At 39.7% G+C, this 72,089-nt stretch overlaps 4 protein-coding genes across 5 annotated transcripts; 1 reads left to right on the top strand and 3 right to left on the bottom strand.

Moving 5' to 3' along the window:
• Nucleotides 1–16,202: 16,202 nt before the first annotated feature.
• aldh1l1 (aldehyde dehydrogenase 1 family, member L1) lies at nucleotides 16,203–40,795 on the top strand. Of its 2 annotated transcripts, XR_009927625.1 has the most exons (23): nucleotides 16,203–16,338; nucleotides 18,832–19,066; nucleotides 19,149–19,314; nucleotides 20,528–20,629; nucleotides 21,751–21,840; nucleotides 23,486–23,623; nucleotides 35,208–35,333; nucleotides 35,432–35,523; nucleotides 36,345–36,492; nucleotides 36,600–36,719; nucleotides 36,840–36,967; nucleotides 37,130–37,280; nucleotides 37,411–37,481; nucleotides 37,580–37,685; nucleotides 37,775–37,862; nucleotides 38,342–38,435; nucleotides 38,529–38,628; nucleotides 38,724–38,822; nucleotides 39,006–39,171; nucleotides 39,271–39,376; nucleotides 39,510–39,709; nucleotides 40,369–40,496; nucleotides 40,527–40,795. XR_009927625.1 is itself a non-coding variant. In XM_062442257.1 (22 exons), the coding sequence occupies exons 1-22, from the start codon at nucleotides 16,212–16,214 to the stop codon at nucleotides 40,422–40,424; spliced, it is 2,709 nt and encodes a 902-aa protein (XP_062298241.1). In that variant the 5' UTR covers nucleotides 16,203–16,211; the 3' UTR covers nucleotides 40,425–40,795. The 2 variants fall into 2 exon arrangements, 1 of the variants encoding a protein (XP_062298241.1); XM_062442257.1 differs by having other exon boundaries at nucleotides 40,369–40,795.
• Nucleotides 29,486–33,919, bottom strand: LOC134003157 (zinc finger and BTB domain-containing protein 24-like). Its single transcript, XM_062442287.1, has 2 exons — nucleotides 33,007–33,919; nucleotides 29,486–30,775 (listed from the first exon to the last, which is right to left on the bottom strand). The coding sequence occupies exons 1-2, from the start codon at nucleotides 33,203–33,205 to the stop codon at nucleotides 30,066–30,068; spliced, it is 909 nt and encodes a 302-aa protein (XP_062298271.1). The 5' UTR covers nucleotides 33,206–33,919; the 3' UTR covers nucleotides 29,486–30,065.
• A 2,526-nt stretch (nucleotides 40,796–43,321) lies between the features above and the next one.
• On the bottom strand, nucleotides 43,322–46,655 carry LOC134003200 (zinc finger protein 3 homolog). The gene is made up of 2 exons (XM_062442330.1): nucleotides 46,218–46,655; nucleotides 43,322–44,420 (listed from the first exon to the last, which is right to left on the bottom strand). Exons 1-2 carry the CDS (start codon nucleotides 46,411–46,413, stop codon nucleotides 43,507–43,509), a joined length of 1,110 nt encoding a protein of 369 aa, XP_062298314.1. The 5' UTR covers nucleotides 46,414–46,655; the 3' UTR covers nucleotides 43,322–43,506.
• A 335-nt stretch (nucleotides 46,656–46,990) lies between these two features.
• On the bottom strand, nucleotides 46,991–50,561 carry LOC134003207 (uncharacterized). The gene is made up of 2 exons (XM_062442343.1): nucleotides 50,126–50,561; nucleotides 46,991–48,717 (listed from the first exon to the last, which is right to left on the bottom strand). The coding sequence occupies exons 1-2, from the start codon at nucleotides 50,319–50,321 to the stop codon at nucleotides 48,053–48,055; spliced, it is 861 nt and encodes a 286-aa protein (XP_062298327.1). The 5' UTR covers nucleotides 50,322–50,561; the 3' UTR covers nucleotides 46,991–48,052.
• Between the last annotated feature and the right edge of the window lie 21,528 nt (nucleotides 50,562–72,089).

The following is a 72,089-nucleotide window of genomic DNA, read 5'->3' on the forward strand; positions in this document are numbered from 1 at the left end:
TCTTCTTGTCCCATGCTGTTATGACTTATATTTATGATGGCCAAAATTACGAGGATAAAATCCAAGCGGTAATAAAATAGAATGATCCCTCAGCACTGTAGAAGTTAAAACAGATGGTTGACAGTTTTTATTCTTAGAGCTAAAATATTATGCACCTTCTCTTCATGGCGGCGTTGAGATTTTCACCTGCAAATGAGCAGCGATGACTACTTTTAGTCTTTGTTAGAACTTCAAACCTGCTGTAGCTTTATTTGCTGTCAATTTGACGAATCATGTTTGGATTGCACACAGTGGTGAACATGTGTATTTGCACTATTTGCACAATGTGGCTTAACACAGGTCACAAATAGAAACAAAAAATTTGTACAGTAAATTTAGCTCCATCAACTGACCTACAGTAGTCCTGCTCTCTGATTCTTGACATGAACCACGCTGACGGGACACAGTGACAGTTCGCTTCACAGAGAGGGTTCCATTTCAGTCGAGAAGGAGGTTTTTATTGCGACATGCACAGAGGAGAAAGGAGGGAGTGGTATTTTTATCGCTGTCCCTTAGCGGCGCAAAGGCCGAGCATTTCATCAACACTTATCATGCAAGCCAGGAATGCTTGGCTGCCGTTTCTTCAGCGGCCGTCTGGGGAGCCACGCAGCTCGATGTCCTCCTCACTGTCTCAGCAGAAAGGAGGAGAAACAGAGAGAGCGAGAGAGAGAGAGAGAGAGAGAGAGAGAGAGAGAGAGAGAGAGAGAGAGAGAGAGAGAGAGAGAGAGAGAGAGAGAGAGAGAGAGAGAAAAGAGGAAACACACGTAGAAGACACGAGTCAGACTGACAGGATTTTAGACAGAAGAGCCGATAATGTCTGCTGACTGAGGAGAGGACCCAGTGTAATCCATCCAAGGAAGTGACTCTGAGTAATCCACTGAAAACCTGATCTGATTGTAAAACACTGTTAACATGAAAGGTGGAGCTGGAATGTTTGCAGCTTGCCTTTTCTTACAAAGTTTATAATAGGTTTCAATGAAAAGACGATAATCACCTCTAAAATTCTACAGATTAGATTACACAATGTGTTATTGGTCCATGAACTACAGATACACCTATCAGCTCATCAACATCAGTGTTTCAAAAGTAAAACTGCTTTCTCATTGTACAGCACTATGGTTAATGTGAGGCTCAGGAAAACATTGTTTGCATTAGAATTGCTATTGTTAAAGTTAGGGCACTTCAAGGCTGCTTTAGTACCCTCAGGGGCCCGTTCACTGAAGCTCATGTCCCCCAAACAACTTTTATTTTATTCTGATTGGATAACGCTGCTGTCAGGTGGAAACCTTGTAAGCATATTGTGTTTTGGACATACTAGGATTTTGACAGTGATCATCATTATCAACATCCAGAGAATGGGTCAAGCCTTGTGTTGTATTTCTGCAGAGCCTGACAAAAAAAAAAAAAGAAGTGCACACTTTTTTTTCTCCCTTCATTGAGGGCCCCTTTCTGCTCAGGGGCCACTGGGCACTCGCCCAGATTGCCCATATGGGTACCCTCATCGTCATGCTTCTAATAATAAACACTCTGTTACAGTTAGGGACGACAGCGGTCATGTTTTAAAGAAAACATGATGGGATAGTTTACCTTAAGCTATAAGAGATGTGGACTCTGAACATTTTTAAATGACAGCTGAAAACATATTTAATTAATCTAGGCTTTTAGTTAGTGTCATTTTAACTTTGTTTACTTTTATTATATTATTTGTTTATTTGCTGTTGTTTAGTTGTATAGTTTTTTTCTCGGTAAAGCACTTTGAGCTGCATCCCTTGTATGAAAGGTGCTCTATAAATAAAGTTGTTTTTATTGTGGTTACTTTCATTGCATTCTGCGTTTAAACCTGCTATCACACAGCATTGACAATCCTTTGTTTGTGAATAGGTGTATCACCCAGTGAATACAACACAATGAATACAAATAAATAAATACAAAATAACTCAAATAACTAATACAGCAATTAGCCAAGCAATTAGTAACAGCATTCATAATACACACGCAGGTCATCACAACGCATTGTGTGCATTCAAATTCATAGAAAATACACACAAAAACTTCAAAATAAAATGTATTATTATTTCTCATTATAATTGTACTTTATTTAAATATGCTACTACTATGAAGTGTTGATGAAATGTTGTATGTTTTAAAATGATTCCTTATTATCATATAAGAATTAATAGTGAATACAACTTTTGGGTTGTATATATGAATGTATATATATATAAATGAGTGCTTGTATTTTTGATTAGATTGTACTGATAACACATTTGTACTTGAGTAAAATTTTGAATGCAGGACTTTTTCTATTTTATTTAAACCATTTTTTACAGTGTGGTATTGCTACTTAAACGTACCACCACCACCGTTAGTGTTATGGCCTCTCTGTGTAGCACTGCCATCCTGCTGCTTCTTGTTATCTATAGCTATTGTCATATTGTTTCATTTTATTGATTCATCTGACTTCTAAAGCCACTCATTAAATGTTGGAAGCTCCTTTCCTCAAGCTCGTTCCCAACAGACACTCAGAAGAACAGAAGAAGTGCGTGCAATGAAATCCCTGTTGCCTTAATTGACTGTAATTGAATTCATGATGTATTCATAGTTCATAAAGCTATGAAAACATATTTACATTATATGATCATTTACAACATATACATATTAACCTTGTCATAACAATAGAGTAAGAGTTTGGCTCTGAGACTGAAACTCAGCCTCCGGTTTGGATCGTTTGAACGCTGTTTTCCATTCACTGATGCGGAGCTGTTGAAAGGAGAGAGAAAAAGAATACATCTGCGGCCCAGAGGAGCAGCTTCCTGGGCTTAATTAGAGAACATAGCTTCAATAAAAAAGTACAAAATGCACAAAGAAGATGGTAAATCGGCTGTGAGCTTTATGTGTTTTAGGTAATATGTGAAATATTACAGCGGGAAATTGAAATACACTATCATTCTGTTTTCTGTCTTGCCAAAATATTATTACGACATATTTAAATATAACATTTGGACGGAGACACGCATTCCCAGTGCTGTGTGTGGTGTAACGCCTGCTGTCTCGTCCTCTCACAATATCTTAACTCTGCAACGCTCTGCATGCAGGAGACCTTCCTGCAATGCATTTTTCAACATCAGATTCAGGCACTAATGCTTTTCTTTGGCTCGGCTCTGTGGCGATAAGTGAATTGTCTCTGACGTGACGATCCTTTCTCCCCAACAGTACAGTCAAGGGAAGATGTTTCTGATTTATACCTCGCTCTAAAACACTCTGCTGCTCCAGAGACTTTGGGGTAACCTTGCTCTCTTTGATTCTCTCCCCACAGACTCTGCAAAGCTTTAGATTATGTAACTGGCTGCTTTCCATCATGTAAATGCGAAGGTAAAATTTCTGAATATAGCACTTGTTTAACCTATTTCTTTAGTCTCGAGCACCTGCGTGGTGTGATGAGGGATTTATAGTGTGGAAGAGACTAACGGGACCAAACAGCTGGAAAGGCTTTTCACAGTGACACAAACACTGGGAAGGGAAACACCTGCTCTGTAATGGAGGGGAGATTTTGGATCAGTCATGTTAAAACCAGGCTGATGTGTACAACGTGCCTGAATGTCTAGCCCTCAGTAATTGGTTTAGGCTGCCTGTGGGAAGAAAGTGTGTGAGCTGGGACTTCAGTGGTAAAGGTGCCGCGTGTAGCGTTTTCACATGAATAACTTATTATGAGGTAAACCGAGGCCTTGGTTTAACATCGTAGTGGAATGAGACTGTTTCCACAGAGAGGAGCGGAGGAGTGAATGGACAATGTTGTTTAAGAAGAAAGGGAGCGAAAGCATTGAGAGTTTTTAAGCAGATGGCGAAGTCCAGACTCTAGCAGGACAGGGTTCAAAGAGAATCTGTCTTTTATTTTGAAAATCACCAGCACTGACACTCCCTGGCTCTTCTACTGGATGTTGTACACTTAACCCTGCCTCCTCCTAATTACCTTCATCTGTAACTAACTTCTTCTGTGCATTACTGTTAACATTGATTCTGTCTTATCGCTGCTTTATCAGCCATGTGTGAAGCACTTTGAAAATATTTTTCAAATATTTTTTTGTTTTTGTTTATCATACTATCATTATTTTGTATTTATGTATGTGGATATATTTTTCTCTTATATATTATTTTTTGTTTGCACCTATATGTACACCTGAAAAGTATTAAGTGTGATAGGCAGGTCATGTGACTGTCAGGTGACCTGGACCTTTTGTGGATTTATCGATGGCGACTTTCTAGTTGATTTTTAGTCTGAAGTAGAGCATTGATCTCAAAACGTCACACTGGTGATCCTAATAAATCTACCTGCAGTGGGAGCTGCAGTGGTTTTTCCTTTTTGCTTGCATCCATTTACTCATGGCCATTTAATCAGTGCCCAGGGGCCCTTGAACAGAAAGAGGCCCTCAATGATGGGATGATGTCGGGCTCTACGGAAATACGACACAAGACTTTGCCCGTTCTCTTGATGTTGATAATTATGGTTACTGTCAGAAACCCAGAATATGACTCCTGGTGGTACTAATGCAACCTTCCATTTACTATTAGAATCCTTTCTATCTATTTATATCATCTACAAAGAATAGAATGTTAGTTGTAATGCTTTGAAGCGGCAAACAGACAGCACACTCTGAACAGACACATTTTAAACAGACACTGCACTAGTAATGTGTAAAATAGGCAGAGGGCACCTTTAAAATGCAGTTTATGAAGAGTTTTGCTGAGCAGTTTTAATCCAGAAAGTTTTGTCATCTTATCTAATTTTAGTAAAAGCTGAGTTTTCATTTCTTGCTCTTTTAAAGTCCTTGTCACCCCCTCACCCCTCCTACCCCGGCTCCTCTCTTCCTGGCTCTCTAACTGGATGGGATTACGTAACTGTTGGTTTGAACCCCTGGCAGCGGCCTGGGATTTTTTATTAACTGGCTGTATATTATTTTTATACCTCGTGGTGCTGCCAGCCCTGCCATCCCAGCGCCCCTGGTGCCAAGGTGAACATGGCCGGGCTGGATGAGGCTTTGGAGGGACTTAAGGAGCAAAGTAACATGATGCCAACGCATAAACACGTCAGACATGCACAAAGTCACAAAACGGCTCTGTCTCTCTCTTTCATGCACGCATGTAAACTCACTGTGGCATGCGCTCCCACCTATCATCATCCTCATTGCCTCGCTCCCCGGCCCGGTGCACTGACTTTCACAGTTAAGCTGTATGAGAGCCATTCACGTGCTGCAGTTAACAAGCTGGCATTGGTTTATTCACCTGCTGTGAAGAAGATGATGATGAAGAAAAGAAGTTATTTGGGAGAATTTTCTATCTTGCTCATTTTTAGTGAGACAGATAGTTGACCGGACTGAAAACTGAAAACTATCAGTGTGTTTACCTTGGTTGACTGAAGCTTTCCTTTTTAAATCTGTAGATAATTGATTTAAGTCTATGTATGTATGTGTGTGTGTGTGTGTGTGTGTGTGTGTGTGTGTGTGTGTGTGTGTGTGTGTGTGTGTGTGTGTGCGTGCACGCGTGCGTGCATGTGTGTGTGTGTGTTGGCTAGTGGGGCAGGTGTTTCAGTTTATTCCTGGAAAGCTGATGGAGGACACGGTGTGCACAATGTATATTTATAGCTAGTGAATCTCCAGCAGCATGGAGCCTGGAGTTTGGTGTGAAAATACACTCGGACGCCTGGATACACAACAGCGACCCCAGCGGAGAGCTCTCAGCCAATCAGGACGGACACGGGCACACAAGTTCTAATTATAATGTGCATGATGGATATGTGGAGTGCCTGGCCACACTGAAGAGTACAGAGCATCCTCCCCAACATGATGTATGCACAGCAAACACATTTAAATTTATATATAGCCGACTCAAAGAGATGGACACAAGAAATACTTCAGTGCCTGTGCTACTTTTAAGTTTGACATTTGTTTAAGCTGAGAAAACTTACTTTTTACTTGAAGATGTTCTGAGTATTTAGATCTGACCTCCTTTAATTGCCTATGGTTAAATATTTACCGTAGAACACATTATGACTAAATTTAGCCAGAAAGTCAGCATGGATAGGATTATTTTTAATTCATTTCTCAGAAATTTGGATTATTTTTCACCACGGTGTGTGAAGGTGCATAGCAGCCTGGCAAGTGGAAGATACCTGGTTTCCACTTAAAGGTGCCTTCCACTCATTTAGTTTTGTACTTCCGTAAAGTTGGGGGACTCATAAAACAGTATTCTGAAGAAGAAGAAAAAAAATCAAAGCAGCAATATATTAACTTTTAGTCTCTAATATGGATCAAACTCTAAAAATACTGGCTTTTAGCTTAGTTTAAAATGAACACAAAAAATGACAAAGAACAAATAATATATAGTGCAAGGAGAAGCAGAAAACTTAAATGGGATTTATTGAAAGCCTCCAACAGAAAAATGTTAAAATGTCACAATGTTGCAGAAAATATAACCACATAAAAGTGATAGCAAACCAAAAAGTTTCAATATATAACAACAATTACAAAACAAAATAATTGTTTAAAAACTCACATCCTGAGTTTTTAACACTTTTCGTGATGCCCCCAAGGATGGGGGCATCACTAAGGATTTTATCCTTAGACTTGATGAAACTCCTCCAGAGCCACAGAAGATATTATACAACAATTCCAACTAAAGGTCCACTAACTAGTTTTTGTAAAAGCCTTTTTTTTGTTTTGTTACAGCTTTCAGCTATATGTTAATGTCTTCATAAGCAGACTGAGTTTGTTTAGCTGTGATGGAAATGGATCTGTTGACAGTGTTATTAGATTGGGCAATTTTCCAGGTATTACGATTGACATTGACAGAGCACTGAGTTCATAAGGCTCAAAAGCCAACATCAAATATAATTTCACTCCATTACAACAACACTGAAACCTCTTTTCTACTCAAATGATTATCTCTGTGAGTAACAGCCTTGTGAAAGCTTACATCTGTTGGTATTGGATAAGTAATGTATCTGTAAGGAAACTGGGGACCAGAAGTCTGTATTACTCTTTATTTTCCATCTTAAACTCATATTCAGTCACAGCATTCAGTCACATAACAGAGGGGCTCTGATGGGCCATATTCCATATGTTATAAAGGTAAAATAGTTGTAGATTGTACATGTGCCATTTCTACTTGCTCCCACATTTCTTCCTCTATTCACTCAATGTGAAAGCAGAAGGTATATAAACGACATGAAACAGATGTCACCATGGATACTGACAGAAATGTTGCTCGCCCAGCTGTTGTGTTTTCTTTGCAGTGACAAACATGAGCATGTGCGAGAAAATAAATGGCATGCATATCACACTCTTGAAACGGATAGTATAATCTGACAGTGTGTTGTATACACATTTTATCTACTGTATTCTCTGGTTTATAAAGTTGAGGGAAGGTGTTTATGTGTAAGACCAGAATAATCAGGGTTGGTGTTACAGTCTTTCAGGATCCTGGGTGATATTTTACTGTGTGGAAACTCTTTCACATTGCAGATACTGTCTATGTATGCCTATGTATGGATCAACACATAAACATGGTTAAACAATCAATATGCAAAGTCGGTATAAAACAGTAGCTTGAAGCAAAGTGGCTGCTGTTTTAGTGGTGCAGTGCTGCCCCCTTGTGTATTTAAAAGGTAATAACAAAGAAATGGTAAAAATACAGTAACCTTGTCCTCCTAACCTTTTAATAGTAAGATACAGTTTGAGACCAATTCATCCAACTGACATGTTTTTTTTGTTTTTTAATTAATGTAGGCAGTGCACATAGAACAGAGACACAAGTGTTTCTGTGTCCAACCACAGTGTCTGCAGAGCTGGTCTGATGGTCACGTTACTGTGTGCGGAGTGGATCATTAACCTGAGTGATCACTGAAGACCAGAACCAACCAGTTCAGATTAAACTGAGGTATGTATACACACACACACACACACACACACACACACACACACACACACACACACACACACACACACACAAGCACTGAGGAAATACCAGTTGAATATTTCTGAAAAATGATTGAATCCTTTGATCACTTTGATTATTTTTGATAATTTTGATCACCAGCACTAACAATACACTGTAGTCTTTTACACGTAAGTCACTTTTCCCCTACCAGTTACCTAATCTGCAACTAATTTCCTCTGTGCATTAGTCTCAAATTGGTTTACAACTGACATTATTATTGATTTATCAGCCATCTGTGAAGCACTATGAAGCACCTTTTTGTACACTGACCTGTACGAAAGGTTTTATACGATCAATTTTGATTGACTGATTGATTGGTTGATTATAAAGAAAAAAGCCAAAGAATTACCTGAAGGATCAGGAATATTGATGTGCATTATCACTATCATTATCACTGATGTGCATCACCAATAATCCTCCATAAATCCACTTAGACATCAAAGAAGCCTCAGAACCTGCCTGAGAATCATCACATTTTTAGGTTTTCTTCAGTATAAAAAGTAAAACACATTAAATCCAGCCTCCCTGCCAACTGACCAGCACCAATATGCCTACAGAGCACACTGATCCACAGAGGGTACTATTGCCACTGCCCTCCACATAGCACTCACACACCTTGCCCAGAAGGGCACGTACGTGAGAATGCTTTTTATTGATTACAGCTCAGCATTCAATACCATCGTCCCCAGCAGGCTGGTTACCAAACTGCTTGGCCTGGGTCTCAATAGCACTCTGTGTATGTGGATTAAAGACTTCCCTTCCAAACGCCCACAGACAGTCAGACTTGGCACACTTCTCTCTCGCAGTCTGACCCTCCGCACTGGGGCACCACAGGGTTGTGTTCTAAGTCCCATGCTTTATTCACTGTACACATTTGACTGCTCTCCCACATACTTCACAAACACAATGATCAAGTTCGCAGACAACACAACAGTGGTGGGATTGATTTCAAACAACAATGAAACACAATATAGAGAGGAAATAGACAGGTTGACAGACTGGTGCATGGACAATAATCTCACACTGAACATTAAAAATACAAAGGAAGTCATTATTGACTTCAGGAGACAGAGACACTGTGAGGACCACACTCCCCTAACCATCAATGGAGAGGAAGTGGAGAGTGTCACCAGCTTTAAGTTTATGGGGACTTACATCAGTGAGGACCTCACATGGACAATCCTCCTCTGCCCTGATTAAAAAGGCTCAACAGTGGCTTTACTTCTTACGGACACTGAAAAATAACAACCTTTGTGAAAAGCTGCTCAGAGCCTTTTACCACTGTTCCATTGAAAGTGTTCCACTAACAGTGTGAACTGTACAGAGGCGACAGACTGGAAAAGTCTCCAGAGAGTCATAAGAACCTCAGGAAAAACCTCTGGGAGGCGCTTCAGAACACTCAAAGCTCGCACCTCCAGACTGAAGCTTTCACGGTCATCGCAGAAACAGATCGTACTTCCCGCATAATTGCATTAACAAAACTTGAACAAACGCTACGATTTGTACTCAAAGAGCCAACTCACCACGGATCGCGAACTGCAGATCAACCCGTCCGACTTGGCTGAAGATTCATGTGAAACCGGTTCTCCCCTCGTCACCCAGCAGCAGACCGTAGCCGAGCGTCCCGACGGAGCCGCTGCGCTCAGCGGTGCACATACCGGCCTCGGGAGCTCTTCAACTCACGCTCCCCTGATGTGATCTGCGGCTTCCTTTCCTCCACCAGCGAGGGCAAAAAACCAGGGAAGCCACGGGCATAGCCGCTGGAGCAGCAGCTTCAACTCTCCCCTCCTCAGCTGCTTCAACAGTCCAGCGGCAACAACAGCCACCGAGTCTCCCGCGCTTCGGGTTTTCGCCAAAGCCAATCACCGCACGGATCGGCACGCATGACGTCACAGAGCCCCGTAGCCCCAAGGCCACAGCCCCCCCTGGCGGGGGCCAAGTAGTATTGCACTACTCATTCTACTACTAGACTTCTCAGTACTTATACCAACGGCACGAGACATCAGTTCTGCATCATAAGTTATCCATCTCCACTACTTTGTAGTAAAGAATTCATAATTAATTCAAAGTCACTTCCACATTGTCTTTTTCCATTTACCAGCTGCAAGCTTCTCGTGCAGCTAGTCTAACATCACTTTGCCATTGCACACAGCTACACGCACTTGCACATTACAAACACCGGGTTGCACGTTGCTAGTACATCTAGTAAATCGTCATTTAAGCATCATCTGCCATTAAACGCATAGTGTTGCACGTTACTAACAGCTTATCACAAATACTAACCAAAATCGCTCTGTATCGTCCACGTTAAAAGCACCAGGTCGCAAGCTACTAACACAACTTATCACAAATACAACTAACCTGAAATTGCTTCTATGTCATCTGCGTCATAAGCACCCCCTGCTGTTTTCCTGCTTCAACCACAGCACTTCGCTTCGACCGGACTTCGGGCCCCAGGATGCCTGTGACCCATGCGGTTTACCACTACAACCGCAGCGTTTCGCTTGGACAGGGACATCAGACACTGTGATACCAGCAACCCATACCGTTTCCTTACTACAACCGCAGTGCTTCGCTTAGACAGGGACATCAGGCACCGGGACCCATGCGGTTTCCTTACTTTAGCCGCAGCATTTCGCTTAGTCAGGGACATCGGGCACCACAATGCTAGCAACCCCTATCGTTTCCTCACTCCAACCGCAGCGTTTCGCTTAGACAGGGACATCGGACACTGTGATACCAGCGAGCCCTGCTGTTTCCTCACTCCAACCACAGCGTTTCGCTAAGACACGGACATCGGACACTGTGATACTAGCGACCCCTGCTGTTTCCTCACTACAACCGCAGCGTTTCGCTTAGACAGGGACATCGGACACAGTGATACCAGAAACCATGACGTGTCCTCACTCCGACTGAAGTGCTTCTCCTAGACAGGGACATCAGGCACCAGGATGCCTGCAACCCCTGCCGTTTCCTCACTACAACCGCAGCGCTTCGCTTAGACAGGGACATCAGACACTGTGATACCAGCAACCCATGCCGTTTCCTCACTACAACCGCAGCGCTTCACTTAGATAGGGACATCAGGCACAGGGATGCCTGCGACCCATGCGGTTTCCTTACTCCGACTGCAGTGTTTCGCTTAGACAGGGACAGCGGGCACCACGATGCCAGCAACCCCTGCGTCTCCTCACTCGGACTGCAGCGTTTTGCTTAGTCATGGACATTGGGTCCAGGATGCCAGCGACCCATGCTGTTTCCTCACTCAGAACGCAGCATTTCGCTTAGACAGGGACATCAGGCACCGGGATGCCTGCGACCCATGCTGTTTCCTTATATTCAACAGCACTGTTCGCTTAGTCATGGACATCAGGCACCGGGATGCCTGCAACCCATGCTCCTTATCTGTCCAACCACAGCACTTCGTTCCAACGGGAACATCGGGAACCGTGAGGCCCGCAACCCCTTCTGTCTCGTCACTCCAATCATAGCACTTCGCTTAGACCAGAACATCTGCACCAGGATGCCAATGAACCCTGCCGTTTCTTCACACCATCAGCACCACTTCAATTCGGCCAGGATGTTTGATGTCAGCGACACTGTCATTTACTCAATCCAACCGTGGCTCCTCACCTAGTTCGACAGCAGGCAGCTTTTATTGGGGACATCCGGCTGTAGTTGACACAGCAGCCTGCTCTAGTCAAGGCTCCTGGCACTGAGGGCTGCCAGCACACCTAACCCTAACCCTAACCCGCTTCAGCCGGGACATCCGCCACTGGGATACCAGCGCCCCCGCTGTTTTCTCATCGAGGTAACAGGATCACCCATATTCGACTACACTGATCCCTGCAGCTAATTTCTCCCGCACAGTGACAATGGGATGTCATTGCCCCGAGCGCTACTCCCGCTACTTCAGCAGACAGAACCATGCAAGCCAATTTGGGGGGTTCCATGGTAGATGATGGTTCTCCGCCAAATGGCCAGCTGAGACCACCCCCTTTCACTCGTTTAACGTAACTTACCCCCCCCCCAGGTTTTTTGGAGCTGGATGTACAAGTAAAAGTGTGACAGCGACAGTAGGTGGAGAATGCCACTGGTTGTTCAGCACAGGCCGGATAAGATTTATATTAATTAATTGATCATCTTTTTATTCATGTAGGCAGTGCACATAGAACAGAGACACAAGTGTTTCTGTGTCCAACCACAGTGTCTGCAGAGCTGGTCTGATGGTCAGGTTACTGTGTGCTGAGTGGATCATTAACCTGAGTGATCACTGACCAGAACCAACCAGTTCAGATTAAACTGAGGTACACGCACGCACACGCACACACACAAACAAACACACACACACACACACACACACACACACACACACACACACACACACACACACACACACACACACACACACACACACACACACACACAAATGACACAAAGTAGATCTGCCAAGGAAATTAAGTGGATCACTCAGGTTGTGCATGTTTGGAGTGTTAATAATTAAATTATTTTTTTATTCATAAAGCAATCTAAATACATCACTCATTCTGTTTTATGACACAATTAAATATCAGAGGTTGTTGCTCCCGTCACTGCAGAGCAAAGTTCCTTGATGCAGGCTCGTTCCCGTGGTTTGACTCTTTGTTGTAATTAGGAACTGTATGAATATCTATGCAGGTAATCTGCATATGCATTTTAATACAGCAGCTGTGTTTTAAAGTCACTGTTCTATTTTCTCACACTGACCTGTGACCCTTCACATCACATGATGACTGTAATGTTCAAATACATTATATTTAACACTTAAATGAAATTTGGCAATGCAAGACCACTAGTTGAATGTTCATTTACTCATTCAAACATATGTGGTACAGTATTTGTACTTTACCGATACTTTACATTAACTCCACTATGTTGGACAGACCTAGACACTGGTTACTTTTCAGGTTGAACACATATATGATTAATATATAGATGCTATAGACTCAATTAATATACATTTATACATTTTATAGAAGACAGCTCTGACTGAAAGCTCTGCTGTCAATATATTTGGTTTGAATATTGTTCAAAAGACAACTGATATAGATGATAGGTTATACAATTAATAATACAGAAAAATGAAAACACTGCAGATGATTTTCAGATGATTTTCAGATGATAACGTGGTCTTTCTGTGTTACACTGCATTACTGAAAGTTGCAGTTTCATTGTTTTGTTGGCCTTTTTCCACGCACAGACTTTGACCTCACTGCCCTCTGACCTCTCAATCCTTTCTTCACAGGAGGAATAACGACATCAACCTTATCAGCTCTAAAGTCACTGACTGTATTTTTTTAAAATTATTTCTCGTTATAGTTAATATGAGCCACAGCGTGTGGATAATATTTTCCACTCTGATTACTCAGAGTGTGTTTACATGGCAGTAATGAGTGATTAGTCTCTTGCTGTGTTCTGCTCTTATTAAACACTGAACCTGATTATAGTTTATGGCTACTGATAGATCAAATGTAGACAGTGTTACACCTGATTAATTTGAATAAATTGCTTAGCTCAACAACTTGTCTATCAGTGTGCAACAGGTCAACTGAACATGTAAAAAGGTGCAACTTGTCTGCAGGCAAGCATACAATTAAACATAAATGGAATATATAGTTTTCAATAATAAGAAAAATGATGAATCATTATGTTTACCTAGCTATAATAAGTAACACATTCATGAGATATTTTCAGGAAACTTTCAAAACAGTATAAGCAGGAATTAGTATAGAACTATAACAGACCTGCAAAATATATATTCATATATGATATATCATATTGTGTGTGTGTGTGTGTGTGTGTGTGTGTGTGTGTGTGTGTGTGTGTGTGTGTGTGTGTGTGTGTGTGTGTGTGTGTGTGTGTGTGTGTGTTGCGTGTTGCATGTTTTGCACAACTGTTGGTTTCTTGCCTGAACTTTTGTAGTTGCGTAACCACTGCAGGTGCTGTGTAGTATTGTGTACTTTATTACTGTGTAGTTTTTTCTCTGCCTGTGTGGTATGACACAATATATACTGTATTTTTGTATGTATGTGTAATTTTGTACACACAATGCAAACAGTTTTTTGCTGATAGATAACCAATAAATCACAGGTTTTCTGTAACTCACATGTTCAAGTCTTTTCTCCACTTATTGACACATCATAACTTAATTTGTCTTTTTGGAAAGTTGGAAGTGTTTTAAGCAGCATTTATACTTTAAGATGCTTTTTAATTGATTGACTACTTGTTTAGTTTATTAGTTCAAACCTCTGTGTGAACATAGGAAATGTATGTGTGAATATAGGAAACAAAAAGGATAATTGTGAATTTTGTTTTGGTTGTTATCAACACGTGTATCGAAAAACTGAAATATCTCCATAATATCCCTTTACTGTTTGAGTATGGAAGTTCATTCTTGACAGTGAATATTAATATTATTTGCACCAAAGTATTAGGATCCATAATAATAAGCAACAGACTCTTGAGCACAGATTATTTTGTTGCACAAGTCATTTTCAAAGGTTATTTCTGAACAAAAATGTGGACACAACAGTCAAATAAACACATAGGCTGTTCTCTGCTAACTAAATGAAGCAGAACTAAGTAGGCATTATTTTTGCAGTGAAAACACGTAATCGGTCTGTCTGCATGTAGTGATTTATCAAAGTTGACATTTCTCAGTTTCCACGTGACTGGGTTCATTCACAGACACCGGCAGCCTTCTCCCCCTCCTTCCAGCCCTCACGGTCCGTTCTGACCAATCACTCTGCTTTATTTGTGTGTCATGTAATTGGGCGGCCTGTATGTGTGACCGAGGGGGAGGAAATTAAAGGCAACGGTCTCCGTCCGATCGTTCTTTTTCAGGGAAGTAAAGGAGTGTCGGATCTGCAGGAGAAGGTAAGAACTCATGTTTCATGTTTTTTTCCCTGCTGATTCAGTCTCATGCGAAGGATGCATCATGTTTAATAGTGTGAGTGCAGTCTGGAAGTTGCACTCAAACAAATTCATGCCTGTTATGTGTTTGCAGCCGAAAATATGTATTACAATTCCACATTATGTCTGCATAAGTACATAAAACGTGGTGGAATAATATGCGCATAATATCTTATTAATATTATTAGTATTATTATAGAAGTTAATTTGTGGTCAAACTTTTTTATCCTGAACTTTATGTAAGTGTTGTCCTCACAGTGTGCTGTCAAACGCCATTTACCTCTCTCTGCATTTGATTGGTCAACATCGTAGGCAGGAGCAGAGCTGGACGATGTCATTGGTTAGAGCAAGTTGGCAAGAGATCAGACCCCGCCCCCCCCCCCCTCCAGCAGGGTCAACAACCTGTCAGAAATAAGAGTCATGATTACTGAGCATCTTTACACTGTGTTTCATCTATAATATGCGCTATAAAGGCTGTGAAGTGATTGCATCAGAGGTTTTTCATACATAATATATCTATAAGAAGTTATACCAACATTAAAGAAAACAAGATAATGCTGCAGGCAGTTTATACTCCCTCTTAAAATAATGGACACATAAATGCACTCTTGTGTGTGCTTTTCAGAGAGCGTTCACTTCACACCATTTTCAGAAGATAAATGAGGAATTCTTATCAGCTACAAGCACAGATATGATCTGCCTGCCTAACATGTGCACACACCTCTCATGTTAGAGATACATACATGACGAAAACAGCATACAACTGGTTAGTTTGCTCTTTGAACCCAGTTACACAACTTAAACCGTGATATGTTTGTATAAAGAATAAGAGTGTCTTGTTACCGCCTCTAAAATAAACTTGAATACCAAAGAGGTTTATCATGAAATGCCTGCACAGTGCACACACACACGGACAAAAGCACAAGTGTGTGACCCAAGTACAGCAGAGGCACAGTCGTGTTTTGACTTGTCTGAACTTTACAGAGCATATTCTGGTACCTCTCAGAACTTTATGTAAATTTTACTCAAAGAAGGCTGGAGCATGTGGATATTTTTCAGTTGTTGTACGGTTGCAAAGTTTAAAAAAAAATGATACACAAGAATCAAACTAAGGCAAAGTAATCCGTCATTCTCTAATTAAAATGTATTGCCTCCCTCATATGTACATAATCTCTAAACAGTTGATCCCTTCACTGATTATTCTCTTCAGAACACAGTGAGGTGTGAGGATGAAGATTGCAGTGATTGGTCAGAGTCTGTTCGGCCAGGAGGTCTACAAGGAGCTGAGGAAGGATGGCCACACCATCGTTGGAGTCTTCACCATCCCTGACAAGGATGGCAAAGCTGACCCACTGGGTGAGAGCATCATTCGAACTTCACAGTGTGTTATCATCAGCTTTTGGCACAGGTGTACAGCTGCTGGATCAGTTAGAGTTAAATATTAATGACTATACTGCAACTAAAGTCATAATGAGCGGTAGGTGCAAACAAAACAAGCTCATAATGGTGCCAACTGAAATTTGGACTCTTAATACCCCCACTTTAATCACTTTGCTACTCTAAAGTCAGTAAATCGATATATTTTATAAGTCTTATCTGGGTTCCATTGTCAGGAGTATTTGTGTCAAAGACCAGTAATAAAATGTCTTTATATGGATTTATGGCACATTAGAAGGTTAAGCAGGAACTACAGATTCATTTGTGTTACTGTAACTGTAAAGAGATACAAACTCAAACTTTTTTCTTTACTATAGAAAATTTGCTGTTGCTCCCCCTTAACTAGGTGGAGGCAACAGTAAAGCCTGTCTGTAAAGCTTCTGCAGTATTTGGAGATCAGAGGCAGATCAGAGGTGGAAAATTCAACTTTTGCTGGAATCCTCTTGAAATGTTCAGAACAATTGTGCAAAGCAGTATGTGGTTAGGTAAAGTCAGAAGTGCAAGAGAATGTAAACATTAACCCATGAAAGGTCAGTGCAGACACACATGAATGAAGTAGTCTCAACATACATCATATAACAAATATTATTTAAAAAAAAGAATATATTTACAATAGAAGAATGTAAAAATGTGCATGTAATGTAAATGTGCAAAATGTGTTGTTGTGACGTTGATGTAACGTGTAATATCTCTAAGGAAGGAGGATAGAGTCTGTATCAGTGGGGTCCAAGGCCTTCTTGATGAGGCCAGCTGCACCTGGGAAGAAACTGTTTTTGTGATGTGAGGTTCTGGTCTTGTCAGATCTCAGCCTCTTGCTGGAGGGGAGCGTTTCAAAGAGTTTTTGTCCAGGGTGGGAGGGATCAGCCATGATGTTTCCTCTTCACCTCTGAATCTTGAGGGTGTGTAGGCCCTGCAGGGATGGGGCTATGCTGCTTCTAAAATCCACAACTATCTCCCCTGTCTTTAGAGCTTTGAGCTCCAAGTTGTTTTGATCACACCAAGTGATGAGATGGTCAATCTACCACATGTAGGTGGTCTTATCCCCACCAGAGGTGAACCCAATGAGGGTGATGTCATCCACCAGCTTCAGGGGCTTAACAGACTGATGACTGGAGGTGCAGCTGTTTGTGTACAGGTTGGTCCAGGAGTCAGAGATGTGTTTTCCCTGCTTCACATGCTGCTTCCTATCAGACAGGAAGTTGGTGATCTACTTGCAGGTGGAGTCAGCTTGTCCTGCAGCTGAGCCAGGATGATGGTGTTGAAGGCAGAGCTAAAATCCACAAACAAGATCTTGGCATAGCTTACTGCAGAGTCCAGGTCAAGTTAAGTTAAAACGCATCGTCCACAGATCTGTTGGAAACTGCAGGGGGTCCAGGGTTGGGTCTGTGATGGGTTTAAGGTGGGAGTGTTCAACGCGCTCGAAAGACTTCATGACCACAGAAGTCAAGGCGACAAGTCTGTAAGTTCTATGGACCAGACATTGTCTGGTTCAGCTGCTTTACAGCCTTTAAACAGGCTGTTGACATCACTCTCCCATGTAGACAGGTTCTTTATTGTGGAAGATTGGAGGAGCTCAGAGGAGGTCAGCTGTGGAGAGGCTTGGGCCTCTGCTGAGGTGTGTGTGTTGGGGGGCTGCTGAATGGGGCCATGGAGGATGATGTCAGAACTGTCCCATTATCCTTCAGCTTTCAACAGTTGTATTAGTTTTAACTGCTGGCAAGGCTTGAGTCTTTGGTGGAATGAGGGGCAGCTGGTTTAGAGTTGGCTAACTGTCTGAGGCTCCTCTAAGCAGAGTCCAAGTATTTTTCTGAGACCTGCTGTTGAAGGTTCTCCGAATTCAGACGTTACAGTAAGTAGCCTATCTCTCACGGTCTTGCTAAACCTGTATGTTCACTATTTAAACCGGTCCTTGCCTCATTCAGACTGTTGTTAGCAGTCCTTAAACATGTCAGTGAAGCACGCTTGAAGATCCTCCATAGCTTCACTGGTCCACATCTTAGATATCCTCGCAACAGGTTTAGAGTTTTAACTTCTGCCCACCATGGTCCACCTGATCATGAATCATCTGGTGTGGTCAGAGTGACTCAGTGGAGCGTGGACAGCATGATATGCACTGCTTATTGTAGCGTGACAGTGGTCTAAGTGATGTCTCCTTTGGTCAGGCAATCAGCTGATGGGGAGTTAGGGAGTTCATTGGCTTTGTTAAAATTGCCATTGACAATAACAAAGGAGTCTGGTAGGGATGTGGGGACTGATACTACAGGGTCAATATTTTTGTACTCTCAAGGAAGTTTCAGTTGTTCCTCAGCAGTAGCTAGAGTTCAAAAAGTGTTTCTGTATTATTGTGACTAAACTCCTTTTTTGTATGAAACAGTTTAAGAGTTGCATCATTCTTTTTTTTTTATCCCTCAGCCGCTGAGGCAGAGAAGGATGGCGTGGCCGTTTTCAAGTTCCCCCGCTGGCGTGTGAAGGGCCAGGCCATTGCAGAGGTGGTGGCCCAGTACAAAGCCACTGGTGCTGAGCTCAACGTCCTGCCCTTCTGCTCCCAGTTCATCCCCATGGAGGTCATCGACCACCCCAAACACGGCTCCATCATCTACCACCCCTCCCTGCTGCCTCGCCACAGGGGAGCCTCCGCTATCAACTGGTGAGTGATGTTTATGTTCTCCAGGGTTGGTAGGAGTGTAGTGACAAGTCCAGTGTTTTACCCACTATCTCTGACCTCACAGGACCTTGATCCACGGTGACAAAAAGGGCGGGTTCACAGTGTTCTGGGCTGATGATGGACTGGACACCGGACCAATCCTGCTGCAGAGGGAATGTGATGTTGAACCCAATGACACTGTCAACACAATCTACAAGAGATTCCTCTTCCCAGAAGGAGTCAAAGGCACTGTAAGTGTGGCGAGGGGCGAGTCAGAAACAGGCGTTTGTTTTTTACACAGAGAGGTGGGGTGTGTGAGGTGGCACAGGTGGAGCTAGTTGCTAAAATAAAATGTAAAAGGCAAGCAGGGATATGCTCAGAGGTGTGCAGAGAAAACATCTATATTATAAATTCATTTCATACACTCATTATAGATTACTGAAAGAGGGAGAAGGAGTCTTTACTCTTTAAACTTTAACTTGCTTAGTTTTGCCTCAGAGGTTATAGCAGGCCGCCTGGAACATGCTGTTTTTTTTATCGTGCATGATAAAACATCTGAAGTTGGAAATCAGAATCTGTCTACATATTTATCTGTTATGATGTCAGTTTAAAGCTGCATTTGCTTGTTTTGGCTAGTTTACTGTAGTTTGACACATTGACATTGGTGCTGGGCAGGAAGTGTACAGTGGGTTTAGAGCTTTTATTCTTTTCTTTTCTTTACTTTTCTTTTCTTTTTTTAAAAACTAAAAACAGCTGCCTGCTGTTGAAATATGAGTGGTCAAAGAATTGATAAAAAATTGAGGTGATGAAAATGCATGTGAAGTGAAAAATAAAATAAAATTGGCCTCAATGGTGAAAGCTAACAAAGAATTATTGAAAAAAATGAATGAAAATGTTTACTCATGAATAATGGAAGTAATGAAATGTATTGAATTGTCAACTGATTTGAAACTTGATTGACATTTTGTTTGAAATATCCTCAAGTGACAGGAAATGGCAGGAACAGCTCCTCAAAATCAAATTAAGTTGTGTAATTCATCACAGTAAATATAAGTAAGTGTGGGCTTTTTTTAGGTACATTTTTTTAAACCACTAAGTGTCAAGTATCTGCTAGATTTTCACACCATATGGATACAAATGTAAGTCAGTGGTTGACTGGATCCTAAATCTTAACACTAACAGTAAAGTGTGTAGTTGTGATGTGAATCCCATGTGATCTGTAGAAAAGGGTTAGGGTTCAAAAGCACCAGTGTGGTCCTCTGAGTGGCAAGATGAAGAAAACCTTCATGTCACAAATCAAACATGTCTCATGTTTTGGATGCCTTGTCTACCTTTTAGTTACCTGCAGTCAGCTCATCTCCTCAGTTTCCCAACATAACAAATACTGTGGCGTGATGGCAAAGTCCATAAAGATAGCACGGATGTTTTGCTTCAGCATATTGAACTGCTTGGTTCTGGTTCCAGGTGGATGCAGTGAGGATGATCGCAAAGGGGAACGCCCCGAAGATCATCCAGCCGAAGGAGGGAGCCACATACGAGTGCATCCAGAAGAAAGACAATGCCATGGTAATACACAAAGACATCCACACTGATCAATTCCCTCTACTGCATTATCTAGTTCTTATCTGTAGTTTACATTGGCCCTCATTCATCAATGTAGGCTACTTCTAAACTTGCTGGAGAAAGTGACTTCATTCTTATTACTTTAACATAATATGTTGCAATAAGAAGAAGAAACAGACTGCAATATTTACACTGATGACTATGTTTTATATCTTTTATACTGTCTTGTTTATGTTGTTTGTGTCACACCACTGAGGGGTTGCATGAACATTTCGTTGAAACAGTAATGATCAATGACAATAAAGCATTCTGATTCTGATTCTTCTGAAAAGAAGATGAGGGGCAATTAAAAAAAAGTAAGATATCACTGCTCCTTTGCACAGAGGTGCTTAACAGGGATGTATCAGCTTTTTAATTATTCAAGACTAAAATGAGGAATAAAAAGCAAACGGCTCCAAACAGGAGAAGATGCATGGAGTGAAAAGTCAAACAAAAGGACAAAATAAAAGCCAAGAAAATTCAAGAAAAAAAGAAGAAGAAAAAGACAAAACACACTGAAGTGTTCTTTGGGGAGTTTACAGTAGAGAGCTGATAGGAAATTAGGGGATTACATTAAAGTTCCTGACCTGGTTACAGTGTCTTAGACCACTGGGCCACCAGGACTACTTACAGAAAGATGTGATTTGAAATATATGACTCCATATATGAGTTCCAGAGCAGAAGGATCCTGACAGTAAAAGCCTGTTGAACTGATACCTGAAACCTGATAGAGCGCAAGGAGTCAAATGGGGTTATGAAAGTTTCCTCTAAAGGCAGAAATCATTTCCAGTTCTTCTTCCTTTGTGTTTCCCTGATTAAAACAACTAAACTATGTATTAAAGCAATTGAACAATAACACCATTTAAGTTCATGCTGATATGAAACATTTGATACTGATATACGTCACGTAACTGGCCTACTTTTCCAATACTAACATCAGCTTTCTGTCAAATCTTTAACTGAGAGCATGATTTTGGATGACTTTTTTTTATTTCAACATGAGGATTAAAGTCTGTGTTGATTCAGATTGATATGTATGACACATCTAAAGAGGGAATGATGACATTTCTTCTGTCTGTTGGCAGATTGACTGGAACCAGTCTGCTGAGGCAATCCACAACTGGATCAGAGGAAACGACAAAGTGCCCGGTGCCTGGGCAGAGGTTGATGGACAGGTAACATGACACATCATTCATGTAGCATTCAGCTCCTGCACAGTTCAGTAAATGAGAAATATGATTTATAGGTTTTTCATCATTCAGACTTTAACTTTAGATGAATGATTGTGTGTGATGTCATGATGTCACACACTTTTATAGCTGCTCAGATAAAAGCGAAGACTGACTTTATAGACTCAGAATGAGTACAGTATCTGCAGCCAGTTCAAAGCAAATTGAATAGTGAGCTGAGTTGTGACTGATTCATATTCCTGGGCAACCATCCTCTGTAAGGACAACACTTCTTTTTAATGACTCCTTGCAATTACTCCTTAATCTCATGCAATGCCTAAGAAATGAATCTCATCATGACTGTAACACTTCACAGTGACAGCATCACAGGTACAATATTTGTGTATATAGATTCTAGTTTTTGGCCTCGTTCTGTTTTACTAACACAACCAGGTCTGTCGTAATAACTTCTTTTGTTGGACGATATATTGTCACAGAAATAATCGCGGTAAACGATATTATTGTCATTTGAAGATAATTTTATACTACTGATATAATGATAATATGATAGTATAATAATGCAAGTAGGGGCGGGGGGTGGGATTGGAGAGTTGGCACTGCCATTATGGTTGGGGACAGAGTTATTTACCTTTAATTCTTCTACAGTCTCCACTCAGGACGTACACAGTGAGGAATGGAGGACACTACTTGCTTAACCAATGTGACATGAATAGTCTCTTAGCTGCTAATGTGAAGTGTGGTAATACTGAGGTCATAAAAATGATCAAGGTCATGTCCATGTATCACATGATAAGTCCATATATAGACATGATTACGTTATCGACTTATCTTACAATAGCATAATTATTGTGACAGGTCTTAACACGACACATGTTTGAAGATGTACAAAAATAATCTACTTTACAGAAAAAGTTGAATTACCTAAAGATAAATCATTAAAATGACATTTACTGTTTTACCCTTGTAAGAAAGTCCAGTTAGAAACCCTTTGAGTAAATAATCCATAAAGGCGATGCTTCATGTAACTTTAACCTGGATGATGTTGGCGGTTAAGAAATTAGCGAAGTGTTCACATTTAGTTAAACAGTGACACTCGACTGTGACGAAAGTGGTTCAACAACACAGAAGAAGTCAAGTCTGTTAAACAAACGCCCTCCTGTGGCAGATTGTAGGTGGTGACTCAAATGTCCTGCACAGAAAATCAGAGCAATGGTATATTCATTTACTGAGTAAGTTCAAATATCCTTGGTGCCTGTAGCTGTGAGTGAGTGTTCAACAGAGCAGGTGGAGATTTTGTCTGCTGTTAAAGTTCTGTTGTTCAGTAACTCAGTAGTCTCACACTAGTAACTGTTGAACAGAAGCCAGCAGCCAGTGTTACAATAAGTATTTTTTTTTTTTTCAATTTGTGTTCACTTTATTTAATCAGGTCTCTGTGCTGATATAGTGTTTACAGTGTGGTTTATTATAAAATAAACCTTTATTCGCTCCCAAATCTGCCTGAAACATCCGTCTGTTCATTAATACACAACGTACCAAAGCACGAGTATTTCCAAAGACAGTAACACCTGTTGAGTTCTACAGCACTACATTGTATCTTCATCAAAGCTGTTTTATGTCTTATGTCCTGTAGAAAGTGACCTTCTACGGCTCGTCTCTGGTGAAAAGTGGCAGCGCAGCTAAAGGTCAGCCCCTGGAAATTCCCGGAGCCAGTAAGCCAGGCATCGTCACCAAGACAGGACTGGTGCTGTTTGGCAATGATGGCAAGACGGTAAGTCAACTTGATGCAGAAAACCCCAGTGTCAAATATCGACCATAATCTGCCAGATCTCACTCTTTATTATGAGGAAAATCTTAATTAGAGTATTGTTATGGGGTGATATTTGGCAAAGGTTATCTGCATTCAGTCCTAACAGACTCATCCAAGCTGCCCTGATAAAAATCAAACAACAGTGCATTCTTAGATATTGTATTTAAATAGAGTAAAGGTTAATTTCTGGTTTATTGTGAACTTTGTGACTCCATGTTTGGCCTCAACTGGTAGCAGTTTAAAAAAGTCAGATTGTTGGCCTTTTGTATTATATTGCAAATTGTGCAGCTGACACGATTATCTAAAATTAACTATATGTATCATTATATTAAAATATAAGAATTTTACAATTTAAGTTCCTTTCAATGATGACTACACATAAAGATAAGTGAGTAAACATAAATGCCACAACTTTCCAAAACACTGAAGAACTTTTTTACCTTGTTTTTTGTGTCTGAAATTGAAACATTACACTGCATTGATGGTAGAATGTTATGTAACACAATTTCCCAAATGTTTTTTTTTTTTTTTACTGCTCTTAAAACAGACGTAATGTAGAATTAGGGTTAATGTAAAATTCACTGAAGCAGTGTTAGATGTTCTTAAAGTTAAGCTCCCAGTGAGGCGTCGACATCACTGACAATCAACCCAAATCATTGATTGAATCAATAATCTCATCATTGTGTAATTAATAACATACAGCTTTGGCAGTTCTATTGTAGCAGTGTATGAATGATGTCGCTTTTTAGGTACTAATTATACTACACAGAATAACAATTCATACAAACATTGTAAGACTGAAGCGTGATAACACATCTTTGCATTTGTTTTCTGTGTTAATTGTGACATTATTCCTTTAAGTGAGATATTAGAATTTTGTCTTTTGTGAAGGAAAAGTTATATTTCTAGCCTCATAAACTGAATGGCCAACACAGTGTCACACTTGTTGCACTGTAAAACTCACAAAAGGTAACATTTGTAGTTCTTATGAGCTGAGCACCCCATTTCCATCATGTGAGAAGTCACAGATGGAGCCTGTGTTCCCAAATGACTTCTTATCATTCTGCTGTCTGACAGTGAAGCTGTCAAATGTTTCTTGAGCACACTAATTACAAATTAAAACTTGACATCAGAGACTGAACTGAACCTCTTCATCATCTTCACCACGAGACACAAGAAGACATGATCTTGTCCATCATAATGAAATGTAACCCACAGCTCTTGCACTTTTTCCTTCTTTGGTCCCTCTTGTTGCTTAGAGACAGGAGACACTCTTCAATGAGTCTGAACCTAATTTTTTCAAGTGTTATACCGTTTCTCTAAATTTAAAACATTCCTGAAAACTCCTGCAGTGTAACATTACACAAATGTGTGATACAAAATATCAAATACAAGAGTAATGCTTTTTTCCCCCCATTATTTTTTCCTTTATATTGCGATCCACATAGATTTACATCACCATAATATGACTGGACTCTGCAAAAGAAAAAAAATACAACATACAATTTATATATAAATATATAAAACATTTTTACAGTGCAATAGAAGAGTTGTCAAAGATTATAACACTGCTATATGTGTTATGTCTCTGTTTAAAGTCAGATTAAACATCTAGGATTTATGCTTACTAAATGAATATACTGTAGAGGTCTGTTTTATCTTTGTAAACTGGAGGTTTTGATGTTAAATTCTGGTGATTCACATTTATGGTCATTAGATGTTACAAACACAGAGAAAATGATAGTTACAGTACAGAACCTAACACATCCAGCACATCTGGAGTTTAAGAAACTTCCAGTCTGCAGCTGTTCCTACAGAACTGTGTAGTACAGAGAGTCACGAGGCTAGTGCATTTGTAGAGCAGAGTTAGTACCCAGCTGGCTTTTTTTTTTTTTTAAATTGTAAGCTTTATTTTCTGAGTCTCTATGAGGGCAGAAAGTTGGATTGCCTGCTAAGAGTAATTTATTTTGTTATTCTTCATACAGATCATTCCTGATGTAAAGAAATGATATGATGACATTTTGGAAACACTCTTATTGGCTTTCTTGTCTTGAGTTAGATGTGAATACTGATATCGCTCTCTATTCTGTGCATTAAACATGGAGCTACAGCCAAGAAGCAATTAGCCTAGCTTAGCATAAAGACTGGTAGTAGGTTGCTTATCTCTGAAGTAAAAAAAAACCCATTTCATCACCTCTTGAGCAGGTTGACAAGCCTCTAGGAGGTCATTGTGTGCAGCTATAGGTTACTAGAAAGAGTTACAACACATTACTCCCCGTACAACCACAACTTTTTAAAAAACAAACATATTTGTTGGGATTAAACAAACAAACAGGGTTATTTAGTGAGCTTTAGACATATTGGTTGGCATATTTTTTTTTAACTTTAAACAGAGCCAGACTAGCTGTTGTTCAATTCCAGTCTCCATGCTAAACTAAGCTAAGCTAAGCTAAACTAAGCTAATCCCATCCTGCCTCCAGCTCCAGACTTAACACACACAAAAGCAATCAGTATCATTCTTCTCTTCCATCTGTCGGCAAGAGCAAACAAGCACATTTCCTGCAATGTTCAACGTTTCCTGTAAAGGATAATTGTGCCAATTTTAGAGCAAGGTTCTGCTTTGTTTTGATGTTAATATTTCAAATGTTTGATTAAAACACTAAAAGCAAGGTTTCAATAAAAGTTGTTCTGGTATTGGTGCTGAAACTAGCATTGGAAACTAACACTGGAACATTTCAAAACATACCTAGACCCTATTTTCTACACAGACTACTGTATATGCAACATGCATCATTAATGACGTCCGTTCTGAAGCCCTCTCAGGCCGGACTTTGACTCGTGGACAATTTGACGCCGTGAACTTTACGCATGTGTCTCTTCATCAGCAACCTCTCAGTAAATAACTCGTCACAATCACCGCATTTGTACGGCCTTTCCTCTTTGTGCTTGGCTAAAACGTGTTTTCTCAGAGTGGACCCTCTGTTGAAAGACTTGTCACAGATGTGGCAGCTGAAGGGCTTCTCTCCTGTGTGAGTCCTTATATGTTCCGTCATATGTCCTTTCAGTTTGAAACACTTGCCGCAGAATTGGCAGCTGTAGGGTCTCTCTCCTGTGTGGACTCTCATGTGGTTCTGTAGATTGCTCTGACAGGGTATGTGTTTGCCACATATGTGACAGTCAAAGTTTGCCTTGTTGTCAACCGACTTGCTTTCGTGCGTCTTGAGATGCCACGTAAGCACAGTCTTTTTGGTGAATATGTAGTTGCATATGTGGCAGCGGTATAGGGTGGTGCTGGTCTTCTCTTCAGACAGCTGTGGATCCTCTTCAGGTGATTCCCTAGCCTCCAGGCTCTCCTCTGCTGCCCGACAGTCTTCTAACTGCTGCACTGTCTTGATGAGTTCTTTCGTCAGGGCGTCCCCGTCGTCGCTGTCCTCTGCTGAAGGTTGTTCCTCGCTACCGTTGATCCACAGCTCCTCCTTCTGCTCATCTTGCTCTTCTTTTACCTGGGAGGGTCCTGGCTCATCCTGGTCCACGCTCGGGCTCCACTCCTGCTCTTTAGGGGGGATCTCCTCCACGGGTGGAGGCTCGGTTGGCTGTTTGGCGTCTGCAAAGAAACAGAAATGCGTTTACACTTTCAGAACTCAGTAAAATCATGAGCATCAAAACCTTCAGTCCACACTCATTGGGGAATTTTACCTTTTGAGATAGTTTTGATCAGCTGCCTTCAGAGTCACATCAACTTCATGCAGGGACAAACAGTCACGACTGAAAAACTGGTGAACACAACCATTTTATCTTGTGCGTTTTACCAAAATATAACAATGACAGTCAAGTTTAAGCTGTACATTTAAAAACACATGTACTGTATCTGGATGTATTAAGGTGTGTTGCCTTGTAACCACCTTTTAACAATATACAAACCTTCCTGAAGTCTCAGAGGCATTACACCTCTTCAGGTGTTTGAAAATGTTCTCCACACATTACTTTTGAGAAATTTGAAGCTGGAGTGTTTATGCAGTCAAGCATTTATTCCCTCCAAACAGCCAGCTACCAACTGTACTGACATTAGCTGTTGTTAGCTAGCGTCGTACACATTAGCATCTTTTCTAACTGCTCGTACATTGATATTTTGTTTGTATACAATCATGCTGCCCCTAGAATTAGCTTTGTGCTAAGCCTGAACATACAGTGCCTATAAAAAGTATTCACCCCCTTGGATGTTTTCCCCTTGTATTGCTTTTATAAATTGAATCATGGTCAATATATATTTATTTTTTTTACAAAAAACAACTCTTTAATATCAAAGTGAAAACAGACTTCTACAAAGTAATATCAATTCATTAAAAATATATAATGTAAAATAGGTGATTGCATAATAATCACCCCCTTCACATCAGTATTTAGTAGATGCACCTTTGGCTGCAAACACAGCACTGAGTCTGTGTGAATAGGTCTCAATCAGGCTTGCACATCTGGACACTGCAATTTTTCTCCATTATTCTTTGCAAAACTGCTCAAACTCCGTCATGTCTCGGCCACTCCAGAACATCACCTCTTTAAACCATTTCTGTGTAGCTTTCACCGTATGCTTCGGTTCATTGTCTTTCTGGAAAATAAATCTTCTCCCATGCCACAGTTCTCTTGCAGACTGAAGCCCTGTACTTATTTTGGTCACAACTCTTAAACAGTAAATTAATACAGTTTCACAGATGTCGTGGTTGAAAGTTTAAAGTAAGTTGCACCTTTTAGCATCTGTTTATAGGTGTGGTCATAAATGTGCTCTATTGCACCTGCAACCACACCCAACAGAGGTATAATATTGTACTGAAAAAGCCTGGAGTGAAGCTAAGCTAGTGGAGCTCATCAAAAACCACATATCAACATTAGCTGGTTGTGCATTTTTTGATGTGTTGTAGTACATGTGGAAGACGTCATACACAGTCCTGCCAATAGTTTCACACTATTCCAGTGGGTGGGTGTAACATACAACATGCAAAGACTGCTGGTAAATAAACATGGATGTAAATAATGCAGGATTAAAACTTTTTTAGAAAAATCAGCTTTACAAATGTATTATGAAGGAAATTACATCTTCATTAAGCCACATGAGTTTGGTGGGTAACTTAATGTAAATATGACTTTTAAAAAATGATTGCCACAGAGCACCTTTAAGTTGCTTTTTAATAACCCAATTTAAGGAATCTTTACTAAATCATTATTATCAATATTGGTATCTATAAAACCCAGTGTTGTTATGACTCTACTTTTTGGCTTTTGTAACTGGGATTTTTAATATGGATTATTTTAAGATTTTTTTAAAATTATTTATTATATTAATTTTTTTACTACTGATTGACTGAGTATTGGTTTCCAACTGCAGTATGTTGCTCATAAACACACAACTGAAGCATTGCAGCACTGATTAAAACGTACTGGAACTTTATTAGCTTCACAACAAATTATTTATTTGAATTAAAAGCAAAATTGAAAAAAAAGTTAAACAAAGCTGGGGAAAAAAACCTTAATCATGCCCAGGCTAATGAAAGCTCTGTGTTAGGGAATTCTCCGTAACTAATATGCACTGGGTCAAACTAGGCTTTGCGGTCATAGCAAGGCCACACCAAATATTGGGTTTAGACACTGTCTCCCCTTGAGATAGTGGTAAGCAGTGACGCTGCTCCTTTTGGGGAAAACAGGAGGGATTCTGATAGTGTCTCTATAGCAGCCGAGGTCAGATATGTGTTTGACTGTTTTCCCTGAACGGGGTAAAGGTAACTGGAGTCAGAGGTTTGATATAGTGTTAGATGTAGGACAAAGGTCCTGAGTGAGGTCTAAGCAATGTTTTGTCTATAGACCAGTAGACTACATTCTGTATATTGTAGATGTGTTGGATCTGCCCATATTTGGGCATGGCTCAACCTGTGGCATTATCGGTGTGGTTTAAAGTCTATCCCCGGAGGAGAGAAACTTCAGAATTGAAGGGAACATCAGAACAGAACATGTACTGATCATTCATTCACTTCTCCTTGGCCAAGAAAATAAACCTTTTCATTACAAGACATACTGGACTCCTGTCTACTCTCTCCATTGATGTATGGGCTGCATAATTAAAATCTCTATCACCCTGGAGATGTATTTTATTTGTAGTTGAACACATCTGTGATGGTCCATCAGCTTGTTTATTAACTTTGTACATTCAGTGTTTCGGAGCGTGCTACATGTTAGATTTGTAGCATCACAATCAAAGAAAGACACACCAACAGAGAGGAAGTCATCTCTGTATTTAACTCAACTGAAAAGATTTGCCGATGAACGCGTCAGAACCAGCTACGGTAACAGTAAGTAAGCATCACAATTTCAAAAAAAAGACACATACAGAGAGGAAGTCATCTCTGTATTTGACTCAACTGAAAAGATTTGCTGATGAACCAGCATCAGCACCGGCAACAGTGAGTCTGATGGGCATGTTGTGGACTGTCCTCATGTGCTGCTTGAACTCCACGAGCAGATGGAATTGCTGGCTGCACTGCATGCACTTGAAGGGTCGATTCTCCTTGTGTTTGAGCTGGGCGTGTGTTGTCATGTCATGGCGTCTTTTGAAGCTCTTCCCGCAGATGTAGCAGGTGTAAGGTCTCTCCCCAGTGTGAATCCTGATGTGTGCCGTCAGGTGACTCTTCATATTGTATCTTTTCCCACATGTGGTGCAGTTGAAGGGTTTCTCGCCGGTGTGCGTTCTAATGTGGTAGACCATGTGACTCTTGGTCTTCGTTACTCTCCCGCAGATGTGGCAGGTGAACGAATGCGAATGGGCTGCAAGGTGTAATTTGGTCTTTGTGTAAGTTGGAACTGCTCTGAAGGATGGTGATGATCTGCCGCTGAATCCTATTTGCTGTGCAGCTGCCAACTCAACTTGGGTATGGTTGTCTGTAATGCTGCTGTACTCTGGTGGTACAGGTACTTCCACAGAACTGGTCCTGGGCTCGGTTTGTTCCTCTTTAATGGCCAGGATGACCGGATCCTCCTCTGCCACACTGGGAATACATTCCTTCTTTATCTGCTGCTCCTGAGCCGACACCTCCTGTGTTGGTGCGGGCAATTCGATCTGCATTGAATCTGTAACAGTGGATAGGAAAATGTTTTGTGGCAGCAGCTAGAAAAGTTACTTCTCTCATCACACACGAGCTAGACGTTGGGAAACGTGAGCGATCCCCGTCGGTGAAGCTCATCCTAACAGCAGCAGAGAAATCGAATGCAAGTTATGGATTGATAACATTTGAGTGCAGGCTTGAATAAAGATGCGCTGGAAGTAAAGCAGATATTAGAAGACACAATTAAGTGATGCACATATACATTATGAGTTATTCATACTGATGGAAGAAACTGAAAGTCTTGTGACTTGTCAGCTGATTAATGGGTTTTATTCTAGCGACATCTCATTCTACATCTGTGTCAATGAGGTTATATTTGGTGATAAAAAGTGATCACTTCATCATATCACTTCATCAGATCATGTTCTTCACAGTATGATGACACACGTTGCTCTCAACCGGCCAGCAGCTCCTCAGATGTATTAAAACATTGGAACAGATAACAATGAGCAGTTAGTTGGACAAATGACCACATATTGGGAATATAAGTGACACATTAACACTCCTAGAGCAAAAAGTATAACAGCCTGGCTCAAAATCTCTGCAATGATGCCATCACCCATGATATCTCATCTTTGTCAAACAGCAAGGCACACTGGGTAATGTAGGCCAAACAAGGGCCCTCCTCTTTACGCCAAAACACTGATCAAAAGTTGAAATTGAAAACAAGTGACACTGAAAAAAAGATTTAAGATACATCCATTAAATGTGAGTTTATTTACATTAAACATCAGTGTTTGGCTGATGTGTGACGTTCATGTTCACTTGATTTTCAGGCACTTATTAGGTGCTGAGTCAGATATGTCAGTGCTTTCAGAAAAATCCAAGTTTTCTAGTTGTATTTACTACTTAAGGTTGAAATAGGAGTCTCTGCCTATCTGTGTGTCCTTGGATCTTCTCGACAACCAGACAACCATCTGATGGACTTCACATGAGCAGGTGTATTGCTGAGAACCTGAGGCAACGCAGTGCTGTGTTTTCAGTAGTTTGTATGAGCAGTTCATGAGAAAGCTGCAAGCGGCAACACCAGAGGCCAAGCAGTCAGCCTCTTCTAAACAGGCATGTTTTGAACAGGCACTGCACCACAACCCTGAAACTCACATTTACCATAACTGTCATATAAGATGAACATGGCAATTTAAGGTCATTTGGGGCAAAGAAGTTCCTCATCACTCCTGTATTCTGACCTAACTTCTTCCTGCTTAACCCAAACACGTCCTGCACCAATTAGCCTAAAGTCCAGAGTTCTGACATGATGTACATTTGAACACGGCTAAAATCAAAAACATTTTGTTATATACTCAATGTGTGTACTGAAGAAGAAATGCAGATTTTGCCAGAGATGTGATGTAATCAAGTGACGTCTGAGAACAACACCTTGATCTAGTGACATCACAGCCCTTGATCATGACTGCCCCTTATCTATACCTTTTTGTCTGAATGTAGACCCTCCTCCTGTTGTGACACTTTGCAATCAACACTGTCAACTGACCACGTAGACGCAGAATAGCAATAAACATCCAACACCACAGCAAACTTTGAACAAGGACTTGAGTGATTTTTCTTCAACAGTATATTTTGTTGTTGTTTATCTATTTTTTTCTAACCTACACAACTTGTGTCTTTTTTAATGTACAAAAATGAGTGGTTGTTTGTCCGTAGCGACACTCTCCTCTCTTCTACCACAATGATTGTAAGAAAAAGGGATTGTGTGTATATGTATGTATGTATGTATGTATGTATGTGTGTATATATATATACATACACACATATATATGTGTTCGGGTCAGAGGTCATTAACAGGTGTGTTTGTTTCCATTTAAACAAAAGATGGGTTTACAGTACACACTGTATGACTGTGATGTACTAGCTTCCCTGCATCCTCACTGAATAAGTCTATTGAGACGGAAATATTTAGATGTGCTGAATTGAACAAGAAATACACTTACATGTTTTCACTTTGCCACAGTCTTACTATGAAGAATATGACATTTAGTAAATACGATTGTGAGGGCCTCATTTTGAGAAGTGACCGGAAATAACATAGTGGGGAAGCTTTTGACAGACACTCTCCATCACTTAGCATGGCTTGCTAACGCATAGTTCATATGAACTAGCCGCTGTTAGCTGCCGTGGTTCAGCTAGTTAATAGTAGTGTACAGCGTTAACTGACGGGGCTACGTTGCGGTAACGTACCTGCTCTGTGCAGTCTTATCTCTGGCCTGTACACCAAATCAAGCAGCCGCTGCAGCCTCTGGTTCTCCAGCTTCGCCCGGTTTACCTCCTCCTGGTAGTCCAATATTGTCTTTTCCACGAAGCCATAGATGTCTACAGCAGCTGCGGTTAGCCTGTCCGTTAGAAACACGTTGAATGACTGAAGCGTAGCGGTGGCCATCCTGCAGGCTGCCTGGAGCTCAGCTGTGTGGATGAGAGTAAAGCAGTGAACAGCGTAGAACCGGAGAGTCTGATACGGAGCCGCTAACAGAGAGAGTTTGGCCAACTGTTCTGTGTCGTGATTGGTTCAGGGGCTGTCACGTGATTCACAGGCGCCGTGTTGTCACCATAGGCGCTTTCCAGTTATCATTGACATTAATAGAAGGCGACAGGTGAAGATCAAATATAACAAGTTATTAAGACACATTTTTAAATACAAATGCCATGCTGTTCAGCTTACGGCTGCAGCTCAATTGTAAGGCAAGGCAAATGTATTTGTATAGCACATTTCAGCAACAGAGCAACTCAAAGTGCTTTACATATAGTGCAGAAGGAGAACATAAAAAAGAAAATTTAAACATACATTTTTCTTTTTAAAGAACAAGAGAAAGAATTAAAACAATTAAAATACAAAAAAAAAATTAAAACCGGAAAGGGAGACAAAGCAACTAAAACAAGAGCTAAAACAGACTAAATAGATATAAAATAGCAAAATAATGTTGAATATTACATTTTTTGTTTCTCACCAGATGACGTCATTTAACTGTATTTTGCCTATGGGAGAATACAATGCAGTGTTCTCCAGTCCTGCTCATGCTGACTGTATTATGAAGCACAGCATACTAATGAAACATGTGGTAGCATCTAAAATTACCTGGATGTGTTGGTATGGGTGTCGGAGTGTAGTGTGTATGTGTGTATTGAAAGAATAATGTGTGTGTGTGTGTGTGTGTGTGTGTGTGTGTGTGTGTGTGTGTGTGTGTGTGTGTGTGTGTGTGTGTGTGTGTGTGTGTGTGTGTGTGTGTGTGTGTGTGTGTGTGTGTGTGTGTGTGTGTGTGTGTGTGTGTGTGTGTGTGTGTGTGTGTGTGTGTGTGTGTGTGTGTGTGTGTGTGTGTGTGTGTGTGTGTGTGTGTGTGCATATGCAGTGTGTATATGCAGATACAATTAGAGAATGTGCATGGTCTTGCAGGTCTGCATTTATAACATTATGTCTAAATCTCTCTCTCTCTCTCTCTCTCTCTCTCTCTCTCTCTCTCTCTCTCTCTCTCTCTCTCTCTCTCTCTCTCTCTCTCTCTCTCTCTCTCTCTCTCTCTCTCTCTCTCTCTCTCTCTCTCTCACACACACACATACACACAACCACTTTGACTCATGCATCCACTCACACACACATGCACAAACATGCACGTGCACGCACAGGTTGTCAGACAATATAATATAGGCTACCATAAAAAACGGTGTATGAGTCGCACAGGTGTATAAGTCGCGGTCTATTTTGGGGGGTGTCATGCTGGGAAAAACGCTTTTCTACTAGAGACTGGTTTATAAAGATGCACTAGTTATTATTCATTTATAAACACATATGTTTATACTCCAAAACATGGTGTAGTTAGTTGTGTGCTTACTCGAGTCCCAAAAACTCTTCATCAGAGCTGTCACTGTGCTATAAGTCTCACCAAGCACACTGTCCCCAGACTCTGTGTCAGTCCCAGAGTCAAACAAAGCATCCTCTGTTCCATCCAGTGGAAAAACAACAGTTAGTGAATTTTTTATTCTTCAGATCTGTGCTCATACTGTGTGTCGTTGCCACAGCTCAATAACCCCGAACTAATGTCTGAAATACTTCTGATCAACACCCGCCTGTTTTTATTTTTTTATTTATTTTCATGGCTTAAACAATAATAGAGATCATATTTTGTCTATATCTATATTTAGTTTGAAATCGTAGTACAATGTATATAGTAGCCTTGGGGGGTTTTGATAAGTTATTTTGGGGTACAATGAGTTAGACTAGTGACATAACTCAATATGTTAAAGTTACATATTTTATAACCAACCAACCAACCAATTCTTAGTATTCATTCAATCTCACCGTACGTTGTTGTAAAACACCATTATCTTTTCTATTGACTGGTAATGATCATTTCATGCTCTCTCTTTTTATGTCTCGTTCTCTTTCTGTGCAGCTGCTGGTGAAGAATCTGCAGTTCGAAGATGGGAAGATGATTGCTGCAGCTCAGTACTTTAGCTCAGGATCCAGTGCTGCTGTGGAGCTCACTGAGGAGGAGAAAACCTTCGCAGAGCAGATGAAGGTAGGGCCCCTCCAATTAATTATAGGCAAGAGGATAAAAATCTATCAGAGAAATTGCAAGAATGTCCTGTGCTCACTTTTGACAATGTTTCCTTATAGGCAGTGTGGCAAAGCATCCTGACCAATGTTAGTAAGATTGAGGACTCCACTGATTTCTTCAAGTCTGGTGCTGCTTCCATGGATGTAGTCAGGTAATGAAAAAGATTTTTTTTTTTTTCTCTTTAAGGATAACTCATTTAATATATCTTATACACTTTAGGAATTAAGCTGATTCTCTGCATTCAGAAGCTGAAATAGCAATCATTTCTACATTACCACAGTTACAAGCATCCAAATGAGTAATGATTATAGGTTCCCAATGCTCAAAGTTTTGAAAGGTAAAGGTTTGCACAGTAGTTTCCCTCACGGTTTCTTCTCAGTTACACTTACACTCTGTTTCACTGCTAACAAAGTACAGCATTATCCACCTCTACATATCCATTTTCATTATCATAAACAGGTTTTTTGAGCTGCATACACTGTGACAATTACAGGCCTTATGGACACACTGTGATAGATAGATAGATAGATAGATAGATAGATAGATAGATAGATAGATAGATAGATAGATAGATAGATAGATAGATAGATAGATAGATAGATAGATAGATAGATAGATAGATAGATATACTTTATTGATCCCAAGCTGGGAAATTACAGTGGGAAATAGAGGCTAATAACTAGTTTCATTTATTTTGTGTCATTATACCAAGATATCCCAACGAATCTTGATTTTTTGATATTTGATATTTCAAACTGAGAGAACTACAATACATTATAATTTCCAGTAGCAGCAATCATTCTTCTTGCTGGAAGTCTGTATAGAAGGCTTCATAAATGTCCTACTCTGAGATAAAAAGGTTTTTAGTCTTAGGTTAACTTTCAGTGTCTCTGAGTAGCTTGATGAATACCAGCCCTGATTTCTTCCCCTCTCCTCCTTCCTCACCATCCCTCCCTTTGTCTATGTCTTCAGGCTTGTGGAGGAGGCAAAACTTAGGGCCAGCAACTGCCAGCTGCAGAACGAGGACGTCTACATGAACACCACCTTCCAGGATTTCATCCAGAAGTGTGTCAGGAAGCTGCGAGGACAAGACGATGAAGAGGAGCTGGTCGTCGACTATGTAAGTGTTTATTGCCACTTATTGTCATCGGCTATGTTAAAAGTCACAGAGACCAGCTATCGCCGACTGTCTCTGACTGATTTGGCCCCTTCTCTGCACTTCCTCAGGTGGAGAAGAACATCAACAACATGACCATAAAGATGCCTTACCAGATGTTCCTCAATGGAGAGTTTATTGACGCAGAAGGAGGAAAGACCTACAAGAGCATCAATCCCACTGACGGCACGGTAAAGGACATACTCACTACTACAGACTTTGATTTTTATCAAAGTTGCTGCTGTGTAAAATGTGCATGGTTCTCTCTGCTGGCAATGTGATTGTATGTCCTGTATCTGTCTGTCCTGCAGGCCATCTGTGAAGTGTCTCTGGCCCAGATCAGTGATGTGGACAAGGCTGTGGCTGCTGCTAAGGAGGCCTTTGAAGAGGGAGAGTGGGGCAAAATGAACCCAAGAGACAGAGGCAGACTCATCTACAAGTCAGTGCACTTTAGCTTTAACATCCATGTTGCTTGTAAGATGCATTTTGTGGTCATTCTGTGCCACTGGGAAAACAAATGATTTAAAATTCTCAACAGCCACATTATCAAGCATGGTCCATGATCTGAGTGACTCTGTCTCCTTGACCTCCCTCTCCACAGGCTGGCTGACCTGATGGAGCAGCACCAGGAGGAGCTGGCTACCATTGAATCCATCGACTCTGGAGCAGTTTACACTCTGGCCCTCAAGACTCACGTGGGCATGTCCATCCAGACCTTCCGCTACTTTGCCGGCTGGTGTGACAAGATCCAAGTAAGAAAACCGCTGTCCAAACCTTGAAGTGTCACCCTTTTCTAAAATGATATGAACCTTTGGTGACTGACATCGCCAAAAACACCAGAATATGGATACATTGCAATAATGTGATGTTCTCCATTCACAGGGCAGTACCATCCCCATCAACCAGGCAAGACCCAATCGTAACCTCACGTTCACCAAGAAGGAACCAATGGGGTGAGAAACAAAACATTTGGAGCACTTAAACTTGTGTGATTGACATAAACTGTATATGTAATCTTATATTAAATGCAAACACCTTTCTTTCTTCTCAGGGTGTGCGCCATCGTGATTCCCTGGAACTACCCTCTGATGATGCTGGCCTGGAAGACAGCAGCCTGTCTGGCAGCTGGAAACACAGTGGTCCTCAAACCTGCTCAGGTTAGCCTTCACACCGGCACTCATGCTCCATCCTGCAGAAGTATTCTTGAGTAGATCACAAGAAACAAGAAATGTACGTTTGTTTCCAGGTGACTCCACTGACAGCTCTGAAGTTTGCTGAGTTGGCGGCAAGGGCGGGAATTCCCAAAGGAGTGATTAATATTCTGCCTGGATCAGGTAGGACCACACAAGGAGGATATTAACAAACGTCAGCCATGTCAACAGCTGTGTGATGCTGTGAACTAAATGTCACAGCAATCCATCCAGTGGTTGCCAAGATATTTCTATTAGGAACTACAAAGTCAACTTCATGGTGGTGTTGTGATCTATCACTGCATTGATGATTCAACTTTGACATGCTTGTGGCACTAGAGGGAAAGTCAGAGGATCACCAATGTCAGATAGATTTATTGTCTGTGGACCATGAATGTGCAATATTCCTTAGTGATCCATCAAATAATTTTCCAGATATTTCAGTCTGGATTAGAGTGGTTGACCCACCCGCTATACACCACCATCCATAGATGATCCATGCTGCTAGAATGGCTAAACATCCTCTTTAAATTAAGCCTACACTTTGAACCAGCCAATAGCCTCCTTGTCAAGCATCACATGAGTCTGGAAGAGATGTTATTAAACTCATACTCTACTTGCAGGTGCTCTGGTGGGTCAGCGTATGTCTGACCATCCTGATGTCCGTAAACTGGGCTTCACTGGTTCCACTGAAATCGGCAAACACATCATGAAGAGGTAAGAGGCAGACCACATCCGCAAAACTCTATCTTAACCGAAGTGAACATTACAGCTCATCTTCGTGTATCTCGGGTTCTCCTCCATCTAAAGCTGCGCAGTCAGTAACGTGAAGAAAGTTTCTCTGGAGCTCGGAGGAAAATCCCCTCTCATCATCTTCAGCGACTGTGACATGGACAAAGCTGTGCGCATGGTATGTCCACTCAGAGCAGCTTGCGTATTTGCATTTTGCTCATATTTAAATAGTTGAAGTGGTTCCATCACTGTGTAATTGTCTGTGTATTTCAGGGCATGAGTTCAGTGTTCTTCAACAAGGGAGAGAACTGCATCGCAGCTGGCAGACTGTTTGTGGAGGATAGCATTCATGACCAGTTTGTGAAAAAAGTGGTATGTGTCTTTCTATCAAAAAAAAGGATCATATTTGTTTTACACATCTAAAAAACAAAAAACAACAAAGGAAAGAGATTTTGAAATATATCTAGAAATGATTGTACAGTTCTTGAGGCTACAGCACTGCATCTCTAGTTCTGTGGTTGTCTTAAAGATTTCTTTGGACGTCTTTTCTCTCAGATTGAGGAGGTCAAGAAGATGAAGATCGGCGATCCGCTGGACCGCTCCACAGATCACGGCCCTCAGAATCACAAAGCTCACCTGGACAAACTGGTGGAGTACTGTCAGACTGGTGTCAAGGAGGGAGCTACTCTGGTCTGTGGTGGCAAACAGGTCCAGCGACCAGGTATGACAATGCTATGAATCAATCAGTGGGTGATTGATGGAAGATGTATGTATTCATTTCTCATGTACAGTAGGTTTATAATGTACTGTCTGCTGGCAGGTTTCTTCTTTGAACCCACGGTGTTCACTGATGTGCAGGACCACATGTACATCGCTGAAGAGGAGTCATTCGGCCCCGTCATGATCATTTCCAAGTTCAAGGGCGGGTAAGTTGTAATTCGTAATAAATGACTCATATCCCCATTTTTAACATCATTAACAACAGCATGTTCTCACAAAATATACACGACATCACAAAACTAACCTTGTGTCGTTTCTCTCTCCGTTTCCCTACCTCAGTGAAGTGGACGACGTCCTGAGAAGGGCCAACGCCACAGAGTACGGCCTGGCCTCAGGTGTTTTCACCCGAGACATCAGCAAAGCTCTGTACGTCAGTGAAAGGCTCAACGCCGGCACCGTTTTTGTTAACACCTACAACAAGACCGATGTGGCTGCACCTTTTGGAGGCTTCAAACAGTCAGGCTTTGGAAAAGATCTGGGTAAGATAAACGGTTACTGTGTAGCTGCTGTAAGTCCTTGTTTAATGTGTTTGAATAGAATTAGCAAACCGTTTAAGCAAAGGAAATCAAGAAAGCCAAACAGTTGGAAATAGGATATATAAGATTACAGAAGTGAAAGATTTTGACAGAAAACTGAAGTGAAAAGTGCAGACCCTACACTATGTTAGCTGTATGAATTAGCCGAATTATCAGATGCTACTCACCAAGCTAACAAGGCATTACTCTCAATTTTGGTTTCATTACACCTCTGCACCACAATGTACAACTAAATATTCACTCAGGTTTTGTTTGTGATGTTGTAAACTTTCTGCTTTAGAGTATTTAGCCATTCTAAATGCATTGTTTTTGTATGTACTGAGGGTGGTCCAATACTAGTGACAGTCCCATTAGCCTCAGCTGTACATTTTGTTTAGCACTACTCAGCTATAACGTTAATACGGAATTCGGATGAAAAAGAATTCTGACGCCTTATCCCATAGTTATTACGAATATCTTAAAATTACAAGAAAAATCTCAAAATTATGAGAAATTATCTCATAATTGCAAGATTTTTGCAAACCCAAACTACTGCCAGCATGTGGACACAATGTACACAAGCCTACTTTTATTAATACGCATCATTACTGCCATTCCAACAGGACAAGAGGCACTCAATGAATACCTGAAGACAAAGACGGTGACCATCGAGTATTAAAAGGAATCACAGGAGACGTCAGCTCTCCGTGGCTGTGACGTGTGTGGACGCTGACAGAGATCGTAAAGTGATGTTATCTCAGACCCGCAGTCATGTCACAAGAGTCTCATTATTGACTGCTGGCTAGAATACTTGCGCCTAAACATGCTAATTGATGGTATTAACATGTACAGTTTGTCCTAAACTATGCAAATGATGTATGTAGCCCAGCTGACCTCTGACACTGTTTTGTAATTAGTGTGATTGAGTTTACTGGATAGGAGTACTTTTGAGGAATTGAATTTTTTTCTAATATGGCTTACATTAGGTCAGGAAAATCTTAAGAAATGTAACATTTCTAATAACAATGAAAACTACTGAGCACCCCCACTGCTTCTGATCTCTTCTTTTTCTGTTGTTTTGATCCATTTTTTGATTTAGTTCATGATGTTTGTTCACTTAGATTATCACAATTTTAAAGTTAGTAACTGCTCTACTCATTGAATGAGAAGTGCCTAAGGTAACTGTTTTTTCACAGAAGTGCCAGCATTTGTTGATGGAAAAAAAAAAAACGTAATGAAGAAAGACAAACTTACCCATATGCATCTATGTTTAATAGCTTAACATAGACAGTTCAACAAATAATAATACAATGTCATAATAATACAGAGCAAAATGATCCCTCAAATCAGGGAATATCTCAAATGTATAAAAAAAAAAAAGTCGAAATATCCTCTCCTAGCACTCATTTCAAAGTACTTTATACTCATTACATACGAAGTGTGTACTTCAAATATAGTGATCCTGTGCATCTTGACACAAACGTGTGGGCACTAATGTGTGGAAGCAGGAAATAAGCATCATGACTGCAGGATGAAATTAAATACAGTGTATGGAAATTACAGTTAAGGTTGTATCTTTGTCCTCGGTTGTAAACTAATATTGTGGTAGTGAATAAGACACGTTTTCACAGCTTTGGCAGTGAGCAGACTCGCTTTCAACTGTTTTGAAGTGCGTTGCTTTTTCGCAATATCAAATCATTCAAACTTTATTTATATAGCACCTTTCATACAGGATAGTTTAGTTAAAAGCGCTTTACAGTGAGTTGATTGACAAGCTGATAATGAGACAGAACAAGTGACATCATAAAAAAAGGAATAAAAAACAAAGAAATTAAAAGACAAAAATTTAGACCAAAGTACACAAAAGACAATAAGAATGATAACAAATGTTGAATGAAAATTTAAATATAAGTAAATAAATAAAATAATTAAATAAGCAAAATAAGAGAGAAAGGGTTTGTTAAAAAGTTTGAGTAACAACTAGGTTAAAATAGATTAAAAAGACTAAATAAAAGATTAAGTTGAGTAAAAAATATGGTTAAAAAACTAGGTTAAAATAGATGAAGAGTTGCATTAATCCATTTCTTTCCCAAACTCACTCTGCAAACTCTATGATGGAAATGCAGTATATATATATATATATAATAAGGCCTTTATTATAATTTACACACTGAGTTACAGTCATTGGATTCATATTTAGATGTTTTTCTACTTATTAAATTCAGTCCTGTCCTTTTCTTTAATTGTGTAATAACTATATATCTTTTACACTGCTGAATATTTCTGCCACCATATCATTTCCCTTCAGGTTGGTAGATTCACATATACTGCGTCTATTTTCTTACCAATGTCCATGTCTGTCACTCTTCATTAAGCTTTCCACATAAAACTATACAAATAAAGCCCAACATACACACAAGCATGTTCCATCATCAACACCTGTGATTAATGGCAGGAAGTAAAATAACTTGTGTCATGCACCCCTAGTGTCTGGGAGGAACATTACATTTAACCTAAATCAAATACATGGCTTTGATAAATGTGCGCACAAATGTTTATCATAGAATCTGGCTCAATGAATAGTTTTCTGCAGTGGAGCTTCTCACTGGTGACACAGCATTTACAGAACATTAAATCCTTAGTGAAACATATTAACAGACAGCAGAAGCTACAGAAACACCACAACCTGATAACACTGTGGTAAATAGTCGACTGCTGAGCTATTAAACTTATTTGCAGTGCTTGCATAGGCTAGTTTAGTACTGAACTGAAGACAGTCAGAATTAGTGCTGTATGTAGGGTCAAAGGAAAGGCGATGTGCTCACTTACTGACATGTGTATTGAAGTGCATGAAACCAGTGATGTTACTGCTTCTATTAGGAAAGAAGTAAACAAACTATAATCACTAATTACGAGTCTTTGAAATGAACAAAGTCATTTGGGATTTCTGTCTTAAGTACAAAGTGAAAAACATTAAAAACCAATGAGTGAAAACTTACTGTATTCAACTAATACAGACATTTTGTTGTAAAATGCTACATTTGCCCTTAAAGGTAGGGTTGGTAATGTTGGAAAGCTAGCAAGAGAGCTAGCAAGATTTGAAAATAGCACCTCCTCCTGCCTCCTCTAACTTCCACCCCGCTGCTCCCCCTCCCGTCAGTGAGTCCGTCCAAGCCACGCCCCCACAAACCAGCGAGAGCGACAGGTAAAGACTGTGCACGCGCGAAGTAGGCAGGGAGAGAGGGGGGCGGATGCAAAACTAGACATGAAGGCAACTGATTGGTTTTTGCTTTTCGGTGCGAAGAGCATGGATTGGTCGGAGTTTTATCAGTCCTGTGGCTGCCACAGAGCTCTGATTTTTTCCGTTCCTTTTTCTAAAGACATAATATATTGATACCTCTGATAATAGAAGGACCATTTCACCCAGTATAACAAAAAGTGCTTCTGAACAGGATTACCAACCCTAGCTTTAATGGCTTATATAAATCATTTAAGCACTTTTAATGTGACCTAAGGACACTTAATATACAGCAGGAATGTCCAAACTATTCCATAAAGGGTCATCTGGCTGCAGGTTTTAATTCCAAACCAAGCAGCTAATCTCAGTCTTCAGAGCCCTTTATGAAATAGTTTGGACATGCCTGACATACAGCTTGGAACAGAGTGAAATATTCTACAACATCTAAAGTAGCTGCATTGAAAATATCAAGATAAGATGTCACACTGTACACATTTGTCCAGTTCTAAATATATATGGGATTTCATGTCTTCTTTGAGTGGACTTGCATGTGTCTCAACATGTCCTTCTTGTATGCGAACGGTCTGGAGCAGATGACGCAGCGATGCGGCTTTTCCCCTGTGTGAGTCCTGATGTGACAGATCATGTTGCCCCTCTGCCTGAACTCCCTCCCACACACTTCGCACGAGTACGGCTTCTCCACAGTATGGATCCTCATGTGCACCCTCAGACACTCGCCTCGTCCGAATCTTCTGCCGCATATTTTGCAGCAGTGTGGTTTCTGACCCGTGTGAACCAGCATGTGTCTTTTTAAATGCGTCCTGGTGGTAAATGTTTTGCCGCACATGTAACAGAGGTTGTTTCCTCTGTGCGTTCCCAAGGCTTTCATCCCGCTGTCTGCTAACTCTGCGTGATCCGGAGGACAGAGAGCGGTTGTGTCGTTTGAGTGCGATTTAACATGTATCACTAATGAGCTCCTGCTGTGGAAGGATTCTCCACACAGCTTACAAGACAAACTAGTCTTGGTAGGACTGTTTAGTCTTTGCCTTGAATGTGAGTTACATCCTCCTCTCTCTGTATACTCAGCTTCACTGGTGTTATTCTCATCCATGCTGTCTGAGGAGAGCGGCTGCCAGAGATTTGCTGCGTCTGATCTTCCGTAGCCGTCGTCTTCCTCTTCTGTTTTCAACCAGTTGGCTGAAGTGCTGGGAAGAAGCTCTTCCTCTCTGATGGTCTCGGTTTGGGTTTGACGGCATGAGATGGGCTGCGTGCTCTCTTCATGCTTAACACAAGCAGCAGCGACATCACTCTCTGAAAGCTCCTGCAGTTTGTCTTTGTCCCAGCTGGTCCAGAGTTCCTGAGGCTCTGGAGATGCATCAGTACCATATGTTGGCTGGGTGAAGGCCTCTGCTTCAGACACGCCAACCTCCTGGCAGACTAAAGAGAAAGCGTTAAAAAGAACATTTATAATATGATATTTCATACTTTATATCATGATCAATAATACCAGTTTGTCATGGTCACAATTAGCAATATACACAAGAGTGATCTCCTCTGTCACTACACAGCATCATCCAGGTAAATGCAGTCATCACAGCAGAAGGCTATGGATAACAAACACTGACTTCTTCTAACACATGTTAATGAATAGGACTGCTGTCAAATTAAACCTGACGTGTCATGTAATTGAAATCATATGACTTCATATGTGAATGTATGACATAGAGTGGGGCGTTCTTGCTGTGAACTCGAGTCAAACGTCAGTGACAAAGGACTGATAGTATTTAAATGTTAAATATCCCCTCAAGAAATGTTTTAAGATGTGTTTAAAATACTGACTTTGAATAATAATTTGAGTTTAATGTTGTTTTTCTACACAATAAGCACAGATACCTCTTTAAAACTTTTAAAATGACAACTGCTCCTTCTCTCCTTACAAAGTCTGCTAGCTCAAACATCCAACTGAAGGAACAAGAAGCAAAACACATTTTTGAGTGGAGGGGGACTTTAAGGAAATCTGTCATAAATGAAGCAGTCTTGTACATCGTTAACAGATTGTGTTTATGATATATTCATACATCAAAATATGCTATAACATGATGTAAAGCAGTTTCATATATGTGTTATTTCATTCACTTTCTCATTGTCCCACTTTAGGAAATGTGGGACAGTCATGTACGTTCCTAAATGATACATGCATTCAAGCACATTCATTAAATGTTCAATAGCAATATTTATTCAGAGGTCTTCGGCTTGTGATGCTTATTTTTGTTTTAGTTTTAGTTTTAAATATTACTAATATTAATACATGATCTAATACACTACCATTCTAAAACAATTATTGATATGACCTATGGACATCCACTTTGGCTTTAAGCAGGGTTGATTCTAGGATCAGACCTTTAGAGGGGCTCAGCTCCTAATGAGAATGTGACATACAATGACCTACAAGTGTTCAAACCCTCTGCTAAACCACTCATGTCACTGGATAACATAAATTATAACAAGAAATATTAATACATAGTAGAGTGGTCTACTATAGTGTATAATAATAATGGTCCAGAATAAACAATCACAGATTTCTACAGAGAGGACTCTAAGATAGTTAATGAACCCTGAGGGAAAGATTATATATTAATAACAGAACTATCCAAAGTACATTAAACCTGTTAAAATAAAAACCATTTGAACTTGTAGCAGAAGTTTTTGTCCCACCTCTAATAAACAGGTGCGCAAAATAATTAAATTTGTATAAAATAATTTTTAGGGAAAATGTATTTATTCTTGGGAGTGCTGAGATCCAATTTAGGGGTGCTTGACCACCCCTAAAAAAGGTCTAAAATTGCCACTGGCTTTGAGTGTTACTAACTAAAGGAGATTTTTGAATATATTAAGGTGATAGACCTTTCGGCCCCTCAATTAGTGTCCCAGCTTTCAGCCTGAACTGCCCCACATTAGGAAAGACACATTATGTGGGACATATTGGTACATGGACACTTTTATATTTGCCATTTCTTCTCTGAGTGTGAAATCTGCTTTCTCTTTAAGAAAACATTTAAGGGGTTTCAGAATAGTGCAGCGGATGGATATTATGCATTAGCTTCATGCTGAAATATATTGCTTAGGTGCCATATGTAAAAACTGTCCAACATTTCTGTAATTGAGCCCAGCAGATCACACGTACAATAGATCATGAGTAGAGCTTGTTGTGAGTGCACAGCACAGAGCACTGACCTGCAGAGAACTCCATCTGTCGGTTCAAACCTTCAGCTAGCATCAGCAGCCCGCTTTGTTTCACATCCTCTCTGGACAGATACATGTCGTTTCGATACTCTAATATGGTTCTTTCCACAGCACCGAAGATTTCCTCCGCGGCCGCTGTGAGCCTCTCATTAACAAACACTCTCAGCTGCAGTAACCTATTGGCCATTTTTTAGGAGGAGGGCGAGAAGATGTACCTGTGGATTCACAAAGCTAACAGCAGAGCTAGGCTAAGCTCCGAGCTAGTAAACAGAGTAGCAACGAAAGAAAGGCATTCATGTACTAACGCTAATGTGCTTTCATAAAGACAACTAGATTATATAGGGTATAGGTAGAGCTATGTGAAGTAAGCAAAGAATAATAAGACAGCTAGAGAGATAAATGAAGAGGACAGCGAGAGGAGACTGCAGTGTAAACAATAGTTAGCAATGTGATGGCAGTCGGATGCTGCGTCACGACGTCATCCAAACAGTCAGAGCACGTGACGTCTGAACCAACCAATTTCTTTTTAGCTTTTAAAAAAAATGATTATTTTTTTTTATCAAGAACTGCATCAATATGTAACTACAATAACAGGACTTAAGAATAAGAAGGCATTGAGAACTCATTGTGTTTTTGATATATTTCATATAGACTGATATATTATTGTGAATACATATTTCATTCTTAAATAGTTTTTGTCTTTATTTTGTTTTTTAATCTTATAACGTTGTATATATACCCCTGATAAAGACAGTTTTGTTTGTACATACATATATATATATATCTAAAAAATAAAGATTTAAAACAAATCTCAGCTCAACTGTACTACATTTCCCAGCTCTCCCTGCTAAAGCAAAACGCATTTAAAGTAGATGTGAAGCTCATGTGAAGCTTCAGCAGTTTGAGTTAGTCATATCAAGTGATATCTGACACATTTAGTCTTTTTAGCATCAAATTCCCTCTTTGTGTTTCCCTGTTGAGCTGTGGTGGAAGTATAGTAACAAAAAGAGGGACTTTGGTACTAAAAATACTGTAACGTTGAACTTATATACAGTCTATGGTTGAAACAGAAGATTTGATTTGAAGCTTCATATTAGCTTCAGATCAACTTTTAAATACATTTTTACACAGAAGTAAAAATATGGATTTAGTCCTCCATCACTTCCATTGTAAGTGCATTATGAAGGGATCTTCTAATGGTCAGTATGAACAGGAGGAATGATTACAACAAGAAAGACAGGTTTACATGTTGATGTTTTAAGACAGACTTGAAGAATTATGAACCTAATATCCATCTTAAGTGAATATTCTAGTAGCTTTTTTTCTTATATCTTTATTGAGTTCAATAAAACAAGCAAATAAATGGGAACACTGTTAATGAAAAAAGTATCAGTGTGCAGTGTTGAGATGCATGGTGCCACAAAAGCTGCAGGTTCAATACGTGTGAGTGGACTTTGGTAATTTGATTAACTGTATCAACATAAGCAGACATTTCCCTTCTGTTTTTTTTTTTTACATGTTTTAACACATAGTAAAATAATCTGCTAGACACACAATGTTTCCAACTTCACTGTAATGTCCATTTAACAGTGTATGTGCCCCCTCTGGTCCCCTTGTGGCAAATCATGTGTGCCTTGACTAAGCTGTGGAACTCCCTACCTGGAGCTCTCAGGCATGCAGACTCAGTGTACTCTTTTAAATCCCTTCTACTGACGTCTCTTATGGCTTTTTCTTAACTGGTGGTGTTTGTTGTAACTATTGTGAAGCACTTGTGAGTTAGTTTTTTAAAGGGTGCTGTATAAACAAAGTTATTGTTCTCATAATGTTCATATGCATGTCAGGCAGTATGTGAATGTTTGGCAATGTGCCTTACAAATGTATTTTTGACATTTCAGGCAGATGGTGCTGGTCTTGGTGTCCTTCTTCTTAGGGCAGCTCTGACATCTCTTCCTCTTCTTTCCAGGAGTTAAAGCTGGAAGCAATGGTAAAGTTGCAGTTTTGGCTTGAAGCTGCATCATCACCATGTTTGCAAAGGGAGGTGTTTGGGGTAGACATGGCTGTTGTTCACTAAGTTGGCTCCCCAGAGCTGTTCCTAAAAGTCTTTGCTTTGCTTTTTGCTTTGACTTTACCGTCTTTAAACAAGAATTAGAGTCTCCTCTCTCTGTATACTCAGCATCACTGGTATCATGTTCATCCATGCTGTCTGAGGAGAGCGGCTGCCAGAAGTTTGCTGCTTCTGATCTTTCATAGCCGTCGTCTTCCTCTTCTGTTTTCAACCAGTCGGTCGAAGTGCTGGGAAGAAGCTCTTCCTCTCTGCTGGTATCGGTTTGGGTTTGACGGCGTGAGATGGGCTGCGTGCTCTGTTCATACAGCTCCTGCAGTTTGTCGTTGTCCCGGCTGGTCCAGTGTTCCTGAGGCTCTGGAGATGCATCTGCAGTGTGTGTTGGCTGGGTGGAGGCCTCTGCTTCAGACACACTGACTTCCTGGGAGACTGGAGACAATGTGCCAATGAGAACATTATTTTCTTTAATGCAATAACTTTCATCATGTATTGTAAGTTTGCGTCATTGCATTTATACCAATTTTTTTAACAATCAGCAGCAACATCCATAAAACATATGACACATGTACACATGTGTGCTAATGTAATGATTAGATAATATTTTATGCTGTATAACATGATTAATAATACCACTAATATAGTGTAAGTTTGTCATGGTTACAGTAAGCAATACACAGTAGAGTAAGCCCCTCTTTCACTACACAGTTATGGATAAACAGCAACATCCAGGTAAATGCAGTCATCATGGCAGATGTTGGATAAAGAAGTATTTTCAGCAAAATCAGGGAGAAGGGAAACACTTTTTCCCCCTGCAATGATTATTCGATTAATATGGAAGGATTATTCCTGCCCAATGCATTTTAAAATCATTCTTAGCGTAAGCATACTTATTATAATATCACCCACTGTGTTCAATAACAACAGAATCTTACCATGTCTAAATCAAATGCCCTAGAACTTAAATCAAATTGTGTAAATGAGCTATATTCCTATTAGGGCTGGACAATTTATAGTCATTATATCAATATTGTGATACGAGACTAGATATCATCTCAGATTTTAGATATTGTAATATCATGATATGATATGATATGATTTGTGAACTAACCAGACTGTTGTAGCACAGCTACGTCATTTTCTGTGTGAACACTAATGGTTATCCCAACAATATTGTTGAAATATTGATATCGAGATATTTGGTCAAAATATCATATTGATATGATATTTGATTTTGTCCATAACACCCAGCCTTAACTCCTATCCATTCTCTACACACTGTTTCCTCATTCAAATATGAACTTCACATTAAAACGTGATACTGATCCTTTTTTCTTCATCTGACGTGGCAGTAATATGCTTCAATAGATTCATTAAGTTGCCATCTATTACATTAACCATGATGAGTGATTTTTATTTGAAAGAATTGTCCAAATTGTGTGATTCCAGCTTCACAAATGTAAATAATATGGGCATGTACTTTGCCTTTGAGTGTTGTTGATCAAAGACCTTTCGGCCCCTCAATTAGTGTCCCAGCTTTCAGCCTGAACTGCCCCACATTAGGAAAGACACATTATGTGGGACATATTGGTACATAGACACTTTTATATTTGCCATTTCTTCTCTGAGTGTGAAATCTGCTTTCTCTTTAAGAAAACATTTAAGGGGTTTCAGAATAGTGCAGCGGATGGATATTATGCATTAGCTTCAATGCTGAAATATATTGCTTAGGTGCCATATGTAAAAACTGTCCAACATTTCTGTAATTGAGCCCAGCAGATCACACGTACAATAGATCATGAGTAGAGCTTGTTGTGAGTGCACAGCACAGAGCACTGACCTGCAGAGAACTCCATCTGTCGGTTCAAACCTTCAGCTAGCATCAGCAGCCCGCTTTGTTTCACATCCTCTCTGGACAGATACATGTCGTTTCGATACTCTAATATGGTTCTTTCCACAGCACCGAAGATTTCCTCCGCGGCCGCTGTAAGCCTCTCATTAACAAACACTCTCAGCTGCAGTAACCTATTGGCCATTTTTTAGGAGGAGGACGAGAAGATGTACCTGTGGATTCACAAAGCTAACAGCAGAGCTAGGCTAAGCTCCGAGCTAGTAAACAGAGTAGCAACGAAAGAAAGGCATTCATGTACTAACGCTAATGTGCTTTCATAAAGACAACTAGATTATATAGAGGTATGCAAAGTAAGCTAAGAATAATAAGACAGCTAGAGAGATAAATGAAGAGAGAGAGAGGAGACTGAACAGTGTAAACAATAGTTAGCAGTCTGACGGAAGTCGGATGCTACGTCATCCAAACAGCCGAAGCACGTGACTCTTGACGTCCCGTTATGTTAAATTATGGTTGTATTTGGAAGGAATTTATAAATATGAACCCATGATTCGAAAGTTTTAGTTGTTCAATAAATGGAATTCTTAATAAGGAGGGCTAAAATTAACACCGTTTGAGTTTAAAGTCGGAGATCTTTCTCTGTGCTTTTATTAATGATAAACACTTTCTACATTTCTGACTTGCTTACCATATTTACATATGTAACCCCTTGCTTCAGCAGACTGAAGAGACCAATCAACAACCTTTCTCTCTGGGTTCACAGCACGTTTATTGGTCAGTGTAGCACATCTGTTGAATAATAATAAAAAAAAACACATCAACGTGGCCAGTGCTGTACAGCTCCAGTCTATACCCACATCTGCGGTCGTCAACGGCAACAGGGACCAACTGACGCTGTTGCCGTTAGTAACCACTTTAACATGTGATCGTATAGTTTCTTAAATTATTACAGAACAATAAAACAGTTTTTACACATGTGCACTATTTAAAAATTGCCATGAGACCATTTTCTAGTTTTTTTAATGAAATAACAATAATCCTCTTTTATGTGAGTTTTGATGTCAAGCTGTTTTGAAATGAGTCTTCTTGCAAACGAACCACACATTTTGTCCTCCTCTGCTACATTTGGTTGAAGATACTGTATTGGCGGAAGAATGTCCAATGTCACTGGTGTCATCTGTGACAGCGAGGTATAATTAATTCTTCAGCAGCCAGAAATGTTCAGTTTTCCATGCCGTTTATTGGTTCCTCATCTTCTGTGTCAGTTTCTGAGCAAATTCAAGGTTGTTTAACAGTCAGTTGATTCAGGCAGTGAAGGAGTAAAACACCTCAAGATTGACACTGATGAAGTAGCTAAAACTGACTTCATTTTTAAGAAAAGACAACAGCCGCTTTAATGAAGGATGTGTGCCATGTGTGGACTCTGTCTTGGATTGCTTTTTTTCTTCTTAGTGTGTGTGTTTCTTATATTGTGCGTGTTATGTTTTAGACACACACTGCAAACCAATTTCACTCTTATTAACATTTAACAGACAAAAACATTCATAGAGACACTTCTAAACTAAACTGAGAGACAATTCTTTCCTGAAACTTTGAAGAAATTAATGATAAATGATCAGAATAATCCAGCTTTAAACTAAAGTGTGACATATACTATGATGGTGTATCCTGGTAGTCCAGTGGCTAGACAAAAAAATCTAACAGATCCACAGAAATCCAAAACAAAGAACACAGATTCAGTTATTATTAACCTTTATTTAACCTCCAAAGACCATTGAGTAGGAATCCTCATTTACAATGGTGTCAAGAAACAACAACAATGCAAAACAATATTAGGGAGATAAAAAGAAAATAAAACTTTAAGTGAATAGAAATAAACAGATAGGATTATGGTCAAATAAGAGTCATTTAAATAATTACAACAAAAATAGATGATATACATAAAGCTGAAGCTCAACACAGGGTAAAAATGCTGACATGTAATTTATTTCCACGTTAATTAGAATTTGGTCTTTGTTTAGCATCACCATCATCCCACCACCCTCCCTTCAGACTTGTATAAGACTTCTCAAAACAATATTAAACCTCCCTTTACACAAAACTAACAATACAGCAAGAAAATAATGCAGAAAACACAGAAGATTCAAATTTAAGATGTGCAACATATAAAACTAAATAACTGGTAGATCAGTGGATAAAAATGAGTTTGAAGAAGTGAATTAAAGGAAGATAAAGACTTATAGCTAACATGTTGATCCAGAGCCTGACAGCAAAGACCAAGGATCATATTTATCCTTTATTCATTTCCCTCCACTGAGTGGGAAGTTAGAGAAAAACAAGCTGCATTCATGCAAAATTTATTTATTCAATGACTCATGTGTTAAAACTGCAGATGGCACAGATATATTTCAAAGAGCTGTAAGGACACATAAGTCAACAGGAGATGAATTAGACAGTGGAGAAGATACATTTCATGTTTTTAATGATGTTGTGTCCACAGTCCCTTTGCATCATTATTGCTGTGTGCAGTGATGTAAAACACATGCAAGATGCTGCACTAATATAGAAAACAAGATTTAAAGGATGTGATTAGATAGGCCTGGATCACATGAGCTCACCTATAAGTTTAAATTATAAAGTTATTGTTAATTAATATAAAGGCTTGTGTATAACAAATCTGTAATGTGCGGACTTCCGCAAAATCCAGATAACTGTTCAGTTTGTAATTTGTAGCCAGTTAAGAGACTTAAGTGAAGACGGCAAAATCCAGATCCAGACTCTGGTCCAGATGGATCATCAGGATCCAGCTGATCCTCTCTCAACACTCCTGGATGTTCACTCTCACTCTGACAGATCAAGAATTCCTCCATCTGATGAGAGAAGAAGAAAGAACAGAGGAGATAAATGAGTGTTTAGTGAGACTCACTTCATCAGCTGTCAGTCAGTGATGCAGCACATCCAGTATAAAGAGCAGCAGGGACTTCAGTCCTGCTCAGACCAGAAGTGGAACAGCTGGATCTTTGCTTTGATACTGACTGTGTTTAATACAACACTGCTGAAACCAGCACAGACTGACTCCAACTCTCTACTGACCCCAGAATCTCCAGTTTATAGCGTGGACTCTCCTGAAGATCACACAGCTGCTTCACGTCTGAATCGCTTAGGCTGTTCCAGCTCAGATGCAGCTCTCTCAGATGGGAGGAGGAGTTGGACATCAGAGCCAAGGCCAGAAAATCACAACTGGTCTTTGATAAATTGCAGCCAACCAACCTGAATAAAGAATAAATGATGTACATTCAAATTCATTTATTATCCAATTAGATGTGTTCAGGTTGTCAACACTGAGTCATAAAAATACTTTAAAACACCTGCATTGATCTATTTGTGTGTGTGTGTGTGTGTGTGTGTGTGTGTGTGTGTGTGTGTGTGTGTGTGTGTGTGTGTGTGTGTGTGTGTGTGTGTGTGTGTGTGTGTGTGTGTGTGTGTGTGTGTGTGTGTGTGTGTGTTTATATGTACTGAAAGATCAATATCAATGGTCAGACGTTGTAGTGACTATGCCCTGTACTTTTAGCACTACTGGAGGCTAATGGATCGGTTTCCTCTGACATGTACGTCAGAGGATTTTATTTCCTTTAGATAAATTTACAATAAATAAAACAGAAAACAGCCCTTTGCTCCTGAGCACAGTCAAAAACATATTCTCACCATCAGCACACACCTGGCTTGATTGGCATGACCTTTTTATCTGTGCCCAGCCGGCCTTTTACCGTGCTCCCCCTAGCACTTGGGAGGAGCGCTACCACTCAAATGAAATCAAATATATGGCTCCTACAGACGTTATTCATTAAAACACTTTAAAGAACATATTAAATAAATATTTTTCGTTCATAAAGTAAATTAGAGCAGTTTCAAAACAAAAAATATTCAGTACAAAATTCCCTCTGAGTTTCGATCCATCCCTTCACTGCAGTTAAGCAAGGAAACATTGAAGAAACACAAACATACTTACTAGATATGTGGAACTCAGACTGCTGAAGCCTCATATTAATTTAAACTCTGCAAATCATTTTTTACAAGGAACAAGACTGTGGATTTTAAATTCCTGAAAACATTTAAATTCTACTGATTTGTGCTCAAGAAAATAATCTTGAAAATTATGAAACAAACATTTGAAACTTCTGTGAAGGATGTGCACTGAATAAATAGGGGGAATAAACTTCCAAAGCCACAGTCAGTGAACTGACCTCAGAGTCTTCAGTCTGCAGGTTGGACTCCCCAGTACAGCAGACAGAAGCTTCACTGCTGAATCAGACAGCCTGTTGTAGCTCAGGTACAATTCTGTCAGATGAGTGTTGGACTTCAGGGCTGAGAGCACATCTTCACATTGAGTTTCTGAGAGTCCACATTCTGTAAGTCTGTAATGACACATATATTACAACATGTGTTATCATGAAAGAGGATACTCTATATTTACTTCATCTATCCATCCATTTTCTCTTGCTTATCCAGGGCCTGGTTGCAGTGGCATTAGGCTGAGCAATGAAACCCATACGTTATTATCATGAAAGAAGACACTTTATATTTACTTCATGCATTTGATGATGAAATAGTTTGACATTTGTTCTGCACATCATTCGTTTGGATAATCTTTAAAAAAAAATATATAGTCTTTCTGAGGCATTTTGGAGTTTCGGAGCAATTGTAACTTCTGATCTGCAAAACTCCAAAAAACTAATTGTAACCTAATTTCACACTTGCAAAACTTCACAGAATTGCAAATGTCATTTAAAATGACAAAACGAACATAAAACACAAAATACACATATTAACAAACCTGATGCTGCTTTAAAAAAACATTTTTGACACATTTTTGAATTGCTCATGTTGCCAAGCCCCAATTGACCCACATAAATTAGGTTCAGCAGACAGTGAACTGACCTCAGAGTCTCCACTCTACATCCTAGACTCTTCAGAAAATCACACAGCAGCTTCACATCTGGATCCTGCAGGTTTTTGTTACTCAGATCCAGGAAGGAGGAGTTGGACATCACAGCTAAGCCCAGGGGAGCATAACTGATCTCTGACACATTGCAGTCAAGTGATCTGAATAAAGAATAAATGATGTAGATTAAAATCCATTTATAATCCAGTCAGATGTGTTCAGGTTTTAAATAGTTCATCATTACTATGTCCTCATCAATAAGCTTTTCTTCAAAATGAGCAGAGTGACTTTGTGTTATTGTGGATCATCATCATGTCAGCCTTCTACAAACATCATCCAAATGTCACCACAATATTAATGTCAACACTGAGTCATAAAAATACTTTAAACACCTGCATTGATCTATTTGTGTGTGTGTGTGTGTGTGTGTGTGTGTGTGTGTGTGTGTGTGTGTGTGTGTGTGTGTGTGTGTGTGTGTGTGTGTGTGTGTGTGTGTGTGTGTGTGTGTGTGTTCTGAAGGATTAATATCAATGATCAGACATTCATTAAAACATATGAAAGAATAAAGACATTTTTCTCCATCATGTTACGACTGTGGTCGTAATTTTTGTTTAAATATTATTTTGTCAGTTATTATTAATATGTTCTGTGTATGTGTGTGTGAAGACAGGTGGAGGATTGGCGGATTGTTCCAACCGCTGCTCACCAATAGGTGGATCAGTTTCTCAGCCTGGTGGCTGATTGGCTGCGCCCACCAGGTCATCCACTATAAATACAACCAAGATGGCAGCGGTGCTACAGCCGAGGGGCAGTTTATCTCCTCCATCTCCCAACCCATCACACAATAGTCTTTTTGTATCTTTAGTTTATTAGTTTCCATTGTGGTAGTAGGGGTGGACTGCCAGTTTTAATATCTTGTTTTCTGCTGTTTATTTTAGTTAGGGAGGTAAGTATTTGTAATTTGGATTCTTTTGTTACTGATAGGTTATATTCATTACTTCCCAGTTACATATGTTTTGTTTGTTGTTTTGGCCATGGTCCATCCTGAAGGTAACCCCAGATTGTTATTAAATAACAATGTATCATATACATCTGCAGCATGCAGGCCAGAGCCCAGCAGTGGATTTCAGAGAGTCTCTTCTCTGATCTGTTTTTTGACTTCAGGAACTCTTGGATCTCCTGATGTCCTGAGCGGTCGTTCATCTCCACCAGACAGTGGAAGATGCTGATGCTTCTGTCAGGAGAGATATCACAAGTGTTCATCTTTTTCAGGTTGTTGATGGCTCTCTGGATGAGTTCCGGACTGTTGTCTGTCTGACCCAGCAGACCTCCTAAGAGATGCTGGTTGGACTCCAGAGAGAGGCCATGAAGTAAGCGGACAAACAGGTCCAGGTGGACATTTTTATTTCTAATAGATTTCTCCATGGCTCCCTTCAGATAGATAGATATATCTATCTATTCCTTTCAGGAAGTCATCCAGGGATGAGTAACTGTACTCTTCTCCCATGAAGTCCTCCCATACTTTTGTCTTCCTGTTGATGTAACAGTGGTACATGTACACTGCAGCTAGAAACTGCTTCTGGCACCGGATGCCTTGACTGTGTGAATGGCATCATGAAATCTGATGACTAGTAAAGAATTTTGGGGCACAACGTAATTCCCAGTGTCAGAAGGCCGCGTCTCTACCTGAGGTCAGAGGTCACGGGTCTTCCAGCAGGACAATGACCCAAAACAGACATAAAAAAACACTCAAAAATGGTTAAAGACAAAGTGCTGGATAGTTCTGAAAAGGCCAACAATGAGTCCAGATGTGACACCCAGAGAACATCTGTGCAGAGATCTCAAAACAGCAGCTGGTAGAAGGTATCCTTCAAATCTGAAACACCTGGAGCAGTTTGCAAAAGAAGAGTGGTCCAAAATTCCAGTAGAAAGGTGTAAGAAACTCATTCATGGTTACAGGAAGCGATTTATTTCAGTTATTTTTTTTAAAGGGTGTGATAGCAAACATTAAGCTGAGGGTGCCAATATTTTTGAGTTCTTTGTGGAATTTTATCAAGTTTCCCTTTTCTGTTGTTGTTTTTTTTTCTTAAACATGTGAATATCAAAACATTTGTAATTGCAATCATTTTCTGGGAGAAGTGATGTATTATCTGACAGGAGTGCAGGGGTGCCTATATTTTTGGCCATGACTGTATATGAGAGGCTCATCACAAAAGCTTGGTCCATTGTGTCTGACTCTCTTCACCCTCTGTATTCTGATTTCCAATTGCTTCCATCAGGGCACAGGTTTAATCTTCCCAAATGAAACACCAACCGGTATAGATTGTATGTAGATATAGATATGTATATTGTTATGTGTATGTTGTATTGACTAGTGACTGTGAACCAAATTTCCCCACCGGGACATTAAAGCTTTACCTTACCTTGGGGGTCTTTCTGCTTCAGTCACATCTTGACATGTCCTGACCACAGTCTCAGGTGGATTTAAATCCTTGTGAAGGCCAGTATCGGCTGAAAAATTAGAAAAATATAGATTTGAACAACTATCAATGTGTTTACATGTATTGTAATGTGTAATGTGTACATGAAACCAGGTTAAACGTGTAAATGCACAGTACCGGTTACTTGTACATCTGTGTGTACAGGCAACAAATCAGTGATCATATTTCTCCTCTACACTGATCTTATTCTCAAAGCTTGCCTTTCCTATTTTATTGGTATTAGTGACAGCAGATATTTATCAGTCCTGACTTTTTTCAAATCTGTTTTGCTCTTAGTCTGAATTTAACAAACGGTAAAATGTTAAGTGGTGGAAACTAACTTATTTAGACTTTTAGAGGATCATTTGTGTTAGTTTAGGTTTTAGTTAGACTTTAAATTGAAGGATAAATCACTCTGTGTAATGACCTCTGCTTTCATTCAGCTGCTGTCACTCTGAGCTGCTCTACAGTCTTTGTTCATTATATGTTACGTATTTACATGGCAGAGAAATCAATATTCTCCAGGAGACATTTTTGTGATCTACAACCTTGATTACAGTAACCAATAACAAATATTTTGTAGGCCCACCTGTGGCCCACCTCACAAGAGTTCATTCATGTTTTACGCAGTTGCATCTAAAATCTTTCAATAATCTGATAACAACCTGCCAAATTACCCACAGTATGAAACCAGCCTGCCGGAAGTACTTCTGTTTGTTGGTCAGTGGAGATATCACCAGATTTAAGTTGGGCATAGATTCACATAGTAAACATGGTCATTAAGTCTGACTACATGTGTAACTGTTCCATTACTTTTGAATGCCTAGAATTTAAGGACTGTATTAAAATATCTATATCTCCCACACAGTCGTTTTCTATGTTGATGTAAACCTACTCAAATTAAAGCTGAGACTTTAATGTGATCAGTTATTTTATTTTAAATTGAATATGAGCCTGACAAATTAAAAAAATGCATAACTATCCAAATACTTAATGTGTGAGCAGCAAGGTGCCTAGCATTGTTGCCTCACAGGAAGAAGGTCCTGGGTTTGAACCCTTGTTGTCCCTGTTCCTCTCTTTGATGAGTTTGCATGTTTCCCCCATGTTAGTGTTGCGATTTAGAAATATCTGGGAAATTATAAACTTCACAGATGTATAACAGGTGAAGCAGTTACAAGAAAATGCATTTTTATTTTGTTTGGTCCAGATATTTTGTGCTTATTATGCTTTATTTCATTGAGTGTAATATGACAGTTTTACGACAGTATACAGTATGTCATGAGTCGGCACATAGGTGTGCGACAGTCGTTCAGTTTAAGTTCGGTTTTTATACAGATACGATATTGCTGTTTGAGCTCCGGCTGCAGTCTTTTGAAAAACTCTTATAAAAAAATAATGCAGAACCGGGAAAATAAAGTTGCCTAAACGGAAGATGGAGTCCTGTCTTTTTAAGGGTGCAACATTAGCATGGGCTTCTGCCGGGTGCTCTGGTTTACCTCCAAATTTAGTATCAAGACACAGACTGTTTCTCCTCACAGATCTGCTGTCTGGATGTGATGTCATGTTTGTCTCTTTCTGTGACTGACCCTCCTGTTCGTGAACCAATGTTTGATAACTTCTTCTCCAGATCATTCCTGCTGATCGTGTTCAAAATGCTCTTCATAAACTCCACAGCTCCAGCAAGTTCATATTTCTGCACCATCAGATCTACAACATGCTGCCTATTTGCCTTCTCCAGCTGCCTCGCTTTGATTGGTTCGATGTCGCCCACCTTTTCATTCTTGAGGGACCATATGAACCTATCAAATTCATCGTCTTTTAAATCATCCAGGATGTCGAGGAGGTCCCTCACCCTCATCTTGGCTGTTTGGTAAAATCAGAGAACATGAATAAGAGAACAGTTGTTTTTCTGTGTGTCTCCCAGTAGAAACTCATTCTGTGTTTGTACTGGATCTGACTCATTTGACAAAGATCCCAGTTTGGCTGCAGTTGTTTTAGTGTCACAAAAGCTCAAGATGATCTTCAGTAAAAAACATCTCATCACAAATCTACTCAGAAGCTATTCTGGAGCTTTCTATCACATTGAGTTTCCTCAGTTATCATAGAAATGTATGTGTTAAATTTAACAGGATTTAGCAGGATTTTAATAGTAGGCTACATATATGACTTAGTCATCAATTAAAAATGATCAATATAATGATCTTATGAGTGATCATGATCTAATGCTAAACCCACCTTAAGGCCTTTGTCGTTTCAGGTGATATTGTACTTTTACTGCATTTTCACAAACACATTTAAAGACCAAATCACAGAATAAGTCTGAATATCAGGTCGGTGCTTCTTTTTGTATCTAAAACTGAATATTGATCTCCTGTAAATTCACAATTCATTTCTAGAGTCTGACGCATGCATGTAGTTTAACGTTATCACTTGACTTTAAGAGTGGGACGCTCCAAGGATAAGATCAACCTGGGTATGTGCAGGCTGTTGTTTTTTCATAACTTCACGAATGAAAGATTATGGTGAATGGTTCTTTGCACCTGAACATGCAGTTGGACTGGTCTGATGGCAGTTCCAGAGGAGTCAAAGTTCACTGTGACTCTACAACAGTGTGACATTTTACTGTAATCCACCATCTACGGTGAAGTAGGAAGCCAACAATGTTCCAGTCTTTATAAATGATGCTTATAATAATAAAAAATGTGTCGTTTCAGGTGATATTGTACTTTTACAGAATTTTCACTTACAGACATTTTACAAGTAACAACTTATAAAATGAAGTGATTCATTAACATAAACTTAAACCATTAGACACTCTACCTCTAATCTTTCTTCATCTTCTAGAGTCTGAGAGGTAAACTAGTAACATAAAGATAAACTTTGACTCAGGTTGAAATCCAACAAACAGACTTCAGATAAACATGTGTGTGCTTCTTAACTGTGACTTCTCTCTATTTAGAGCGCAGCAGTGTCACATTAAATCGCTGTGAGGTCGCAGAAACCAGGAAAATAGGAAATAACGTTTAAAGACCCCAAACTATGTGATTTCATATTTTTCTGACGCAGTTTAATCAACTAATCAATTCATTTGAAAAATAATCAGCAGATTGATCAATACTCATCATTATCTGCAGCCCTGATATTAACACTCACCTGCCTCAGACTGCTGCTGCTTTCCTCCGCTGCTGACTGTAAAATGAAGTCTGTACGAATGTTCACTTTTATTCCCTACCTGTCTGCTCCTCCCTACTTCTTCTTTATCGGAAGTCACATGTGTGTAATTTGAGAGCTTTGTGAAGTTATGATGTTCATCTGCTGTTTGATACAAACAGACACAAAGACTTCATCATTGTAGTAAAAACACTTATTTTCCAGTAAATGTGTGTTCTGTGTTAACAGATGAAGTCAAACAGATAAATGTGCAGCTACAATCCACAGGGAGACTAAACTAGACCCTCTGACAGTGAAATAATGATCATAATACTGAAACACTCACACAATTTTCCACCAGTGTTCCACTGCAAGTGTGGCGGGAGCAGGAAACAAGGGAGAATTGTCAACAGTGTCACCAAGGGGAATTTTACCCCCAGCAAATTATAAAGGAGAGCTTAACCATGTGTGAGCGTAAAAGGTCACACAGTTCCAAAACATACTGGGAAGAGAATGTGTTCCATAACAAATTATAACTTTTATAAGTGGCTTGTCAGGACCACAATGAATTTACTAAATAATCAATTTCATAGCAGACACAAACTAAAAAGTCAAAAAACAGTCACCAATATATATTGTATATATTATGGGTATCAACCCCTACACAGTGATACAGGGGCCCAATAAAACAGCCAATAAGGCAGCAGAAGTGAAGGACAGGGCCCAGGCTTACCATGGCAGCAGGGAGCCAAAAGGGAGAAGAACCAAAAACAAAACACCACCTGAAACCACACCAACTGAAAAAGGGAACTGTGAGGGGGTACCACCACCAGGGAATTGGGACTGTTGCTAATGTAGGCCCACGGCAACTGTCCAGCAAAAAAGGAAACAATTAATAAAAGCAGGATATGTGTGGGTTTTTAAAAAAAATCACACATATACACCCATAACTTCACTGATGAAAGATTGTGATGAGTACAGAACATATTAATGACATGTTTAAAGAATAGAATCCCAGTAGGGCTCTGATATCTGCTGACTCAGGGCAAACTAAACGTGGTGAAGCAGCATCAAATTCCATGGTAAAACAATATTAAGTTGCAGTAGAAAGAAAGATTCGTTTTTTATCCCTATGAAGCAGACATAAAGAAACATACACAAATCAGTGGTACCTGTACACAATACAGGTACAATACAGGTACCACCAGTGGTATGCGAGTTTGCTCTAGTGGTACTTGGGGGAATGTCAGAAATACCTTTTAAAACATTAAATAAATTGATTGAAACACATTTAATATAATAAAAATAACCCTTAAAGAAAAATTATACCCAAAGTTCATTTTATTAAGTTAACTTAAGTGCACTTGGAAGTATAATTCCCAAGTTTACTTTATGTAGAAAGTATACTAATATCAATGTACTAGGGGTATACTAGTTATGAATATGTTAAGATACTAGTTATTTCTAGGCCACTTTTTATTTCATGAAAGTATACTTTGAAGTGAAGATTGAAATGACTTGAGTTAACTCAAATTTGGATTCATTTGGACCTGTAGGTAGATTTGTTAGGCGTATGTACACGACTGTACTTTTTAACATTGGTCATAAAAGTGGTACTTAGAACAAAGTATTTTCGCATGTGGTACACAATGTAAAAAGTTTGAGACCCACTGCTGTAAATAATGTAAATATCAGACTTAACATTTCATTTTAAACTATTTATCAAAGCCACATGCATTGCATTGATAAGATATATACATATTCTTCTTTTTTTTCAGCAAAGGACGCCAATTTAGCTTGGCCTCCGCACATACAACAGTGTGCAATGCCATGTTTCACCGCTCATTCACCACCTTACATTTAGAGGGGCGCTGTTTTACACATCATAACATGCTCAATAATTAGAGAAGAGAAATGAGGAGACGACAGAGGCACAACACAGACGGAGAACGTAAACTGTTTTTAAAAAGTGTTTTTATAAAATGACACGTACAGTCTGAAAAAGTGAGGACGTCATCTGCTTCGTTTTAATGACGAGTATTAGGGCGACGTGAGGAAAAAAACATAAAACTCGACATGTCGAGAATAAAGTTGAAATATCATGCCAACTTTAATCTCAGCGTGTCGACATTTAAATCGACATGCTGAAATTAAAGTCGAAATTTCGACAATATTAAATTGGCATGATATGTCGACTTTAATCTCGACAAAAATAGGAGAGAGCGCTGCAGCTGCATACCACTGGTTCATTGGAGGCAGGTTAATAATGTCAAGGTTGAGTCTCCCTCTTTACCACTGACACTGACAGCCCCATAGGCCCATCATTGTGACCGGCTCCTCGGTGACACCCAAGCCGCCCTGAGTGCACTGCTCCCCGGCTACAACAGTTTACCCTGTGCCGCAGTCGACAACACACGCTGGCACAACCTTTTCAACGTCCTCACACTAGGGCCAGTTGTTCTGTACCGTGCTGAAGCACGGATGTCCCCCCTCCCCTGTCCCCCTCAAACCCAACTGTACTCAAGCACGGTTGCCTCCGACACGCGTGCTGTGCACCGGTAAAACACAACACAGCCGATCAGTTAACACAACGCATTATGATAAAAAAGTGCAAGCTTGTTATTCTGAGTCATGCCTGTGTAGTATGCAGTACTAGATACTAGTGTAAAAAAGACTCTAGTAAAAGCAGACGTCCTGATTCAACTCTTTACGCCAGTAAAAGTAAGACTTAGTTTAATGACTTAGAAGTCGCCAAATGACTTTAACGAATTTCGTTAGTTTATATAATGCAGATTTGTAAAATATTACTTTTATGAAGGTCACAGTCACAGACAATAAACTTTCATAATTGTAGTAGCAGCGGTGCAGCAGATGTAATGAAGTCCACGCAGCACACTGGATGCAAACTAATATTAAGCCTATAGCCTTTTCATTATAATGTCGATGGACATAAATTGAGTTCTTTTGCCTTAATAATGATACAATAATACACAAAAAATGGTCGGATTGGGAACCCATACATACATAATGTCTCCTCGTTGCATTTAGTGTTGCTTGTGAAATGAACAGGGCTCAGCTAGTGTTGCATTTTAAAAAACGTCAATTTCCCAGGATTCCCTGGAAAATTCCCGGGATTCCCTGGAAAATTGTCTTCTTTTCCCGGCATTTAAAATGTCTTATTTTCGGGAAAAATATTAATCCCAGTGCGCATGCGTTACCAAGTGTACCGTGCCTAAGCACACCTCTTCCAACCATGCCGTGCCAGGGAAGTGTACCGTACTCAAGCACGGTACACTTGCACTCACACTAACCAAATAATCCGGATTTTAGGGGGGGAAACGTGCTTGGGCACGGTACGATTGCCTAGTGTGAGTACGCCTTTATGATAACAGTGTTTCTGCGTTAAAAGAGCGAGAATTACTTTGTTGCTAACCGGTTCTGAAATACAGTTTTACCAATTCATCTACACAAAGCATTTTCGTGGGCCAACCGATTGCGTACGTAAATGCACATAAATGACATACAATAAAAACAACATGCAATACAAACGTACATCAGGTAAAAAGACAGTGGGGGAACAAACACAGACCTCACACTCACCCTCACCACATCACCATGTCAACCTACCAAAACATTCATTCCGTCATAGATATAGGTTCAGCCACACATCCCAGCCCTCCATCACATGTAAAAACAGCCTTACAATCAGCAGCTCAGCAGCTCAGTTCCATGGCTTCTCTTTCTGTCTCTCTCACACACGCTTCATAAGGTGACTCTCGGAACTCGGGGAGAGTTGTTCTGTCTGGATTTCAGCCACCATCCAAAAGCAAGCGGCTGTTATCCAGACAGTGCCCAATGTTCCCATCGCTTCCCCTACAGAGGCGCTCTGCGGGGGCTGTCAGTGAGCCAAAAGATAAAAAAAGAAATGGAAGAATTAGTCAAATTAAATTTGCCTCAAACGTTTACATGGAGTATAAATGTTCATTTGAGATGATGTTGGCCTATTTGTTCTCTAATATTGAACATTTATTGATGTGTCACATACAAACTGTACACGTACAATTGCAGTGAAATTAATGAATTGCGAGAATCCCGATTGTGTAAGCAAGATTACAAATAAGAATATAAAAATATGCATAGGCCTAAATATTTAAATATATATTGTTGTTCTTCAACTAAAAACGCCTCTGCGCACATGTGGAGGACAGTGTTTGGGGCCCTGCAAAGAAACTCAGTTAATACCACTTTAACAATACTTTATTACAAGTAAAAGCTCTTCTTTCAAAAAAATGTACTGAGGTAAAAGTACAGAAGTAGCCTGTTATTAGTACAGCTGACTGACATTTACTTCAAGTCTGGTCAAAATGGAGCTCATTTATTTACTGCTGGATAGTTTAGTCCATCATATTTTCTCTGGTGATCATTTTGTGAATAAAATCGCAGTAACTGTGATGGAAGCTTGTGGGCCTAAATTAGACTACTTTAATATTACACTCCCGCTACTTTATATTTCTACTCGGCTACATTTACAGATGAAGATTTAAGACACAAAACATATACCAAATGATTTTTAAAAAGTGAAGCATCATAATAAATTCGACCAGTAGCTACATAAATTATAATTATGTTAAATGAACATTCAAATGATTATATGTAAAAACAAACAAAAAACAAACAAACAAAAAATAACTGGGGGGGGGGTAATATTTCGAGAAAAAAACTCTGAATTTCTGAGATTAAATTGGCAAATTTGCAAGAAAAAAACTCCAAATATTTCCCAGAAATAAACGAGTAAATAAACAAACAAATTGTTGTTAATAAAAATGTTATGGAGCGCTGCCACGTGGTCGCAGTGTCCTTGGTTCGGGTCCAGCAGGGAACCCAAGCATGCTGCAGGTCTTTCCCCTATCTCTCTCCCTGTTTCCTGTCCGCCTCTCTGCCAGTTATAAATAAAGGCCAAGACATTTTATCATCATAAATTATTCTAATTCAATTATTATTTTTCTTCTTTAAAAAAAAAAACAGACTTGTTGTTCTTCTTTTTTAACCATACCACAATTATCAGGACACCCATGACAACAATATGAGCAATCATTTCACTGTTGGCTCTTGTAATAAATCCTCTTTTGAACTGAAGGAAAGTTTTCAGATTTATGACTGAAAAACTGTAGATAAAAACAACAACCAGGGACCACAGCAGGGATAGCAGTTTCACTTTTTAATGTTTTTTTAAAACAACAAATTCCGTTTTTTGTAAATATATTGATTTGCAAATTTGCAAAATAGCTGCTAAGACGTGTAAAACCTTTCAAATGAAGAGTCCATTTGTATGAACGTGCAATTTAATTTTAAATTCAGTTTAATAAACAAACAATATAACAACACTGTTACAACTTAAAGTGGTCAAACAAACAAACAAAAACAAAAAAACTAACAAAAAAACACATTTATTATTAATTTAATATTGAGATAATTGTTTATTTTGATATAATTTGTGTATTCAATTGAACTACTCAGACATTCCCAGCATCACTGTAATGATGTTGTGGCTTGTTTGTGAATTGCTGTTCCATAAAACAAATGAGAGAACTTGTATGCTGCAGTAGAGTGAGCAGCCTACATTTTTCTCCTATAAATCATTTTGAAGCCTTTTAGGGTATATGGTGTTGATATGTAGCCAGCAGAGTGCGCCATATGATCTACTACGGCTTAATTTAACAGAGCTTTATCAGTCACCTACATTTGTTACTATTTCCAAGTTAACCCTTTGCAAGTTTTCACATGTTGATTTTCTCCCTTTTGTCTTGGACAGCCACACGCAGAGAGGAGAGGAAGGTTTTGGCAATATAGAGCCTTTTCTGTGATGCCCATTGAAATGAAATATTTTCTTTCTTTAGTCCAGTTCTTGTAATGATGATGATGAGTTTCTATAATGTTTCATATGATGTTGGTGGTTATACATAGTTTATATATTGGAATATTGCTTTGTGTGGGTTTTCATATTATAGTTGACAAAAAACAGAGCCGCCGACAGGAGGGGTGCTGAGCTGGGCCCTCTTAACCACTTCCTCTGTACTACTAACTACAGATTAGCAATAGTTATGTATGAGTCATTACAGGAAGTGCAACATTGTCTCAGCAGGGTTTACCAATGTTGCCCTTCCTGCAATGACTCATAAATAACTATCGCTATAGCTACCATATGTATATGACAAACCAAGCCTTGTCATTGATCTGTGGTTTCAACTCCCTGAACATCGCATTGCAATTTACTAGGGATGCACCTAAATGAAAATTCTTGGCCGAAACCGAAAACCGAAAATGAGGAAACCAAGGCCGAAAACCGAAACACCGAAACACCGAAAGAAATTATTATGCCAATTATTAGTACCATTGCATTTATGGCTATGACTGTGTACTAACCTCACTAAAATCAAGGCATTGCAATTCAAAGAATAAATCAATTACAAAAGTATGAAAATATTTATTTAGCAATGACATTACAACAATGCACAATATAAAATTAAATTAAGTTAAAAATATCACTTAGTGTTACGCTTGGTGGAGGGTTTCGATCGGAATCGGTCTAATAAGCAGCAACACAGAGCTATAAGCACGCTTTACTCTCACACGCGCTGCATTTATAGTCACACATACACACACACCTTCTCCTGTGCTGTGTGCTTCTCCGTCTCTAAGCGGGTTCTCCGCATCCATCGCGGCCCGGATCATTTCTGGTGCGCGCTGCTTTAATCCCACATCCAAGTAATGATCTTTATAATGCGGATCAAGTACAGTCGCGATGAAGTGCAGAGGATACAAATAGATCTCAGTGAAACGTGTGCTCACAGACTCTAAGAGTGTACTTCACTTTAGTACTGCAATTAAAGGAATAACGTCTGCTACAGATGCATCAGAGGAGCTGATCTCTTTAGTTAGCTGTTTCGGCCGTGTTGTTTCGGTGATAAAAGTATTTCGGCCGAAAACCGAAAATGCGCTTTTGGGCCATTTTTGGTGCATCCCTACAATTTACTTTAGTACCTAAATTGTCACTGTCACTGAAATGGTGATAAACACACTGTAAATGATTGCTGTAAATTTACAGCAGGATTCCAACAGTATTAACCTGTTATTTTAAAATACAGCACTTTACTGTTAATGCACACATAAATCTGTCAATTGACCGCCTTTTTTACAGAATTATAATGTATTCCTAAAATACAGCACTTTACCGCTTATAAATCATCCAAAGTATCTAAACTACAGTATCATGCAGAATTTTTTTAATTCTGGGAAGGGCAATTCACCTGAACAGCACATGTGAAGCTGGGTCTGTTATTTTCTTCATCCATCCCCATCTTGCTAATTATTTGGTGAGTAGCAGTTTTATTTAATCTATAAATTGGGTACTCCACTAAACTGTTATGTTCTGGTCATTTGGTTTATATTTTTCAATATATTACGTCAAAAAAGTCAAAAAAGGTGATGTAGCATGTCAATATTTCTGAGCCCATGTATAGCACCATTTTCAGCAAAAAAGGTTTTCAGAGAGAAGGCTCTGTATTGATTGGTTTTGTTTGCACTTGTTTCAACAAGCAATAAACTGCATGTGCAGTTTATGAAAATAAAGTGCAATAAGAAGCTGTGGATTTTTTTTCTCTCACAATTGTACATTACATGATGAAAAATCAGTGATTTAGCTCTGTTCTTGATTCACAAAGCACATTTTGTTGTGATTATACTGTAGATTTTGTGAAGACTGACAATGTATTTTTAAACATGTAGGTTAACTGTAAAATATTGTAATTTTAAAAACAGTCCATGCTGTATTTTTCATTAACAGTACAAAACTGTCAACTTTAGCGACAGTAAAAACATGTTAATTTTACAGTAACATAATGGCAACCCTGCTGCCAGTTGTTTACTGTTTTTTTACAGGAACATTTCTGTGTAGGTTTCAGCTTATTCTTAATATTTTACTCTCTAATTTATTATCACAACCAATATTTTATAATATTAATATTATTATAATAAAATGAACTTTACATAGAGCAGTCATAGCAGTTAATGCTGCTCTGTGTGGCTTTTGACAGTGTGGTTCAACAGGTAGGATAAACAGCTTTTTGACTTTACATCATGTCCAAAAACAGCCAGATAGTGTTGAACCATCATGAAACACTTTCTTATAAGGGATTCATAATGGCTTTATTGATTAATAAATCATTTACTAATACAAACTCTCTTTATCTTATCAGGTCTGAAACTGATCAGATGGAACCCTCCAATGGACTGTGGGACCACCCCTCTTCTTTCACAACAACAAAAAATAATTTTATATTCAGGAAACATCTGATGTCTTTTTATGAACTGAGAAACCAAAGACAGAATATTAAAGACTTGTTAGTTAGTTAGTGAAGACATGATGACTTGTGAGGACTGTAGTTCTTGATGCAGGTGCTTCTTGTTATTTATATGTTTTTATAGTCTGTGATATCAGGTGAGGGCCAGAACCGGCCTCGAAGTGGGCGGTCATCTACCTTTATTGTTGAGGGAGGGAGAGAGTGGAGGAGGAAAGAAGTCTGGGCGCGGCATGGTCCAACTGCTGCCTAGACTCACCTGTGACTATACCTCACACTGTAACGACGCCAAGATGAGCCGACTGACTCTGCATTTGCAGGTGACCATCAGCTTCCAAGTTATTCCTGTTTCATCGTTCCAGGTGTGTCATTGTCTTCTCATATATTTCTATGCATACTGAAAAGTAAAGTGTGTGTGTGTGTGTGTGTGTGTGTGTGTGTGTGTGTGTGTGTGTGTGTGTGTGGGTGTGTGTGTGTGTGTGTGTGTGTGTGTGTGTGTGTGTGTGTGTGTGTGTGTGTGTTAGTGTGTGTGTGTGTGTGTGTGTGTGTGTGTGGGTGAAGAAACAGCCACAATAAGTTTATCTGCCATTGTTTAATTTGTTTCGGGCAGAAATAAATAAATTGAAACATATGTTGATAAATCAGATGACTTGATATCGCAACAGTTCAACTATTCGAAGCTTGTAAAGCGCAGTTTCAGGAGCGGGAACACACCACCCCAACCCTCTTCCCTCTCTTTCGCTCTCGTATTCGAGTCCTTATTGTTAATATTCCCTAACCAGTATCCAAATATTCTGTGTTACAGTCTGAGAATAACTGCATGGAGGCAGCTCGAAGATCTCATGGCAGATCTCTTGATCTCTTTTGACTCTCGAGAGAGAGAGCGTCCGAGAAAAAGAAAGAGGGTTGATTTAGAGCAGGGCGACAGGTAGATGTGACGTCTCCACATGTTATTTACACATGTAAATATGTCGGATTTCAGAGAATTAAACACATATTTTCTCCTTCACTAAAGCCCTGCCCGGAAAAGACCAAAGCTGGACCCGCAGATCCAACCTGCTGCTGTATCATGAGGTCCATGTAAGTATTTTTCTGGTTGGTCAGAATAATTAGGCCAAAAATAACAACAACAAATATTAAAAACAGATATTATTATTATAAAGACCTATGAGACCTGCAGCCTAACTTGAGAGTGTGAAGGCCTCAACCATTACTTCAACAGTATGAAAAGTTATTCTAGCAATCTATCAATAAATAGTTTAGGGGATTTATCAAACATGGGATGAGGGAGACTCATGTTGAGTTTTTTACTCTCACATTCAAATATTCCGCAGTGTGAATTCAGCCTCAGCTCAGAATAAAACTTAATGTCCTTCTTTTATAATACTTCAATGTAATGTTGCGGAAGCAATGAGGAAGGAAGAGGGCACAAAGTTCTGAGATTTTTTCAAAGTAGAAAGGTCCAGAGCAGTCAGCGTTATATATTGCGAGTATCAATCCTTACACACTGCTAAAAAGGCCAACAAGCCAGTGATTGGGCTGTGGCTGAAAGAGTAGGGAAGATCCTAAAACTAAAACATCACCCCTGACCCTGCACACCAACGAACAAGGGGACTGTGAAAGGACACCACCTTAGCTCGCTTGGCCCACAACACCTGGAAAAAAATAGAAAGAGGCCTGGTGTGAGGCACCAATAGACCATAATACAACCAACTGGCCTTAAAAGTCATTCATACACACACATCCCATCATTTACACAAAAAAGAGGAAGTTCGGAGAGGCTCGTGGCCGAATGGTTGCAGTGCATACCCGCACCGACCCAGGTTCCTGTCATGCAGGGAACTTTTGTTGCTTGTCGTACCCATTTCTCTCTCTTTCTCTCTCTCTCTCTCTCTCTCTCTCTCTCTCTCTCTCTCTCTCTCTCTCTCTCTCTCTCTCTCTCTCTCTCTCTCTCTCTCTCTCTCTCTCTCTCTCTCTCCTGCCACTGAGCAATGGTACAGCCAGGGATTTTGGGCCTCATGAAAAGACATTGCGCCTCATGCCCCCTCACAAGAACTACTTAAATCACACCTTAACCGCTCTTGCTCCCCTTCCTCTCAGTTCTCACATCCCTCTCTCCCAAACCCTTTCTAACATTCTCCCTCTTTAATTTGATTTCAGGAACCATGGGGGTCCACCCAGAACAGGAAGATGACCGCAAGATGGGGCCTTATATGTCATCTCTTCAAATGTGTCTAATAATGCCTTATTAACCTACTTTTTCTGCACTGCTAACTGTTATAATAGTGCATGGCTTAAGTGTTTAACCTTTAACTGAATGTATTTGTTATTGCATCCAACACTTTATAAGATTAATATTATAATAAAAATGAACTTTACATAGATAATAATATACATAATGAAAACATTACAACATGTCCAAAACCAGCCAGATAGTGTTGAACCATCATGAACTATAACTGACAGGCTCATGAATGAATGTTAGCTGTGCTTCTCCTGCTTTGATATGTCAACGTGTGCTGAGAAAAAGATGAACTGCGGCTCCTTCTGACTGAAGCCTTGTGTATTCTCCATTTAGTGAACGCACATAAACACACCAGCAAGATAGCAAGATTATTGCCCATATCTAAATCTGCCACTGTTGTATTGTCCATACAGAACTGACTGTGGATGCATGAAAAGCTTCTTTAAGGCATACCAAACATAATCTGCAGAGTGGCCACAGCATTTCTTCTCTTGGTCTGTAAGTAGTGCAACTCTAACTACTTCATCATCAATGTTAATAAAACATAAGAAATGCAACGCCACCCTGTAAACAGTTCATTTGCAGAGCAGGGTTGCGTGAGGAAACATAAATTCCCTCTAAGCCTGCATGTAAATACTGGGGTGTTGCCTTTTGATCAAACAGAGCCCTATCAGAAGCGTCCGAACAATAGAGAGATGGGTGCAGTTTCTTCAGGGGAAAAAGGTAAATGTTATAACTTAATTCATTTTGTATTGTTGGGCCAACTTTTTATAAGTGAATT

Source organism: Scomber scombrus, chromosome 3, assembly GCF_963691925.1.
Source record: "Scomber scombrus chromosome 3, fScoSco1.1, whole genome shotgun sequence".
Classification (NCBI taxonomy): Eukaryota; Metazoa; Chordata; class Actinopteri; order Scombriformes; family Scombridae; genus Scomber; species Scomber scombrus.

Bases quoted from the DNA above. Each gene is read 5' to 3' on its own strand.
- aldh1l1 (XM_062442257.1), top strand. From the start codon at position 16,212: ATGAAGATTGCAGTGATTGGTCAGAGTCTGTTCGGCCAGGAGGTCTAC. The intron at 16,339-18,831 runs GTGAGAGCATCA...TTTATCCCTCAG, and splicing joins TGGCAAAGCTGACCCACTGG to CCGCTGAGGCAGAGAAGGAT. The intron at 36,493-36,599 runs GTAAGTGTTTAT...GCACTTCCTCAG, and splicing joins AGGAGCTGGTCGTCGACTAT to GTGGAGAAGAACATCAACAA.
- LOC134003157 (XM_062442287.1), bottom strand. From the start codon at position 33,205: ATGGCCACCGCTACGCTTCAGTCATTCAACGTGTTTCTAACGGACAGG. The intron at 30,776-33,006 runs GTACGTTACCGC...CCACTGTTACAG, and splicing joins GATAAGACTGCACAGAGCAG to ATTCAATGCAGATCGAATTG.
- LOC134003200 (XM_062442330.1), bottom strand. From the start codon at position 46,413: ATGGCCAATAGGTTACTGCAGCTGAGAGTGTTTGTTAATGAGAGGCTC. The intron at 44,421-46,217 runs GTCAGTGCTCTG...CTTTCTCTTTAG, and splicing joins ACAGATGGAGTTCTCTGCAG to TCTGCCAGGAGGTTGGCGTG.
- LOC134003207 (XM_062442343.1), bottom strand. From the start codon at position 50,321: ATGGCCAATAGGTTACTGCAGCTGAGAGTGTTTGTTAATGAGAGGCTT. The intron at 48,718-50,125 runs GTCAGTGCTCTG...CATTGTCTCCAG, and splicing joins ACAGATGGAGTTCTCTGCAG to TCTCCCAGGAAGTCAGTGTG.